The 72,089-nt window shown below is 41.7% G+C and overlaps 3 protein-coding genes across 3 annotated transcripts in view; 1 reads left to right on the plus strand and 2 right to left on the minus strand.

The window, feature by feature from the left end:
- Window positions 1–4,696: 4,696 nt before the first annotated feature.
- Window positions 4,697–56,339, minus strand: LOC307128604 (uncharacterized protein; the record flags this gene model as incomplete). Its single annotated transcript, XM_079820518.1, has 6 exons — window positions 56,295–56,339; window positions 50,036–51,401; window positions 38,939–38,997; window positions 19,116–20,359; window positions 17,014–17,029; window positions 4,697–5,907 (listed from the first exon to the last, which is right to left on the minus strand). Exons 1-6 carry the CDS (start codon window positions 56,305–56,307, stop codon window positions 4,697–4,699), a joined length of 3,909 nt encoding a protein of 1,302 aa, XP_079676644.1. The 5' UTR covers window positions 56,308–56,339.
- Window positions 56,340–67,951: 11,612 nt separating this feature from the next.
- kcnj10b (potassium inwardly rectifying channel subfamily J member 10b) overlaps window positions 67,952–72,089 on the plus strand; it is a 71,170-nt gene continuing 67,032 nt past the window's right edge. The window contains exon 1 of the mRNA XM_079819721.1: window positions 67,952–68,100. The gene's annotated coding sequence lies outside the window, so the exon portion shown is untranslated. The remainder of the gene's footprint in view (window positions 68,101–72,089) is intronic.
- The window catches only part of pnp5b (purine nucleoside phosphorylase 5b), an 18,856-nt gene continuing 17,979 nt past the window's right edge, over window positions 71,213–72,089 (minus strand). The window contains exon 7 of the mRNA XM_079819724.1: window positions 71,213–72,089. This exon is cut by the window's right edge and continues 920 nt beyond it. The gene's annotated coding sequence lies outside the window, so the exon portion shown is untranslated.

Consider the following 72,089-nt stretch of genomic DNA (forward strand, 5'->3'; position numbering starts at 1 on the left):
AGCATGTTTTGTCCACTATATATGCGAAGAACGAATGAGGAATAATTTTTACCGAGGTAACGTTAGGCTACCGTCTCAAATACGTTTACACAGTGCTAATAGGCGCGCTAATGTTGTTTTCCTCAGCGTCCCAGCATAATGACAGAGAAACGGGCTCTGATAATGCATTACTAATGTTAGCAATGACGACTCGCCGTTTTTATTTACCAAACAATTCCTTAACGTTACCTTTTCAATTCAATGACCCACCTCCTCCATCTGCGCTAACCTAACGTTACTTTGCACGAACATGCATAACTTTGTTCGACTGTCATGAATATTTGAAATGTCCATTTACATTAAGTACAAGTTAGCCAAACATAGATGAACCTTACCTGTCCAGGAGAAAATTAGCAACGTTGGCATCAGTCTTCAAATTATTCTCAGTTTTCAGCCGTCTCCATCTTTCAAAGGCATCTCTTATACAAATCCTTGTTTTATTTCGGACTCTGTCACGACGTTTTTCTGATTCATAACGAGGTTGTTCAGGTTTCGTAAAGTTAGACATTGTTTATCCAAAAAGTTTATAGCTGCAGCTGTAGTAACTAGAGCAGAGCTGGCAACCTGAATGCAGAAACACTACTGACTTCGTGATTGGTCGACAGGTGGAGGGTGGGGCTTCAGGCCAAAACACAACATGTCAACATCAACATCAGTTGAGGGCTGCAACTTCACTTTTAAAATGACAATATCTTGGCCGGACAACCGTTGTCAGTGATATAAGTATTTGAAATTAACATGATTTCTTAATTTCTAGTGACATATCAGGGCCATTTTATGATTAATTGAAATACATTTCTTACATACAGTTCCTTTAAATATATTTTTTTTGTGTCTCCATTTGCTCAGATAGCAAAAGAAAAACTCCACAATAGTGATTTCACAACTATCAAAAAGATGGAAAAATTAAAGTGAGAATGATAACTGCAGTGAAAAGAGAGAAAGATGTTAATTTTCACTATCACTCCCATCGACGCTGTATTAGAAACACTCTCACAGCAGCGGTAACTTGATTTTTGTAATTTGATGCAAAAGTAATATAATACAAAGTATTAGTGTTATAAATGTACATACATCAAGAAAAAAAAATACTAAAAACTTTGCAGGATTTACGATATTGATGATCATTAAAACACGTCATCACAGTCTGTGAGACGGGTCTCTGTGGGAAAAGCTGCTGCACATTAAACACTGAATGATATTTATTTAATGTGTCAAATGTTTGTAAAGTCATTAAACCTACACCCATGAACATTTTATGCTTAAAGCTTTTCCTGATTGAATTATGTTTTTTTTGTTAATTTTTTTAGCTGCTGCCACATTCTTTGTTTGCCTTTTGGATACCATGAAAATTAAACTTAATTAAAATAATTAAGAATTAACCTTGTGTATTGACCCGGAAGTATGCAAACGTCTTTTTGTTGGGTGCTGTTGCCATGGTGAATCATAATTTCGGAGCTCTATTGATTATGGCTTTTCATAGTTGGAGTGCATGAGCTTAACTCAGAGTCAGTCTACTCAGAGTTGATTGAACTACCTCAATTCAGCTGTTCTGAAACCCAAAACTCAGAGTTTCCCATCTCAGAGTAAGTCAACTCAGAGTTCAGGTTTAAACTCAGAGTTGGTTGAACCTCCTTTCTGAAACAGGCCCCAGTTGAACAGAACAAAAGAGAGAAAATAAAATAAAAGACTTGTTTACAGGATAAAACTGAAGATAAATCTGTTAATAATCAATTACAACAATATGCAGAAGAAAACTTGTTTTATTTGGAAAAAGTTTGGGTAGAGAAAGAAAAACATTCTTTATGGAATCTTAAATGAGTTCATTTTATACATTTAGTTTGAATTAATCTGGTTTTAATCAAATTTTAATCAAATGATATTAATTAAGCAACTCATAAACATCTGAAATAACCCATTTCACCCTCTGGTGCTGCTCGGACATTTTTGACCCCAATACTTTTATTTATTTGATTTTTTTAAAAGAATTTCACTTCATCGGAAAGGAATGAACTTGGTAAAGGTTTTGGCACCTGCTGTGTGAACACACACAAAACAATTATGGGCATGATTTGAAAAGGCTAATTGAACATTGTTACTAAAACAACACAGTAAATGTTGGCTCATAATTACTTCAATAAGCTCATTGTTTCTGCTATATGTACATTTCTGAAACATAACTGGACACAGTTAATAACAGATCACTCTAAATTGTAATGTAGACGCATTTTCTGTAAAGCTCCTTTGAAACGATATGTATTGTGAGGCGATAAACAAATAAATGTGATTTGAATTGAGTAGATGTTGTTTTTTTAGGTGCACTGTCCCTTTAAGAGCCTGAGAGGGAAAACAATATTTCAGTGCTTTTGCGTTCAAATGAAAAAGATTGCTCAACCTCATTGGTTCTTGCAGAATGAAAATTCATTCTTGCTATGAAAATAGAGCATATGTCAGCAAATATAAAAGCAGGGTCATATTCCCTATTCACTGTAAAGCCAAGCTTCTAAGCTTTAAAACAACACATATTTTGTGTTGGTTAAGCAAATTAAGTAACATGATAACTTTATAGCTCAACCAAGAGATTAAGCTTTACAATTAATCGGCCGTTAATTTAAACAACTATGGGAATTCATATGAATTGACATTCCTAATTCAAATCTTTAATGTACGTTTATACCGTTTATACCCAGGTCATTTGCCAGAATTGACAGTTAAAGCCGTTATTGTTATTGTTTGCAGCGCGAAAAAAAATGACGGTTATTTTCGTCAGTTACAACTCCTGAGATCTAGCGCCCGCTTTAAATCAGACAGAGATAAAGTAGTGCTGTAAGATTACATTCATTTGAATGAAATTAATTAATTATAGCATTTATGTGAATTAATTATCGAGAGAGAGAGAGAGAGAGAGAGAGAGAGAGAGAGAGAGAGAGAGATGAGTGTGTTTGAATTAGCCTACCTCTGTCTGAGTTTATCTATAAAAATGAAGCTGAGAGTTTGATGAGGTCCTCTTTAAAACAGTGATGTTACTTGTAGCTGAAGAAGTTAGTTTATTAATAAAAGTCGCGGGGTAGCGTCAAGATTGTGCTCCTCCTGTTTTTCTGCGTGTACAGCGCGATCTCCGATCTCTGTTTGTGAGACGTCACATGATGTATGTGTGCGTAGATGCGCATTAATATGGAACGTGATTAAACTGGCCGGAACTACCTGTGCGGTTTCAGTAGACACCTTCCAGCCAATCAGAATCGAGTATTCTGATGCATTTAAACAGTTCATTGTTATGTAAAATAAATACAATTTTCAATTAATTTGTCAAAATGCTCCACAAGCAAGCGAAACTAATGCATCTAGGGATTCGTAAAAACTTATTTCAAAAGACTAATTTACAGCCTACGTCACACTGACGTCACGCAGGTTCAACTGCGCATGTCGGTTGCAAAAGAGGATCCGGAATGTGTTATAATGTATGAAACACATGCTTTAGGCTATACATATAACAACAGTTGAATGATTTCACCAAATAAGCAGTTACATTTGATTACATGTTTGATTAAATTGCTGACACTGAATGAAAATAATGAAAATTTAAGTTTAAAATATTTTTTTTTTTCAAAATGTAGGCTATAGGCTATCTATATGCGAGAGAAAGCCAAACTAAAATATCCGGCATGTATTAAATGCACACAAACTTGACGCACCTTGAGTTTAATAAAAAAAACCCAAACTGTGTTAAATAGAGTTTGAAGTAAAATGTATCTGTCCTACGGCACCGTTTTTCAAAGATTTTAGAAAATAAATAAGAGATTCCATGTCCAGTAGAATAAAATGGAGTAAGCCTGTTGTTAAATTCGTGGAAAATCGGGTGACTAGTTCGCAAAACGTAGGCACAGCTCACAAGCTCTCTCTCCTTCGGCATGAATATAATAGCTGCGATGTAACATTCAATTGTGAATCTAATATTTATTTTTTAATATAATATTTATTTATTATTTTGGAAATAAATGTTTGTGCTTCGCTCGTGTCATAACATTAATGTAAAACAGCATTCACATACAAAAAAAAAAGTGTTTTGTCCGACCGGTGATACTCTACAATCAAACTATTGTAATATGCGGACAACATTTTGAAAATAACTTCTAATTATCTACAATTAGCCATCTATATTATATATCTATAAACATGGGCGTCGGAAGCAAAAAAAATGTGGGTGGGTTCTCAGAATTTCCGCTTTGCTTGTTAAATGTATAGCTCGGAAAGACCAAATTACCAAAATCGCCATATCATTGAGAGCGCATTAGTGTAGGGGTAAGACACACGGCATCTAGTTTTGACACAAATCGACCCGCGGTTCGAGTCTGGCTTTCGCCGAATTCAATCTCCTCCGTTTTCCCATCACATATCAAATCGGAAAGGCATTTATTTTCAATAAAAATGAAGAAAATATTAGAAAAGTGGAAATAAAGCATCTAATGTTTTTAATAATAAGTGTTTATCGATTAGGGGTAGGTAAACAGACATGTGCTGAATGTTAGAGACGATAAACGTGAGTGGGTCCAATATCATTGATCGTAAAAAGTGAGTGGGTCTTGTCCCACCCACATCAATATCTTTATTTGTGAACTTGGTTGAGGGATTTGATTGGTTGTCAATCATCACCGGATCACTGAATGCAGCACTGTGTCATCATCGCATAACCAAGCATAATGAAATATTTCATATATTCTTTAGAGGGAAAATCATAGTTCTGCTTTTCTTCACTCTCTCTCCTGTGCTCCTCTTCTTGGATCCAGATGTCCAGGTCCTTCTTCTCTTTCTCTTCTCTTTCCAGTCTCTCCATCTCCTCCTCCATCTCTCTTTCCTCCAGTCTCCTCAGCCTCTCCCGCTCTCTCTCCAGAGATGCTCTGAACTGCTCCAGCCTCGCAGGGATCGGTTGCACATTCTGCTCTTCTTGCTTTATATCCGTCTCTATCTGTTTAATCCAGGCTTGTATGAGTTTCCTTTTTCTCTCTGTGTCTTGCCTATCTTCATTCATGGACGCAAGGAACGCACGCCATCGATCATCAGCCAGCTTCCTCACCTCCGTTTTGATTTTCTTCATTCTTTCGGACATATTAGCTTGCATTTTCTCTTCTATTAACTTCTGGGCTTCCTGCATGACTTCCGTGATTGGACTGGTGAAGTGGCGGTTCTCGTTTTGAGCGAGCAGCTTGTCCACCCTCTGAAGGAGTCGACACACCTGATCTCGGTTTGTAGGGTTTGTGTTGTCAAAAGCAACGAAACGCCTCCCAAATCTCTCCACGAGCTCCCGGACTTTCTGGTTTTGTCTTAAAATGAATGTTTCAATGGATTGATCTTTGAGTCTGTCCGCGTGGGAGAATATGAGGATGGTGTGATGAGTGACGTCCTCACGAAACATCTTCAGAATCATCTCTACGGTGCGCTGCTGCTCTTCTGTGTATCGCTCTATCGGTACGACGAGTAGAAACGCATGAGGACCCGGAGAACTCAAAGCCAGGCAACGTATTACTTCTTGTTGTAGTTCTTCATCTGTTAATTCTGTGTCAAAAAAACCAGGCGTGTCCACAAGAACCAGCTCTCGTCCCTCCACCGTTGCACGTTCTCTCTTGCACTCTTTTGTGACCGAGCTCATGCTCAATCCATCATTGAAGCGATGGTTTCCCAGGATGGTGTTCCCCGTCGCGCTTTTCCCTGCACCGGTTTTCCCCAGCAGAACCAGACGCAGTTCACTCGGAGGGACTGTGAACTGATGATCCCGGCCTAATGGACTTTGAGAGGTTTGAGCGGGTCTCCGTCTCACATTTGAGTTTCCACTGGAACTCATCCTCTGATCACTGTGTGCCATCTTTGATCCTAAGGAAAAACCCAAAGTATAAAAGGGTTAGTTCACCCAAAAATTGTAATTGTTATTAATTCCTCACCCTAATGTCATTCCAAACCCGTAAGACCACAAATGAAGAACTTTTTGATGAAATCTGAGAGCTTTCTGTCTCTCCGTTGACAGCTACACAACTACCACTGACGCTTCAAAAAGATCATAAAGAGATCGTAAAACTAATCCATATGAATCGAGCCGTTTATATGGTTGAATTTGGGCTTTTATTCATATATAAACATTAATCAACTTACACATCAGTTGTGGCAAACGAAAGCTCAAGCATGTTTTCTTGATGTGCATTCTCGTGTTACGCGGCTCGTTTGCTAAACGGTTGCTAGGGTACTCTGTTTGGTTTCTAGGGAGTGGCTTGCCAGCTGCCAATGACGATACTCCAAAAGCTGCTTGCCAGTATGAATGATATAAACCAACCCTCATGACTCTATGACATTCAGAACAGAAGTTCAGACCCAGCCTTGGCACTGCTCTGTCCAGTACGCGCCCTCCGCGCTTATGTAAGACAGGACGCAGTGTTTCAGGACCTCAGACCAGCTCTTTGTCTGTTATGTTGGGAAGCTGATGGGAAGAGCTTTCTTCAAGCAAAGGCCGTCTCACTGGATAGTGGACGCCATTGTCTTGGTTTACCAGTTGCAGGGCCGCCCATGCCCCCTAGGGGTGAGGGTACACTCCACCTTTGTCTCTATGACACTGGGATCCAGAGTTATGGTCAATAAAAAATCCCTATGCAAGTTTCCATAGTAGGAAAAACACATGCGTTTAATGGGCCGTCCCTCACCATAGTAAGTCTATGGGGCAACTTTTGGGCAGCTCTTGCGCCCCAGGGGTAACACTTACACCCCATTGTGAGGTAAGTTCTGACAGGGCCTGCCAGCCTCTTCAAATGTGGTAACCCACATGTTTCTACAAAATCCTCACTCTGAGCTATGACTTATCAAAGTTCATCCCAATGTTAAGTCTATTGGATTTTTCGCCCGCTTGGTGAACATCGTACGCCAGATCGTATGACAAACGGTCTGGGACGAGATACACGCCGAAGTTTTGTCCAGAAGAAGAATAATAAGTATGCAAGAGAACAATAGTGATGCCTTGGCTTTGGCAAGCACCACTAATTATCAAAACAAACAAACCCTGAATTACTAAATAAAAGGATAATGTAATAATCCAACATTTCATTTCATTCTTCATTTCAGACCCTTAGGTCAATATCAGACAAATAAAAGAAAAGAGTAACAGAGCATAGCATACATTTACATACAACAAACATTATTTAAGACTTGTATCACTTGGATCGTTATGACTATGATTTCCTGAGTCACTTAATCGACTCATAACATTATTTATAATTCCTTAACACAGTGTGAAGTAGGAACATCCCTGAATACAAACACATGTCTTGCACTGTCCACACTGGGAGCTTAAGCAAAATCCTTAATGCGTCATTAAATGCTCCCTGAAGCTTACTATAAAACTCACTATATCTACACCACAGATGTGCCTTATAAATGTAAGTACAGTACATCATCTGAGCGCATATGATATTTATAAACCAACAATTTTGCCTGTCCATATTCACAGCATTGGCACTGCACATCATCATTTAAATCATTTCTGATAAAGTGACCCAAGTGTTTTATTCTATTCACCACAATTAAAACTTGGTCACCTACTGTACATAAAATGAGGAAACATTTTGCTTAAGATCCTCTTTAGTTTTAACAATCCCAACCACACTCTTTTTAGTATTAAATGTAATGCACACCACATATACAAAACAATCGTCTAATCAATAAAGTTATCTTCAATTACCTTCGTTGGACATGTTTTCTCCTGGTTTCTCAGTGTGTGTGTGTGTGTGTGTGTGTGTGTGTGTGTGTGTGAGTGAGTCAGTGTTCTTGGACTGGTTTATCATGATGGACTGGACTTTCTCAGAAACGAAACCTAACCTATCCATGTGTAGTCACAATGAAATGATTGTTTTGTTATTTAAGAGAGAAGTATTTGGAAATATACAAAGTATGTAATCGTGCCAACACTTTTTTTCGATGTTCAGTTTATTTAAAAAATAATTTTAATTTAACATCATTGTATTACATTTCTCATTCAAACAAAATTGCATTGTGTTAAACTGATTTGAAACAGTCGCGTTTTAGCTCAACTCAATATTTTCATTTTTAAAGAACATGTTTCATTTAAGTCGGCCGAAAATAACATTTGTTGCTTCTTCGATTTATTTAAGTAAATTAGGTTAATACAACACATTTCTTTTCGACCACTTTACTTAATCCATTTGAGTTAAATAAATTATTTTAGTTGTTTTAAAACAGCATTATAGAAACCAGGGACAGGATTACCTTCCCATCATACTTTGCACAGGACTGAATACGGAGAGTAAATGTAGAAATAATATGTTATTGTGTGCTTCATCATGATGAAAAGAAATGGGAGACTCTTTTTTATATTTAAGAGATTCTGGTATGTTAGTGTTTTTGGAGGTTACCATTGTGGTCAAGTGTAGAGCGTGTGCTTGGGGTGAGGACCTGCTAATAAAAATTAAAGTTGTTTTAATAATAAAAAAATACTACTTCTACGACTATCGTGGTTGCGAAGGCACAAGTTTTTGCAAGAAAAGCTGTCAGAAGGCACACGTCCTGCTAATCTCAGAGTTTTTGTGGCCGCCATTTTAGCTTGCCATGCTCTAATTGACGGGGTTTCGGTGGGAAAACACCCTTTGATTGGAGCTGGGAGCGAGGCGACTGAGGCCTCCTGTCAGAATTAAAGTTCCCTGATGGGATTTAGCCGTGGTCCTTGAGGGGTTAGTCGAAAAACCATTTGAACCGCTAGCATCAGCGCCAGTAAAGCTTCTGACTCTAAAGATGATTTTTCTTATGGCCATCTCGTCATTAAAGATAATTGGTGATTTGCAGGCTCTGTCGATCTTGCCATCCTGCTTAGACTTCACCCCTGAGATGGTTAAGGCTATTTTGCACCTTCACCCTGACTATCTTCCAAAAGTCAGCTGGAGAAACTCAACTTATTGTGTCCAGTTCGTGCTCTTCAAATTTACGTCAGAGCAACTGTTTATTAGTCAAGGGGGCCGTAACCTGGGGGGCGGCCACCACCAAAACAGATTATGTCTCATTGGGTGAGGGATGCTATTGCCTATGAGGCGCGCGGTTAAGCTTCGCCTCTAGGTTTGAGGGCTCATTCTACCAGGAGGGTTGCATCCTCCAGGGCTTTAGCAAGAGCCGCCCCCTTGCAGCCGGTTTGTGATGCGGCTGGCTGATGCTCTCCACACACATTTATTAGGTTTTATAGTTTGGATGTTCATGCTACTCCGGGCTCTCACGTCCTTGAGTCGACATCCCAAGCTCATGTTTGAGACCCTTCTCGTGTTGTGCTCACACACTTCACAACCTTGGGGAGTCCAGACACTTCCAGCGCGGCGGCGTTGGTGTTCTCGTTCCCCATATTCCCCAGTGTAGCTTTTGATAGGGAACATCTCTGGTTACTTGACTGACTGTAACCCTTTTCCCTGAAAAGGCGGGTACGAGTTGCAGCGCTTCATTGCCCCACTGAGGGCGTGCCAGGACATTCTTCAGACAAAAATACCTGATGAGCGCACCTGTCCCACGTCTATTTATAGCCTCTGACGTGCACATTCCAATGACATCATCATCAATTTATTTACGGCAAATTCTTTGGCGTATTTGCCACAAGTGTTCACAACCAGTCAAACAAAGACGTTTTCCCCATAGCGCTTAAAATCAAGTGCAGCATCTCGTTCCCGCTTTTTCAGGGAGACGATTTTATCAAAAGAAAAAAGACTGTATAATCTCACTTTTGCAGCTAGGAAAAACATTTTATGGATAACTGACAAGACTCCGACTATATGGGGTTGGCACAAGATTTTGATGGAACTGATTCTGCTGGAATATTGAACTTGTCTAAGATATTGGTCAGCCAGACCAATTTTATAGTGTCTGAAAGCCCTATATCAATAATCTAGGGACCGAATTGTCAACGATTCTTTGGAAAGGTTTCCCCAATCATGAGAGTACATGAAATGTTAATGTACTTTTAAGTGGCCTAGGTGTGCTCATTATTACTTGTGCCATTTCTTTTTTTTTGTTGCCATTTTCGGAGTGTCTATTTACACTAAGTTGCCTTGTTGGCAAGTGCTATTTGCACTAGCTCCGCCTAACAATGCCTGGTTGGGCCAAACAAGATTGAAAAAGATGCATGTTTGTTGATGTCTTCAGTGGCGTAGTCTGTAATGTGTAATGCTCAAGGATCTTAGTTTTGACACGATCGACCATGTTCGAATCCGCCGTTTGCTGAGTTCGCTCTTCTGACTTTTCCCATCACAAATCACATCAGAAAGACATTTACTTTCAATAAAAATTAAGAAAATGTTCTAAAAGTGGAAAAAAATGCCTAACGAAATGTTTAACAATAATAAATGTATTTATTGGGTAGGGGTCGATGTAGGGAGGGCTTTTATTGTCCCATTAAGGCAGCATCCATTTAATAATGTTAATAAATATAATCATTTACACTTTATGTTATTATTGCATCCTGTTAATGAACAACAATACTGAGGTGCAAATAGTGTGTATCTGTCTAGCATGTGCAGCATCTAATTACTATTTACACATTTCAAACCAGTGGCGGCTGGTGATAATTATTTTGGGGGGCGTTTGGGGGTCAAATTAATACAAAGCAGTACCAAGAAGCATGTTGACTAAATTAAAGCATTAAAGAGAAACTCTGCTAACTCTGCCCAAAAACGTTAGTTTCATGCTATTATCAAGATGACTCAGATAGATATCCATTTGTCCGGCGTCCCTCGCTCATGAAACATATTGAAAAACATATAAAATAGTTAACCCATCAAAGCCAGGTTTTATCAAATGCTGAGGCTCTTACTACCAGCCGGCACATCGTATGAGTAAACTATTTTATTTTTATATCATGTTTGTATGTATGTTTCTGGATTTTGATGGGGGCGGCGCACCAGCGCCCACTATTGACAAGCCGCCACTGTTGCAAACAAATTTTGCATTGTGTAAAGCAAATATATCACTATTGCACTGACTGACAGCTTCAGTGATTTATGAAGTGAGAGCGCGCTGCTGCTTCTGTGTAAAACATTCACAAGAAAAGTTGTTTTTCATGAGACTTTTGTGAGTACTTGATACTTCACCTTGACAAAATTTATTTTTGAACTATAGTGATTTTATAATGTTTCATATTTATTCATAAGTGAAACGTGTGGAAAAATATTGCAGGAAATGGCTAATATGAGCCAATAAATGCTAGATATGGTAATTAATGTATTTTTTATTTTTAAATAAAAGTGTTTTCTATCAAATCTTGGATTTCCTACATCATGAAACGTTCGATTTTGCAAATGGGAATAATCTGAGAAGGATGAACAAATTATGTTTTTGGTCATCAAGCTATTTTAATGTCTATTTTTAAATGAATTTTTACATGAATTACCGCTATATCCTGTGGGTGGCGGGAGAGGGGCATTTATTTGGCTCATATCAGCCATTTCCTGTAATATTTTATGACTCAGTTTCGCTTTAAATATACAGTGAGGAAAATAAGTATTTGAACACCCTTTTATTTTGCATGTTCTCCCACTTAGAAATCATGGAGGGGTCTGAAATTGTCATCGGAGGTGCATGTCCACTGTGAGAGACATAATCTAAAAAAAAAAAATCCAGAAATCACAATGTATGGTTTTTTTAACTATTTATTTGTATGATACAGCTGCAAATAATTATTTGAACACCTGAGAAAATCAATGTTAATATTTGGTAAAGTAGCCTTTGTTTGCAATTACAGAGGTCAAACGTTTCCTGTAGTTTTTCAGCAGGTTTGCACTGCAGGAGGGATTTTGGCCCACTCCTCCACACAGATCTTCTCTAGATCAGTCAGGTTTCTGGCCTGAGTTTGAGCTCCTCCAAAGATTCTCTATTGGGTTTAGGTCTGGAGACTGGCTAGGCCACGCCAGAACCTTGATATGCTTCTTACAGAGCCACTCCTTGGTTATCCTGGCTGTGTGCTTCGGGTCATTGTCATGTTGGAAGACCCAGCCTCGACCCATCTTCAATGCTCTAACTGAGGGAAGGAGGTTGTTCCCCAAAATCTCGCAATACATGGACCCGGTCATCCTCTCCTTAATACAGTGCAGTCGCCCTGTCCCATGTGCAGAAAACACCCCCACAGCATGATGCTGCCACCCCCATGCTTCACAGTAGGAAAGGTGTTCTTGGGATGGTACTCATCATTCTTCTTCCTCTAAACACATTTAGTGGAATTATGACCAAAAAGTTATATTTTAGTCTCATCTGACCACATGACTTTCTCCCATGACTCCTCTGGATAATCCAAATGGTCATTGGCAAACTTAAGATGTGCTGGTTTAAGCAGGGGAACCTTCCGTGCCACGCATGATTTCAAACCATGACGTCTTAGTGTATTACCAACAGTAACCTTGGAAACGGTGGTCCAGCTCTTTTCAGGTCATTGAGCAGCTCCTCCCGTGTAGTTCTGGGCTGATTTCTCACCTTTCTTAGGATCATTGAGACCCCACGAGGTGAGATCTTGCATGGAGCCCCAGTGCGAGGGAGATTGACCGTCATGTTTAGCTTCTTCCATTTTCTAATGATTGCTCCAACAGTGGATCTTTTTTCACCAAGCTGCTTGGCAATTTCCCCGTAGCCCTTTCCAGCCTTGTGGAGGTGTACAGTTTTGTCTCTAGTGTCTTGGACAGCTTTTTGGTCTTGGCCATGTTAGTAGTTGGATTCTTACTGATTGTATGGGGTGGACAGGTGTCTTTATGCAGCTAACGACCTCAAACAGGTGCATCTAATTTAGGATAATAAATGGAGTGGAGGTGGACATTTTAAAGGCAGACTAACAGGTCTCTGAGGGTCAGAATTCTAGCTGATAGCAGGGTGTTCAAATACTTATTTTCCTAACTGTATATTTAACATTATAAACTCACTATATTTAAAAATAAATGTTGTCAAGGTAAATAAATGCAAGGCCTGACTATTTAAGTGACATTATTCTGATTATTGAGGATTACACTATTGATGCTGTTAAAGCTACCTCAGGACCTTGAAGATACCGACACGCCAACCAGTGACATTTGACCGGAAGTTTTCAAGCTGGCTTGTATCATTGCGGACGTTCTTAAGAACGTTCTATGCATATGGTCAATTGAAACGAGTGACAAAGATCTCAAGTGAGGAAAGAGAGCGCCAACGAAGATTAGGCCAAGTCACACGGCGAAAACAGACTCAAGCTCATAGCCCACAGATTGACTCAGGGTCGGACGAAAGTGAACCAAACACCAAAAAAAGAGCAAGACGAAAACCATACAATAACTAAGCGCTCAGGTAGAAGCTTTTAAAAAGTACAGTTGACAATTTGAATTGTATATAGTTGTATATCCCTTACCTCAATGATATATTGTGTTACTCGAAGTCCAGAGCATGCTGGGGTTCCTGAGTTACTATCGATCTTATGTCCAGGATTTCTGGAGGATCTTATGTCCAATATTCCACGCTCAACTGTTAGTGGGATTATAACAAAGTGGTTGGGAACAACAGCAACTCAGCCACAAAGTGAAATCACAGTTTCACTTCGAAATAAACACCCATAATTCATCAGATCCATTGATGATGTCATTAAGGAAGTGCCTTTTTTTTGTTTTTGTATTTATAATAATTAATAAACATGATAATAATCACTCGCATATCAAAATATGTTTAACACTTTGATGAAATATTGAAGCTTGCTATAAAAAAAAATTGACTTTTTTTCTGAATCCTCTGAGATAATCTCACCGTCTGGACGTTATAACTCCAAATCACACGTTTATTCATCACGATTCAGAGGAAAAGTCGTAATTGTGAAATAAAGTCGGAAACAAGCTTCCTGTTGAACAGATATAAAAAGAGAGAAAATAAAATGAAAGACTTGTTTAAAGGGGTTTACTGGATGGAACTGAAGATAAATCTGTAAATCAATAATCAATTACAACAATATGCAGAAGAAAACATGTTTTATTTGGAAAAAATTTGGGTAGAGAAAGAAAAACACACACTTGGAAAAAAAGGTATTCATTTTATGCATTTAGTTTGAATTACTTTTTAATTTTAATCAAATTGTATTAATTAAGCAACTCATAAACATACATATGAAATAACTCATTCACCCTCTGGTGCTGCTCGGACATTTTTGACCAAAAAATGTTGCGTTTTATCGTAAAGGTATGAAACTTGGTAAAGAGTTTGGCACCTGCTGTGTGAACACACATATGGGCATGATTTGAAGAGGCTAAACGGTCCTAAATAAAACAGTCACGCTTGTGTTGTTCACACAATGGAGATGAATGTACTCTAGTGGAAGCGTTTGGTACTGCGCATAAACAAAATCACCGAAAGCTCATTTTGCCAGATATCAACTTCAAATTTGGAGCATAACGTGTTTAAATTTATGGCTTTGATTTTCTCAGTTTTAGAGTAAAACATGTTTTGGAAAATATATAACATTTAAAAATGTTATTTTGGTAAATAAATAAACAAATTTCTATACCTTTTTGTTTTACTTTTTTCACTTCAGCAATAATCTGGAAGTGTCTTCTTTAAAAAGAGACCAAAGAATCAAATTTTATGACAGTTTGAGTTGGACATAACATTTTCGGATCTATAATCAAGTACTCGAGTGGTTAAACAGGTAATAAATGGATCTTAACTATTCCATAAATATAATTTAGTATCATACAATCCCCTAAAAATACAAAATATTAAACAAAAAACATTATCTAACTCAAATATAGTAGGTACATTGATTTCATTGAAATAAAAAAACTGTAATTTTTGACCGCCACGCAAAGAACATTAACATGCAATTGAATCACTTAAGACATTTCTTTATAGAAATATCACAAAGAACCTTACTGTGCGTTCACACCAGATGCGAATGACGTGAATAAATCGCGCATAGTTGACGCTTGTACATTGTGAGTTTACTCGCTTCATTCGCGCGTGTCATTCACTTCACAACAGACGTGAATTCGTGTGGCTGACGTGGATTGTTTTAAAATACGGCGAATAAGCTCAATTTGCCGGCTTTAGCTAGCTTGTAGTCTCAATATATGTAGAGCTCAAATTGAGTAAAGAGCGTTTTTTACAACTCACCAGACTGTCCAACCTCCTCACTCACTTTCATCCAAGCAAGATCCTTTTTATTCCTGTTTCTATAAAGTACGAAGACGTGTCGTACAGCTCTCATTGTTGTCACTACTAGAGCAAGCTCCTGATTGGTTAACACCTCATTCGCGCGAATATCCGCCAAAGTTCAGATTTTTCAACTTGCGCGATTCGCGCGAATCACACACTTCGTGCGTCAAACGCCCCGAAGTGCTCAATTCGCACCGCCTCATTCGCACGAATTGCGCCGCAGAATGTCTATTCCCTTCTTTGCTTTGACTTAACATGTAAATCACTCGCGCTTGACGCTTCATTCGCGTCTGATGTGAACGCACCCTTACAGTTCTACAAAGAAACCCCATTGAACATTGTTGCTAAAACCACACATGAGGGCGAGTAAATGTTGGCAGATGGCTCACAGTTACTTTCATGAGCTCATTGTTTCTGCCTAAAAATGCATACATGATGTTAGCTAACTGCGTGATTGCTATATGTACATTTCTGAAATACATAACTGGACACAGTTAATAACAGATCACTCTAAATTGTAATGTAGACGCATGCGTTTTCTGTAAAGCTCCTTTGAAACGATATGTATTGTGAAAAGCGATAAACAGATAAATGTGAATTGAATTGAGTAGATGCTGGGTTTTTTAGGTGCACTGTCCCTTTAAGAGCACCAGTGTATGGAGCCCTATGGAGCTTTTGCGTTTAACGTTTTCTCCCAAAAGAACTCAAAAGGTTTGCGAGTGAACGTAAAGTTTCTTGTGAGAACGCAAACATTTTTCGAGTGAACGCAAAGACAATAAAATATTTTCAATTTTTTTTCCATCACCATGTCCCTTTAGTGGCTCCGTAGCTTTGAGACACCATTTCAGCAAGCAAACAATAAAAAAAAAGCTTTATATATTTTTTGTCTACACTTACTCATGATATGTATCATGCTCATGCATTCAATGATTTTAGTTACATATGTGTAAATGTCTGTAGGCTAGCTGTTGATTAGCCAATGGTCCAACAAGTGATTTTACTGAACATTTCTTGATAGTTTATTCAATGTACTATTATTGTGACGTTTACACAAGTAATATGATCCTGTGAAGTAATACGGTTTTGCAAAGTTACAAACCAAAACGTGGTGCAAAAGCATCATGTACTGTTTAAATGTGCGTCTGCTGGGCTTTTTCATACAAACACAGGGTCTAGTTTGGCCTCTAACTGAAACAAATATGATATGACACAAGTCTATCTATGTACGATGATTTTCACAGATCACATTTTCATGTAAAGCAGTTATTTTTTAACGCTATGAAAAAAGAGCACCTATAATATGTCAGATATAAAAGCAGTTGTTAAGTGATGGTCCTATTCCCTATACGCTTCTAAGCTTTAAAACAACACATATTTTGTGTTGGTTAAGCAAGTAACACGGTAACTTAACCCATGAGATTAACAATTAATCGATTGTAGACAACAATCTACTAAGGGAATTAATATGAATTGACATTCCTAATTCAAATCTTTAAAGTAAGCTACGTTTATACCATTTATACCCAGGTCATTTGCCAGAATTGACAGTTAAAGCCGTTTTTGTTATTGTTTGCAGCGTGAAAAAAAATGACGGTTATTTTCGTCAGTTACAACTCCTGAGATCTAGCGCCCGCTTTAAATCAGACAGAGATAAAGTAGTGCTGTAAGATTACATCCATTTGAATGAAATGAATTAATTATAGCATTTATGTGAATTAATTATCGTGAGAGAGAGAGAGAGAGAGAGAGAGAGAGAGAGAGAGAGAGAGAGAGAGAGAGAGAGAGTTTGAATTAGCCTACCTCTGTCTGCGTTTATCTATAACAATGAAGCTGAGAGTTTAATGAGATCCTCTTTAAAACAGTGATGTTACTTGTAGCTGAGAAATAGAAGTGATTCAGCAGCTTAAGAAGTTAGTTTATTAATTAAAGTCGCGGGGTAGCGTCAAGATTGTGCTCCTCCTGTTTTTCTGCGTGTACAGCGCGATCTCCGATGTTTGTGGGACGTCACGTGATGTATGTGTGCGTAGATGCGCATTAATATGGAACGTGATTAAACTGGCCGGAACTACCTGTGCGGTTTCAGTAGAGACCTGCCAGCCAATCAGAATCGAGTATTCTGATGCATTTAAACAGTTCATTGTTATGTAAAATAAATCACATTTTCAATTAATTTAATTTTCCAAGAGTCAAAATGCCCCACAAGCAAGCGTAACTCATGCATCTAGGGATTTGTAAAAACTTATTTCAATAGACCAATTTACAGCCTACATCACACTGACGTCACGCAGGTTCAACTGCGCATGTCGGTTGCAGAAGACGATCCTGCTAGCCTATACATATAACAACAGTTGAATGATTTCAGCAAATAAGCAGTTAAATTTGATTACATGTTTGATTAAATTGCTGACACTGAATGGAAATAATGAAAATTTAAGTTTAAGATATTTTTATTTTCAAAATGTAGGCTATAGGCTATATATATATATATATATATATAGCCTTTTCCGTCAGTGGAACAATACTACAGCCTGTAAAACATTTAAAATAAATATCAGTGAATAATGATAATATAAATGATATAAGTAAGTTAAATATTAGTAAATATATTGGTTTTATATTTCCCCACAGAGGCGCTCAAATGCCGCTTTGCGCGGAAAGGGATTTACACGAGCAGGAAAGAGCGCATCGTTTTTCTAATATCTTCATGTTTTCTCCTGATGTTCCAGAACTGATAATTGTAGTAAAAGTTGTGAACAGCAAATTTATTTTCTACAGGGTCAAGAACTTCAGGCTTTGTTTGATTATGCGCTGCGAGAGAAAGCCAAACTACAAATATCCGGCATGTATTAAATGCACATAAACTTGACGCACCTTAAGTTTAATAACAAACACAAACTGTGTTAAATAGAGTTTGAAGTAAAATGTATCTGTCCTACGGCACCGTTTTTCAAAGATTTTAGAAAATAAATAAGAGATTCCATGTCCAGTAGAATAAAATGGAGTAAGCCTGTTGTTAAATTTGTGAAAAATTTGGTGACCAGATCGCAAAACGTAGGCACAGCTCACAAGCTCTCTCTCGTTCGGCATGAATATAATATGTTTCCATAGCTGCGATGTAACATTTAATTGTGAATCTAATATTTATTTTTTAATATAATATTTATTTATTATTTTGGAAATAAATGTTTGTGCTTCGCTCGTGTCATAATATTAATGTAAAACAGCATTCACATACAAAAAAAAAAGTGTTTTGTCCGACCGGTGATACTCTACAATCAAACTATTGTAATATGCGGACAACATTTTGAAAATAACTTCTAATTATCTACAATTAGCCATCTATATTATATATCTATAAACATGGGCGTCGGAAGCAAAAAAAATGTAGGTGGGTCCTCAGAATTTCCGCTTTGCTTGTTAAACGTATAGCTCAGAAAGACAAAATTACGGAAATCGCCTTGTCATTGAGAGTGGCAGTAGTGTAGGGGTAAGACACACGGCATCTAGTTTTGACACAAATCGACCCGCGGTTCGAGTCCGGCTTTCGCAGAATTCAATCTCCTCCGTTTTCCCATCACATATCAAATCGGAAAGGCATTTATTTTCAATAAAAATGAAGAAAATATTAGACAAGTGGAAATAAAGCGTCTAACGTTTTTAATAATAAGTGTTTATCGATTAGGGGTAGGTAAACACACATGTGCTGAATGTTAGAGACGATAAACGTGAGTGGGTCCAATATCATTGATCGTAAAAAGTGAGTGGGTCTTGTCCCACCCACATCAATATCTTTATTTGTGAACTTGGTTGAGGGATTTGATTGGTTGTCAATCATCACAGGATCACTGAATGCAGCACTGTGTCATCATCGCCGCCAGCTTTAAATATCCGGCTCTCATTACCAATGCAGGCCCAAGCAAGTTGGACAAAAGCGTGACAGCAGATCCGGCTTCCACAACTGGAGCTGCAGGGAACAGAAAGGCCAGGAGCGCTTGGGCGAACGCAGCTCCGGCCCCCAGCAAATACATGACAAGCATAATCAAATATTTCATATATTCTTTAGAGGGAAAATCATAGTTCTGCTTTTCTTCACTCTCTCTCCTCTGCTCCTCTTCTTGGATCCAGATGTCCAGGTTCTTCTTCTCTTTCTCTTCTATTTTCAGTCTCTCCATCTCCTCCTCCATCTCTCTTTCCTCCAGTCTCCTCAGCCTCTCCCGCTCTCTCTCCAGAGATGCTCTGAACTGCTCCAGCCTCGCAGGGATCGGTTGCACATTCTGCTCTTCTTGCTTTATATCCGTCTCTATCTGTTTAATCCAGGCTTGTATGAGTTTCCTTTTTCTCTCTGTGTCTTGCCTATCTTCATTCATGGACGCAAGGAACGCACACCATCGATCATCAGCCAGCTTCCTCACCTCCGTTTTGATTTTCTTCATTCTTTCGGCCATATTGGCTTGCATTTTCTCTTCTATTAACTTCTGGGCTTCCTGCATGACTTCCGTGATTGGACTGCTGAAGTGGCGGTTCTCGTTTTGAGCGAGCAGCTTGTCCACCCTCTGAAGGAGTCGACACACCTGATCTGGGTTTGTAGGGTTTGTGTTGTCAAAAGCAACGAAACGCCTCCCAAATCTCTCCACAAGCTCCTGGACTTTCTGGTTTTGTCTTGGAATGAACTCTTCAATGGATTCTCCTCCTAGTGTGTCCGCGTGGGAGAATATGAGGATGGTGTGATGAGTGACGTCCTCATGAAACATCTTCAGAATCATCTCTACGGTGCGCTGCTGCTCTTCTGTGAATCGCTCTATCGGTACGACGAGTAGAAACGCATGAGGACTCGGAGAACTCAAAGCCAGGCAACGTATTACTTCTTGTTGTAGTTCTTCCTCTGTTAAGTCTGTGTCAAAAAAACCAGGCGTGTCCACAAGAACCAGCTCTCGTCCCTCCACCGTTGCACGTTCTCTCTTGCACTCTTTTGTGACTGAGCTCATGCTCAATTCATCATCGAAGCGATGGTTTCCCAGGATGGTGTTCCCCGTCGCGCTTTTCCCTGCACCGGTTTTCCCCAGCAGAACCAGACGCAGTTCACTCGGTCTCAAATTTGAGTTTCCACTGGAACTCATCCTCTGATCACTATGCGCCATCTTTGATCCTGAGGAAAAACCCAAAGTATAAAAGGGTTAGTTCACCCAAAAATTTTAATTGTTATTAATTCCTCACCCTAATGTCATTCCAAACCCGTAAGACCACAAATGAAGAACTTTTTGATGAAATCTGAGAGCTTTCTGTCCCTCCGTTGACAGCTACACAACTACCACTGACGCTTCAAAAAGATCATAAAGAGATCGTAAAACTAATCCATATGAATCGAGCCGTTTATATGGTTGAATTTGGGCTTTTATTCATATATAAACATTAATCAACTTACACATCAGTTGTGGCAAACGAAAGCTCAAGCATGTTTTCTTGATGTGCATTCTCGTGTTACGCGGCTCGTTTGCTAAACGGTTGCTAGGGTACTCTGTTTGGTTTCTAGGGAGTGGCTTGCCAGCTGCCAATGACGATACTCCAAAAGCTGCTCGCCAGTATGAATGATATAAACCAACCCTCATGACTCTATGACATTCAGAACAGAAGTTCAGACCCAGCCTTGGCACTGCTCTGTCCAGTACGCGCCCTCCGCGCTTATGCAAGACAGGACGCAGTGTTTCAGGACCTCAGACCAGCTCTTTGTCTGTTATGTTGGGAAGCTGATGGGAAGAGCTTTCTCCAAGCAAAGGCCGTCTCACTGCATAGTGGACGCCATTGTCTTGGTTTACCAGTTGCAGGGCCGCCCATGCCCCCTAGGGGTGAGGGTACACTCCACTAGGGGTGTGGCCTCCTCTTGGGCTCTAGCGCATGGCACCCCGCTAACAGACATCTGCAGATGTCTCAACACAACACCCAACACATTTGCCAGGTTTTATAACCTCCGAGTGGAGCCAGTGTCCTCTCATGTACTCGCCTCAAGTAGTGGCTGGTAGCTGGACTAGGCTCAGGGGTCTTCGCTTGCTCGCCATTCCACTGCACGGACTGGATACGAGCGATATTTACTATTTCCTCAGGTGTGCTTCTCCGGAAGCCCTGAGCTCCTCCAGCACTGCTGATGCCGACACCAGTGTGCTTGCCTGTTCGATCAGCCCTCATGTCTAGCTAGGCGCCCTACGGGGTGACCCCTACGTGTGTGCCACTGCAAGCCTCCTTGAGCATGTGTCTTTCCCTTGGCAAGCCATTGCCACTCCTGGGGTGTAAAAATCTTCCTCCTTCGGCGGGTTACCCCAGAGTTCTTCCATATGCAGCCCCCTCTGGGGTCAAGATTCAAGATTCAAGATTCAAGAGTTTTATTTGTCACATACACAGTTATATACACAATATACAACTGGCAGTGAAATGTAAACAGGTCCGCTCCATGGACAGTGCAAATAACAGTTACAAGAAATTAAAATAGAAATAGAATAAAATTAGAATAAAAAGTATTAACATAAGTAGAATTATAAATAAATCAAGTAAAAGATAAAAATAGGAAATAAGATAAAAATTAAAATATAAAAATTAAAATATAAAAATATAAAAAATATAAAAAATAAGTGGATATGATAAGTGAGATCAACTCATATGTGTATCCTCAAGTCACCTCCTTCGGGCAGGCACTTGTTGCGTATTTCCACGTGGAATATGCTCCCAGTGTACCTTGGTATTCCTGTGATATGTTGGAGTCCTTCGTCCATACTAGTCTTACGACAGGGAACTCTCAATTACGCAGGGCACTGGATGACAGCCGAGTGGCGTGATTAAATTGGGACCCCCATTCGTCAGTCATTGACGTTACTCTGAGTGACTGAACGAAAGGGAATGTCTCGGTTACATATGTAGCCCTCTTTCCCTGAGGAGGAAACGGAGACGTAACGTCCCTCTGCCACTACCGCTGTACCGCTGGAACGGCCGGGAATTCAGTCTCGGCTCCTCAGCAGGTAACATAGTGAGATATTGCCAGCGTACTTCCTTATATACCCGCAAGGTAGGGCGGAGTTACGCTATGCAAATTCTGCATGCCCATGGCACTTCATCGCTATTGGGCGCTTTTTTACTTCTCGAAGATGATAGGCTTCTAAGCGAAACCCCCATTCGTCATTGTCTGACATTACGTCTCCGTGGCTACATACGTAACCGATGTAGCAACAATGACCCGATTCAATCAGATTTTGGGCCGAATACATCACCGGATGAGGCTTCTACACACCAACTCGTGACTCTCCTAATCAAATCAGACATAGACAATGGGGTGTGTGTGTAAGAGATATCGAAGTTAATGAACAACCACGATGTCCGCCAGATTGTCTGAGTCTAAAGAATGGACCATCGAATTGTTCCGCCTAAAGGCATTCACATGACTTTACTCTGCAAACACACATACACGGAGAGCGCTGAAAGAAGACAATTCTTGCACAACACGTGTTACTTAAAACATGGGACTTAAAGAACTGTTTTAATAATGTTCAAATATATATAATCCGTTGATTTCATGTCTTTATACAATGTATTAGAATAACTAGGATGTCTACTGTTGCCAATCAAAACCTGTATGCCAGTAACTGTGATAATCTTGTATATCTGGACGCGCCAATCACAGAATGACCGTTCTTAGTATCTCTGTTATCGCGAAATTATGACTAGGCCAAATTTGGTTCAAAAATCAGATTTTGATGCATAATTTCAGAAATACCAGCTTTCTAAAGAAAAAGAGGCTTTAGAATTTCCCCCCTATTGATTAACTCAGAGGAGGGGGGTTCAGAGAACAATGGAACACTCGCGCCTTCTCGAGAAGATCTCTCCACGTACGTGATTGGATCTTTCCATAAGTCGGGCTCGGCCAGTCCATCTATAAATGCAGAAGTTATCATTAACTCCTTGCGCTCTGCCACTACGAGGAGAAGACCATCCTGGCCTTCGGCCCCTCCCCTTGAGAGAAGGACCCCTTTGGCCCCAAGCCAAAAGAGAGAGACGGACCTGCAACTTCTGGAGCGACTTTCCTGAACTTCACAGAAATTCTCCGGACTCACCTCCTTAGCGAACTTCCACGACGATTCGAACTCAGACACGTACACGAGAGAGCCTAATGCAAGTATTATATTTCACCTTTAACTGCTTGTACGAGGTTGTCTTAATTAATCCTGATTCACAAAATCATAAATGTCTGAAGGGTTTTGGTGAAGTGATTGAACTGTCTGTCTCTCTCTCTCTCTCTCTCTCTCTCTCTCTCTCTCTCTCTCTCTCTCTCTCTCTCTCTCTCTCTCTCTCTCTCTCTCTCTCTCCCTCTCTCTCTCTCTCTCTCTCTCATCTCTCTCTCCCTCGTGGATTCTCTCTTTCCATCATTCTTTTCCCTTTGATTTTATTCGTTAAGTTTGATTTTTCCTTGTTTGTACCATATCGTTTGTTTCTCCTATATATATGCATATTTACCCCCGTGTGATTCGTAGCTTTGTATTCTATAGTGTTTTATTAAAACTCAATAATTGCATTAAACTGAATCCTTATTGTTTTGCTCACAAATCTCGAAGTCACTGAAGCGTAAGATCTAAGCTACCCATTTAAGCTTGATTTTCATGTATTACTACTTCAGTAATACAAATTGTGCAAACATAAGAGATATTATTTGTCCTGATCAAACAGATCAATGTTTCTTAAGGTTTGTAAGATTGATAATTGATGAAGAAATCAATTTGGATAAAGGTTACTTTTAAATGATTAAAGGTTCCGTTATACGTTAATTTTTCTGTACAACAAGCTAATAATATTCATAAACTCATGAATATTCATACCATTTGAATTAATTATTCCCCAAAACGTATTGTTGTTACAGGTGGTGGAGAATATTCGAGCAGTTTCAAACTTTGTTTTTGTGAGCAATATTAATATTCATATTCATGTGTAATTTTTGGGTATTAATATTATGCACGCGCGTTTTCGTTCGTTTCTTTGAACTGTGAGACAAATCGCGCAAAGCGAAACTCACTCACTAAGGCACGACGCCGAGCTCAGTTTAAAGCATATTAACAGATGCTAAATTGGCAATATTAAATGTCCTGCAGAGATAAAGAAATCTCTGTTCAGTCCGTACATGAGTAATATTGTTTTGTCCCGCTTGACTTGAACGACGAAATCTTCTTTCAAGCGGAAGATTGAAATAGGGCGAGCCTCCCCTATTCAATAATAGGCCTAATATAATATTAAATCGTTAAAGATAAACGATAAAACTCCTGGTTTCGCATTGGGGTAGCTATCCAAAGCCAGACCTAACACATGACTCATAAATGCTGACGGACCGTCAGCCAGTTTGATAAATGTCTATTGGAGTTCTTTTAAATGTGAAGCAAAGCAGATGTTAATTCCTGTAGCCACATGTTTCTTGTGCCATTATAGCACAAAAAGGCCCGCCGTGGTCTAAAAGTCATTATGTGTTAATTCTGGGTACGGCCATTATATGATTTTTGGTCTTCAACCCCCACGAGCGTGTGTTGCAACTCCGCGTGCTAGACGCCCGAGGGCGCGAGCTCACAGCTCTCGAATTACACTTCCTCATAACTTTATCCCGAGCGAGCGCAACAACGCCATCTCGTGGGTATTTTCGGATAGTTCTACTCTCCGCTAGTAATTTTGTCTTGACAGACTTAATTTTCCTTCCTAAGTTGAGCATGTGAATTGTTAATGATTACTGTTAGGAACGTTTTCATTTATGCAATTTTACTAAGCATTAGGCAGCAACCAGGTCTCATTCTCGCTGATTAAAAACACTTATTTGAATTTGGGTTTAAAAGGAAAAATGAATTTCCTCTAACTTAAATTGAAAATAGGTTCTTAAAGTTACTGACAGTCCGCTTGGAAGGACGCCACCGTGTGGCCGTACCCTGCTAAGTCAGCTTACAGCTCTCTCTCTCTTTTCCACTTTCTTCCAATTCTGTCTGAAGTGCTTATTCCTGTTTCCCTTGCTGATTATTAATTTTTTTTTTGGTTATTAATGATACTCCAACTTAGCATTAAATTGTTATAGGATATTATTTGGACTTGCTTTCTTTTATTTACATTCTCCCTACAGGCTTATTTAAATTTAAATTTTAAACTTGTTTTGAATTTAATTTGAATTAAGTTTGTCTTGTTTAATTTTAATTTTAATTTTCTATTTAATTTTATTTTATTAATTTTTTTATTAGTTAAAATTTTTATTTTTTTATTTTCTTCCTCTCATTTGGGTTAGGTTCATTTTGATAGTTACCAACATTATCAAAATTGCCTTTTGTTTTATCATTAGTTGATAGAAACCTTTGCCTTTTTCTAAATCACTCTCGATATAGGATTTTGCATTTCCTTTTCGCCTGCAACCATAAATCACTTGATCCGGTAAACAATAGAGTCTTAATTAATTTTGATTTCGTCTGTTTACCCTCTGTTGTGTATTTATCGTAAGGCTCACAAGCATCTGTGGTGAACTGAGAATCGTCTCAACGTGGTCTCCACGAGCAAGGTTGTCCAACCGACGTGACCTGCACCGGCTGTGTGTGAATCTCGGTTTCTTTTACCTCTGTCCGCCGTTGCGGCACGCAGTGGCGACATCAGCAATCTGACACTCCAAAGCCAGTCAACCAGTTCAGCTGACACACACAAGGCAATTTCTGGCACCAGTACCTAAACCGGGGCTTTATTGGGAGCCACTCTTGAAAAAGAGGGTTCTGGGGAGCGGGCCAACTTTGCTGTGCTGGCTGGCGGTTGACAGGTGGGTGCTGTCAGGTCGTGTTTAAAGTCTAAACTGTTTGAGTGGGCGTAACGCGACAGAGTAACAAGGACCGAGGACACGGCAGTTGGGTGTTTGGGAACGCCCGGAAGGCCGACTGCGCCACTGGTTTCCACCTGAGCGACCTCAAATCGCCCCGGATAAACTAAAGGTAATAAAATCCACATTATAAGCCAAATATTAGATACTCCCCGAGTATAGCCTAAACGTTTGGCCCACCTTTCCTCTCTAAGCCGCACCCTTTTCCTAGGTCTCCTACCCCGATAGTCACACATGCTGTAGGCCCTATCGGAAACTCTTACGAAAGGTAGCAGGCTTAACCCCTTTAGTGCTTCTCTAACACTCCCAGCGTTCGCGCTTATTCTCCTTGTTATTGCAGACCAATTCATTTTGTGTTTGTTTTCACTGTGCTCTTTCCTACTTTCACTGTCTGGACTGTCGTAATCTTGTTTCTTTCAGTTCACCAAGAGACCCCAAGGAAAGCAAATTAATAGAGTGACAACCAAGCAGCCGGCGTCACCAGGTGACCCACAGGGCTATCGCCTGTCAAAGCCTCTATTTCAGGCCGATCCAAAAATTGGCCCGCCTAATTGCCTAACTGTCTAACTGTCAACATCAGTTAGCCAAAATTCTTGTCAACGGCATAGTCCGTACAAGAGCTCGTAAACCTTAGAACAAACTTGCATTGGCCTCTTTGTGTGTGTGTGCTGTGTTTCTCTCGCCCACAGTGAACCAGTATGTCCCGTTCATCCAGTCCCGCTGTCCCTTGGGATCGCCTAGCGGTATGGTTGGAAGCGATGACGAGCACTGTTCCGTCGGAGGACACCAGTGATCTGCAACTGCTGAGCCAGGAGGAACTGGACACAGAGCTAGACAAGCTGACGGCACACGACCCGACGCAGAGTTACTCTCACAAAGAACTGGCCAAGATCCTCGGGAGCCTCGCCCACAACCTTGTCGCCCAGGCACGGCTAAGAGAAAAGAGCCACACCGACCTGGAACAGGAAGCGGCAACACTAAAGCTCCAAGCCGAGGAGGCCCGGAGAAACCAGGCCCTCACCCAGCGTCATCTAGACCAGCTACTTCTAGAGACCGAGGAAAAGGGTGAAACGGACACAGAACGAGAGAAAGAAGTAAAAAGACTTCAAAAGGCCCTGGAAGATCTGCGTCTGGACAAAGACCACAGAGAGCAGTCGGAGAAAGACACCAGGGAAGAACTCAACGAACAGCTCCGGCGAGGCGAAGCTCTCCTAGAGAGAGCCAACACTGCGCTCAAAGACAGAGATGCTAAAGCCAAAGCCTCCGAAGACCACTTGCAGGCTGCCCGAGCCGAGATCAATGAGCTGGTCCAGCAAAGACATGAGCTCAAAGATGAACTTGACCTTGTTCACAGAGAACTGAAACATTCCTATAAACTGAAAAGTGACCGGGAAGGGGGAACGCACCACACAAAGTTTCCCCCGACCAGCTGGTCCGCACCTTCTAGCCAAGAACCAAGAGCTGAAGAGGGGGGTGACAGCCCACTGCTCAGACTGTCACCTGCTAGCCTCCACGAACCCCCGCCAGCAGCGGAGGAAGGGACGCCCTTCCAGGAAGTCAGGGCCAGCAGCCACGTAGCTCATAAGGACCTTTACAAGCTGGCCAGAAATATCCCTACTTTCAGCCCAGACCCTGCAGGAGGACACGATGTTTATGCCTATTTGCAAGACATAGACTTTCACCTGCAGACTGTCGCTAACGCGAGCACTTGGGACAGATTGTGCCTACTCAAACTCACATCTAACCGGGACGTGCGTAGCTTTCTAGACCGCCAACCAGAGACTGTCAAAGCGGACTACGGCCAGCTACGACGAGCTTTAATTCGTGAATACTCTGATCCAGAATCAGTCCAGGGGCTCATCGCTGCTGTGGACCTCAGGCAAGGTCGACTTGAAACCCCACAGAACTTTTATAATCGACTGCGACATACCTACTTCGGCGCACGAAACGAACCAGGCATGGAGGAGGACCTCAGCTTCAGAACCCTGTTCCTCCGAAACCTCCACCCCACGATTAATCACCATCTGGGAGTTCTGGTTTGTCCACGCAGCATGTCCACCCAACAGTTAAGAGACTTAGCTCACAAGGCTTACACCAAGCAAAAGGCTATTTCTGAAAAGACTGTAAAACACCCAACCATTTGCCCTGTCTCTGAGCATCGCCCAGAGCTGACCCTAGAGGGCGCCCAACAGAACCACAGTTACGGACCCGTCAACAGAGGGTCTACACCGTTCCAAGCCAGCAGAGGGCAGCATGATCGTGGTAATGCCCATCCAAGGTACCAGAACGATCGCTCTGGAGGATCCTGGGACCGGCCTCGCCCCCTCCACAACCAAAAGGGGAGGGGCACATGGGAAGCCGGCCGGCAACCCAGAAGGAGCCGAACCCTCTCTCCCAGAACGCCAAGCCCAGAAAACCGACGGAGGGACCACTCTCGACGTGGTACTGGTAAGAGCGGATCTGAGCCCACGGCTAACAAGAAAAGCATGGTCGAGTCCGAAACTGCAGAACTGCTGAAGGTACTGAAGGAGTTTCTACAAAAGAAACCCCGCAAGACAGACAAGAAGGATAAACCAGACACCGCATGACTGAACCGGACGCCTGAAATCAACCTTCCTGACCTTTCTGCAACTGAACCTAACACCCAGAACACTGTTTCCCAACCACAGACTCTCGAACTAACTGTTGCACCCCCACACGTCAGCAACACCCACTCACTCCAGCTGACGGCAACACTTCCTGACCGAGACAGTGTCACTCCGCACACCAAGGTACATGAAAGTGCTGTCCTGGTTATCTGCACTCACAGTGAGACACAAGAGACATATCCCGACTGCCTACCGATCAACACACAGGCCCCAACACCCAGACTCTTGGGGAACCTGATCGAGAAGGGAATGGCTCGAAAACTCTACCTAACCATCACCTTGGAAAAGGAACTGAGGCTCGAAGCCCTGGTTGACACCGGCTCCGACCTAACGTTGATATCCGTTCAACTGTTTGACAAACTCAAATTTGAAGCACAGAGACAGAATCGCACTCTTAACCTTCACACGTGTAAGCTGAATGTGCAGTCGTACAGCCAAGACGACATCCAGCTCAAAACCATAGCTCCCATTCACCTGACGGTTGGGCCTATGAGTCTTGTACATCCTGTCTATGTGTCACCTATGAACACTTATCCGTTTCTCATCGGCAAAGACCTGCTGGACCGTTTCGAACCTTTACTGGACTTTAAACAGCTGAAATTCTGGGCACAAGTGCGAGAACCTCTTCCCCTCCAGACACACAGGTCTTCTGAGCAAGACTGTCAGGTCACAGAGGTCACGGCAACCCCAACAGAACCAGACTGTCAAGTCACAAAGGTCACGGGAACTCCTGCAGCCAGCCGTGAGAACACAGTCTCAGACCCAGAGCAAACTTCAAGTTCGCTACTCTGCACCTTTCAGCTCACCATAGACTCTGATACTTACAGCCCCAAGGTCATGACTGACCTGCAGCTGAATGATATCACCACAACGAACACTATTCTAGCATTATGGGCAGACAACTCAGCCATTAGTCTCTCACTGTTCAATGCACTCAGGGAACACGCACCAGACCCGCCTTATGCCAGCAAGCGCACCCGTTTCCCTTTGAACTCACACCCCTCCTCTATGGTGTCCGCCAGAGGAATCTGTGCGCTGCGCTTGACATGGAATCATCGGTGCCTGACCCATTACTTCCTGGTCCTTCCGGACCCGCCCCACGATGTTTACATCGGAGCAGACATTTTGGTTCGCCTCCGGGCTCATGTGGACACGTTCAACGAAGTGGTATGGGCCCCATTGACTTTACAGCCACATGTTTCCATCAGCCATGACAACCTCATGTCAGGACAGACCATCCCTGAGGTCTGCACCCTAGTCAACGAACAGGGAACGGTGGTACCAGCATACACCAAAGGGGTCGCTGTTCGGCTCAACATGCGATGTGGTCAAACCTTAAACCACACGCTGGGCTTCTTCCAACCCTCACCTGAATGTGTGGAACTCGGACTCACACTTGAAGCCACACCCCTCACTGAAGTGTCATCTCGTGTAGTCTACATCCTCTTCAACAACTGCACAGCAACTGACATCAACATTCCCAAGGCCTACCGGCTGTGATGGCTAGTGAGCCATGACTTTCATGACTTTGAACTTATACTACCCATCATTGGGCCCATTCCACCTGCACTGATACCCGAAGGGAGCACAGATAACACACTGTTCACCGCACCCTTCAAATTCATTGCCATCACGTCTGTCATGCCAATGACCAAAGACCAGGTGTGCCGAACGGAGCTGACTGAGGACAGTCACCTCGCGGTATACACAGTCTCCCACCAGCCTGTCGGTGAGACTGATGACCCTGCCACACCTCCCAAGACCAACCTGACTGATGACACACATACGGAGGAACCTTACCCAGGTTTTGAGTCTCAAGTGCAGCAAATTCTACGAGACGCTGACGCGCTCCAGAGCGAGACAGACCGTCAAAGACTCAAACAAGTCCTTTATAAGTTCAAAGAATCCTTTGCCAAAGACTCTTTAGACTGCGGTCTCACCAACCTCCACACGGTGCGCATCCCAACGCACCCTGATGCGCCTCCCACTTTTGTCAAGCAATACAAGATTCCCATCGCCTCACACGAACCAGTGCAGGAGATCATCGAATCCATGCTTGAAAAAGGTGTCATCCGTCCTTGCAACAGTACCTTTTCAAGCCCCTTGTGGCCTGTGCTGAAACCCAGCGGAGCCTGGAGACCCACGGTCGACTATCGGAAATTGAATCAACAGGTACCGTTGTCAAGATGGCCTATGACCCAACTAGAACAAGAAATACCCCGAATCAGGGGAGCCACAATCTTCTCTACACTTGATGTGGCCTCTGGATTCTGGACCATTCCGGTGCACCCAGAAGACCAACACAAGCTAGCATTCACATTCGGCAACCGACAATACACCTTCAACAGGTGTCCGTTCGGCTATGCCAACTCACCAGCTGAGTTCAACATCTTTCTGAACAAAGCCTGCCCAGACGCCAGAGTAAGAGGCAACCTGATCTATGTAGACGATGTTCTCATGAAGAGCACAACGGTGGCCGACCACCTGAATGAAATAGACTATGTTTTGAACCAACTGTCCGCAGCCGGTGCCAAGATCGCCCTCCACAAAGGACAGTGGTGCCGGACCAAGGTCAACTACGTGGGCCTGCTCATCGGATCCCAAGGCATTGAACCTCAATCAAACCGTATTCATGCCATTCAAAACATCAAGCCTCCTACAAACGTCTCTGAGCTGCGCAGTTTTCTAGGGGTATGCAATTACTCCCGACAGTTCATCGAAAACTACTCAGACATTGCTAGACCTCTAACAGCCCTGCTGAAGAAAGACTGTCCTTTCGTCTGGTCAGACGCTCAAGAATACGCCATGACGGCACTTAAAAGACATTTATGCACAGCTCCATGCCTTGCTTACCCCGATCCACAGAAGGAATTCTACCTGGAAGCCGGGTTTTCCGACCAATGTCTCAGTGCTGGCCTATATCAACGACATGACCAAGACAAAAAGGTGGTCGCATATGCCAGCAAAACGCTTCTCCCACCAGAGTGCAAGTTCTCTGACTGTGAAAAAGCTCTGTTCTGCACGGTGTGGGCCATTCAGCGATTCTCCAACTACATTGGGGCACAGAAAGTTATCATTGAGACTTGCCACCAGCCCGTAATGTTCCTCAACAGCCAACGCATCCGAGATGGCGTTGTCACTAATTCACGTATAGCCACGTGGTTAATGGCCCTCCAGGGACGCAATGTTGAGGCACGATACGCACAAAATCACAAGTCTGCACTGGGTAATGGCCTGGCTGCATGCCAAAACTGCTCTGATAACACGCCTGCTGCTGCAGCGGATGCACAAGAACCCCAACAACAACAACTGACCTGTCACAGATACTTTGAACCGAATGCGTGCCAGGGCATGCCCACGGCCTACGTCGATGGGTGCTCCTACAACCACGACGGCGTCCTAAAGGCAGGTGCAGGAGTGCTGTGGGTGAACGATCAGCCGTGCCCACCACAACACTTCAAGTTGGGCCCCCAGTCATCACAATATGCAGAGATAGCAGCTATTCTCATAGCCCTACAGATCGCATCAGCCAATGACATCAGAGAACTGCTCATCTGCTCAGACTCTAACTATGCCAGACTCAGTTTCGTGTGCCACCTTCCAAGCTGGAAACAGAATGGTTTCAAGACCGCTAACAACAAGCCAGTCAAACACCAACACCTGTTCCAGGAATGTGACAACATCACAAGAACACATGACCTGACAGTGTACTGGAAGAAGGTAAAAGCACACTCGAAGCTACCAGGTCTCGACAAAGACTTGAATGACCAAACAGACGCCCTCGCCAAGACGGGCGCACTACACGGCGACATGTGGGTACCCCCAAACCCTACATCCAGCCCCAACGTTGCAGTGCTAACCCGCAGCAAGCGACCGGCACCGGCTACAATGCCCGCCTCGCAGCCGCTATCGCTAACTCCGCAGATTTCCAACAACGACATCGCGGATATGCAAGCCTCTGACACTGCAATAAAGACAATTCTTGACCACCTCTCTGACCCCTCCTGCCACCCTATCACTGACTCTGAGCTCACTGATGACTCAAGCCTCAAACATCTACATAACTCCAGACACATGTTGCGTATACAGGACAACATTCTGTGGTTTGCGCCCGATGACAACACAACGCCACGGCTTGTGGTGCCACGGTCGCAAAGGGGGGTCATGCTAATGTATGCCCACGACACACCATGTGCTGGACACCACGGCACCAGAGCCACGTATGACACACTGAAACAGGTGGCATATTGGCCCGGGATGCAACAAGATGTGGCAGAGTATGTCAGAGAATGCCTGGTTTGCTGCCAGTTCCAACCAGCAAACCCGAACCACAGAGCCCCACTGCAACGCAGAGGGATCACGTTCCCGTGGTCAGACCTACAAATCGACTGGGTGGGACCCCTGCCCAGGTCCGCAAGAGGCAACAAGTACTTCCTCACGGTGGTGTGCCAGTTTACCAAATGGGTAGAGTGCCTGCCAGCACCCAATGACACCGCCCAAACCACAGCATACCTCCTGATGAACCACATCTTCTCCCGGTTTGGATTGCCACTGAAAGTCAACTCAGACAGAGGCACCCATTTCACGGCCGAGATCATGCAACAGATCTGGAAATGCCTAGGGGTACGGGCTAGACTTCACATCAGCCACCATCCAATCTCGTCCGGCCAGGTCGAGAGATCGAACCGAACGGTGGTCGCCATGTTGAAAAAGTATGTGTCTGCTAACCAGAAAGACTGGGATATGAAACTCCCCCTCGTTCTGATGGCTCTCAGAGCTACCCCGCAGGAATCGACAAGGGTGTCCCCCTTCGAGCTCATGACTGGGCGGCAGATGACTCTGCCACTTCACTTGCTGTACCAACCCGGAGACTCCAATCTTGTCACCGCGTACACCACATTCCAGTACCTCGAGGAGCTCCATAGACACTTAAAAGCAACCTTCGCGTTTGCCCAGCAACACCTGCAGAAAAGCGCTGAAGGTCAGAAAGCATATTACGACCGGAAAGCATCACACCAGGAACTGGATGTGGGCGACAAGGTCTTGTATTACAGCTTCAACCCGCCACCTTTGACAGGCCCCCGGCGGCTGTCGAAGAAATTTCTGCCTCACTGGACGGGACCCCATGAGATTATGAACAAACTCTCCCCAGTAGCGTACCAAATCCAGTTAAACCGGGGATCCAGAGAACCAGTTCTCAAATGGGTCCACCGGAACCAGATTAAGAGACATGGGGCCACTAGCATAGAAAGACAGGGAGGGGCCAATGCAAGCTAAAACTCAACCGCCGTCACCGAAGCGAAAAGACTGTCCCATCCAACCCGGGACAAACCTTGCTGACCTGTTCCTTTTCTCTCTCCCCTGCTCCTCCCTACCTCTCTCACTCTCCTGCCTGTAATAGGATGCGGCTGTGGATCATCCTCCTATGCCTCCTGTCAACCAGAGGCCAGCCGCCACCCGACCTCATCACACCAGGCCCCGCCTCGGGCATTGTATTGAGAGAACAACCGGGGCTCCTGATCACCAATTGCCGGACGCACACCCAGAAAGTGTACGTTCGACTCGACCCTCGCAACGTCTACAGAGCACACTACCCCAAAGCAGTAGCCCAGTACAGCTGGGCCGGTGCCCGGTGGACAGAAGACTCTCTCCTCCATGCCGAGGCCGATGTCAAGCACATGCTCAACCAACTGGAGAAGATGACAGTCACCCAAGCGGAGTTAGGCGGACACAACCGCCGCTCCAAACGGTTCCTGGGAGCGTTGCTCGGAGCCGCCGCCGCCGTTGGAACTCTGTTTAACATTGGCATGTCCAGTGTCAACGCAGTAAACATAGCCACGATAAGACGGCATGTGGCTGAAATTCAGACGGAACTCCCACAGCTAAAAGAGCAACTCACCACACAGAGTGCAGCTTTACAAACCGTCGGCCAGACATTAAGAGGAACGGTGGTAATTCTGAACACCCACAGTGTCCTGTTGAACCAGACCGTGAACTCCATGAAACAGCTGTTTACAGTCTTCCAGAATGACTTTGCTCAAACGCAGCTGGTCACAGCCTTAATGACTGACATGCTACGGGAAATAAGCTCCTCCATCGATAGCTTAGCCATGGGTAGAATACCACCATACCGACTCAAAGACATTGTCAATGTGGGCTTTTGGAAGGGTAACACACACCTTAAGGTGCGCACTCCTGAGGTGGTCGCCTACCACGACAGCGATACACAGCTGTACTTAGCCCCAAACCTGCACATGTGTACCCTGACTAAAGACATTCACTACCTCTGCCCTAGCAAGCCCTTCCTCAGAGACAACACCGAAGGAATCTGCGGACTACAACCGATGATCAGCAACACCCGCTGCCCTACCGATGCCACGCCTCGTACCCAAGTCACCGAGACACAGGCAGAGATCGTAGGTGACAGGTGGCTCGTCAACACTCCGGTGCGTACCGCTATGCTGATCTACGACCAGCATGACACCGCCACCCGCATCAACTTGTTGGACCAGAGCATGTGGATCCAAGTACCACGAGGGGCCATCCTCCACCTGGACGATTTGGCTTTGTACCATCTCCCAAGTGAAGAGTATCGGTCAGAGCTAGAAATCCCAGCCTTTTTCAAGGACCACAACTTCACCCTAGCTCCAGAACTAGAACGGTGGATTGAAAAAGGGGGGCCTCAGCTCATTGACATTGTTCCCCTCGACACAGCCCTCCAAGCATTGTCTCGATTGCCTATCCTGAATACCTCACCTGTTGTCCAAACCTGGACCGCCGCCGACACTGCGCTGTGTATCTCCATGATCATCGGCAATACCCTAACCCTGGGCATAGCCTTTCTCCTGTACAGGAAGTTCAACGAGATGAAAACCTCTACAGCCAAACTCACGACAGCTGTGTCTGGAGGTCTCCGATGGAAACCCCGGAGGGAGGGTACCATGCCAGAAGCAGATGCGAACCTCATCGAGCTGGCTCCTCAGCCATAACGAACACCTGCTACCCAACCGTCCCAAATCACCTGCCATCCGACCATTGCGATGGGGGTTGTCCGATAATGACCACAGGACATCATCCGACAAAAAGGGGGACTGTAGCAACAATGACCCGATTCAATCAGATTTTGGGCCGAATACATCACCGGATGAGGCTTCTACACACCAACTCGTGACTCTCCTAATCAAATCAGACATAGACAATGGGGTGTGTGTGTAAGAGATATCGAAGTTAATGAACAACCACGATGTCCGCCAGATTGTCTGAGTCTAAAGAATGGACCATCGAATTGTTCCGCCTAAAGGCATTCACATGACTTTACTCTGCAAACACACATACACGGAGAGCGCTGAAAGAAGACAATTCTTGCACAACACGTGTTACTTAAAACATGGGACTTAAAGAACTGTTTTAATAATGTTCAAATATATATAATCCGTTGATTTCATGTCTTTATACAATGTATTAGAATAACTAGGATGTCTACTGTTGCCAATCAAAACCTGTATGCCAGTAACTGTGATAATCTTGTATATCTGGACGCGCCAATCACAGAATGACCGTTCTTAGTATCTCTGTTATCGCGAAATTATGACTAGGCCAAATTTGGTTCAAAAATCAGATTTTGATGCATAATTTCAGAAATACCAGCTTTCTAAAGAAAAAGAGGCTTTAGAATTTCCCCCCTATTGATTAACTCAGAGGAGGGGGGTTCAGAGAACAATGGAACACTCGCGCCTTCTCGAGAAGATCTCTCCACGTACGTGATTGGATCTTTCCATAAGTCGGGCTCGGCCAGTCCATCTATAAATGCAGAAGTTATCATTAACTCCTTGCGCTCTGCCACTACGAGGAGAAGACCATCCTGGCCTTCGGCCCCTCCCCTTGAGAGAAGGACCCCTTTGGCCCCAAGCCAAAAGAGAGAGACGGACCTGCAACTTCTGGAGCGACTTTCCTGAACTTCACAGAAATTCTCCGGACTCACCTCCTTAGCGAACTTCCACGACGATTCGAACTCAGACACGTACACGAGAGAGCCTAATGCAAGTATTATATTTCACCTTTAACTGCTTGTACGAGGTTGTCTTAATTAATCCTGATTCACAAAATCATAAATGTCTGAAGGGTTTTGGTGAAGTGATTGAACTGTCTGTCTCTCTCTCTCTCTCTCTCTCTCTCTCTCTCTCTCTCTCTCTCTCTCTCTCTCTCTCTCTCTCTCTCTCTCTCTCTCTCTCTCTCTCTCTCCCTCTCTCTCTCTCTCTCTCTCTCATCTCTCTCTCCCTCGTGGATTCTCTCTTTCCATCATTCTTTTCCCTTTGATTTTATTCGTTAAGTTTGATTTTTCCTTGTTTGTACCATATCGTTTGTTTCTCCTATATATATGCATATTTACCCCCGTGTGATTCGTAGCTTTGTATTCTATAGTGTTTTATTAAAACTCAATAATTGCATTAAACTGAATCCTTATTGTTTTGCTCACAAATCTCGAAGTCACTGAAGCGTAAGATCTAAGCTACCCATTTAAGCTTGATTTTCATGTATTACTACTTCAGTAATACAAATTGTGCAAACATAAGAGATATTATTTGTCCTGATCAAACAGATCAATGTTTCTTAAGGTTTGTAAGATTGATAATTGATGAAGAAATCAATTTGGATAAAGGTTACTTTTAAATGATTAAAGGTTCCGTTATACGTTAATTTTTCTGTACAACAAGCTAATAATATTCATAAACTCATGAATATTCATACCATTTGAATTAATTATTCCCCAAAACGTATTGTTGTTACACCGAGACGATATCCCTCTTTGGGTTTGGTTGCTAGGGTGCTTGATACTGGTTCCTAGGGCATGGCTAGGAAGTGTTGAAGGTGATTTGTGATTGGCTGTTGATGCCCTGAGTCAAACGAACCCACCCTCATGTTTCTATAACACTTTGATCCAAAGATATCCCTTTGATGTCTTTCAATGCAAATCTATGGGATCAGTTGCTAGGGAGCTCTAAATGGTTGCTAGGGCGTGGCTTGATAGCTTCACGATGATCCTGAGATAGTGATTGGTTGCCTGAGTAAATTGAGCCCACCCCCTTTGTCTCTATGACACTGGGATCCAGAGTTATGGTCAATAAAAAAATCCCTATGCAAGTTTCCATAGTAGGAAAAACACATGCGTTTAATGGGCCGTCCCTCACCATAGTAAGTCTATGGGGCAACTTTTGGGCAGCTCTTGCGCCCCAGGGGTAACACTTACACCCCATTGTGAGGTAAGTTCTGACAGGGCCTGCCAGCCTCTTCAAATGTGGTAACCCACATGTTTCTACAAAATCCTCACTCTGAGCTATGACTTATCAAAGTTCATCCCAATGTTAAGTCTATTGGATTTTTCGCCCGCTTGGTGAACATCGTACGCCAGATCGTATGACAAACGGTCTGGGACGAGATACGCGCCGAAGTTTTGTCCAGAAGAAGAATAATAAGTATGCAAGAGAACAATAGTGATGCCTTGGCTTTGGCAAGCACCACTAATTATCAAAACAAACAAACCCTGAATTACTAAATAAAAGGATAATGTAATAATCCAACATTTCATTTCATTCTTCATTTCAGACCCGTAGGTCAATATCAGACAAATAAAAGAAAAGAGTAACAGAGCATAGCATACATTTACATACAACAAACATTATTTAAGACTTGTATCACTTGGATCGTAATGACTATGATTTCCTGAGTCACTTAATCGACTCATAACATTATTTATAATTCCTTAACACAGTGTGAAGTAGGAACATCCCTGAATACAAACACATGGCTTGCACTGTCCACACTGGGAGCTTAAGCAAAATCCTTAATGCGTCATTAAATGCTCCCTGAAGCTTACTATAAAACTCACTATATCTACACCACAGATGTGCCTTATAAATGTAAGTACAGTACATCATCTGAGCGCATATGACATTTACAAACCAACAATTTTGCCTGTCCATATTCACAGCATTGGCACTGCACATCATCATTTAAATCATTTCTGATAAAGTGACCCAAGTCTTTTATTCTATTCACCACAATTAAAACTTGGTCACCTACTGTACATAAAATGAGGAAACATTTTGCTTAAGATCCTCTTTAGTTTTAACAATCCCAACCACACTCTTTTTAGTATTAAATGTAATGCACACCACATATACAAAACAATCGTCTAATCAATAAAGTTATCTTCAATTACCTTCGTTGGACATGTTTTCTCCTGGTTTCTCAGTGTGTGTGTGTGTGTGTGTGTGTGTGTGTGTGTGAGTGAGTCAGTGTTCTTGGACTGGTTTATCATGATGGACTGGACTTTCTCAGAAACGAAACCTAACCTATCCATGTGTAGTCACAATGAAATGATTGTTTTGTTATTTAAGAGAGAAGTATTTGGAAATATACAAAGTATGTAATCGTGCCAACACTTTTTTTTCGATGTTCAGTTTATTTAAAAAATAATTTTAATTTAACATCATTGTATTACATTTCTCATTCAAACAAAATTGCATTGTGTTAAACTGACTTGAAACAGTCGCGTTTTAGCTCAACTCAATATTTTCATTTTTAAAGAACATGTTTCATTTAAGTCGGCCGAAAATAACATTTGTTGCTTCTTCGATTTATTTAAGTAAATTAGGTTAATACAACACAATTCTTTTCGACCACTTTACTTAATCCATTTGAGTTAAATAAATTATTTTAGTTGTTTTAAAACAGCATTATAGAAACCAGGGACAGGATTACCTTCCCATCATACTTTGCACAGGACTGAATACAGAGAGTAAATGTAGAAATAAAATGTTATTGTGTGCTTCATCATGATGAAAAGAAATGGGAGACTCTTTTTTATATTTAAGAGATTCTGGTATGTTAGTGTTTTTGGAGGTTACCATTGTGGTCAAGTGTAGAGCGTGTGCTTGGGGTGAGGACCTGCTAATAAAAATTAAAGTTGTTTTAATAATAAAAAAAATACTACTTCTACGACTATCGTGGTTGCGAAGGCACAAGTTTTTGCAAGAAAAGCTGTCAGAAGGCACACGTCCTGCTACTCTCAGAGTTTTTGTGGCCGCCATTTTAGCTTGCCATGCTCTAATTGACGGGGTTTCAGTGGGAAAACACCCTTTGATTGGAGCTGGGAGCGAGGCGACTGAGGCCTCCTGTCAGAATTAAAGTTCCCTGATGGGATTTAGCCGGGGTCCTTGAGGGGTTAGTCGAAAAACCATTTGAACCGCTAGCATCAGCGCCAGTAAAGCTTCTGACTCTAAAGATGATTTTTCTTATGGCCATCTCGTCATTAAAGATAATTGGTGATTTGCAGGCTCTGTCGATCTTGCCATCCTGCTTAGACTTCGCCCCTGAGATGGTTAAGGCTATTTTGCACCTTCACCCTGACTATCTTCCAAAAGTCAGCTGGAGAAACTCCACTTATTGTGTCCAGTTCGTGCTCTTCAAATTTACGTCAGAGCAACTGTTTATTAGTCAAGGGGGCCGTAACCTGGGGGGCGGCCACCACCAAAACAGATTATGTCTCATTGGGTGAGGGATGCTATTGCCTATGAGGCGCGCGGTTAAGCTTCGCCTCTAGGTTTGAGGGCTCATTCTACCAGGAGGGTTGCATCCTCCAGGGCTTTAGCAAGAGCCGGCCCCTTGCAGCCGGTTTGTGATGCGGCTGGATGATGCTCTCCACACACATTTATTAGGTTTTATAGTTTGGATGTTCATGCTACTCCGGGCTCTCACGTCCTTGAGTCGACATCCCAAGCTCATGTTTGAGACCCTTCTCGTGTTGTGCTCACACACTTCACAACCTTGGGGAGTCCAGACACTTCCAGCGCGGCGGCGTTGGTGTTCTCGTTCCCCATATTCCCCAGTGTAGCTTTTGATAGGGAACATCTCTGGTTACTTGACTGACTGTAACCCTTTTCCCTGAAAAGGCGGGTACGAGTTGCTGCGCTTCATTGCCACACTGAGGGCGTGCCAGGACATTCTTCAGACAAAAATACCTGATGAGCGCACCTGTCCCACGTCTATTTATAGCCTCTGACGTGCACATTCCAATGACATCATCATCAATTTATTTACGGCAAATTCTTTGGCGTGTTTGCCACGAGTGTTCACAACCAGTCAAACAAAGACGTTTTCCCCATAGCGCTTAAAATCAAGTGCAGCATCTCGTTCCCGCTTTTTCAGGGAGACGATTTTATCAAAAGAAAAAAGACTGTATAATCTCACTTTTGCAGCTAGGAAAAACATTTTATGGATAACTGACAAGACTCCGACTATATGGGGTTGGCACAAGATTTTGATGGAACTAATTCTGCTGGAATATTGAACTTGTCTAAGATATTGGTCAGCCAGACCAATTTTATAGTGTCTGAAAGCCCTATATCAATAATCTAGGGACCGAATTGTCAACGATTCTTTGGAAAGGTTTCCCCAATCATGAGAGTACATGAAATGTTAATGTACTTTTAAGTGGCCTAGGTGTGCTCATTATTACTTGTGCCATTTCTTTTTTTTTTGTTGCCATTTTCGGAGTGTCTATTTACACTAAGTTGCCTTGTTGGCAAGTGCTATTTGCACTAGCTCCGCCTAACAATGCCTGGTTGGGCCAAACAAGATTGAAAAAGATGCATGTTTGTTGATGTCTTCAGTGGCGTAGTCTGTAATGTGTAATGCTCAAGGATCTTAGTTTTGACACGATCGACCATGTTCGCTTTTATTGTCCCATTAAGGCAGCATCCATTTAATAATGTTAATAAATATAATCATTTACACTTTATGTTATTATTGCATCCTGTTAATGAACAACAATACTGAGGTGCAAATAGTGTGTATCTGTCTAGCATGTGCAGCATCTAATTACTATTTACACATTTCAAACCAGTGGCGGCTGGTGATAATTATTTTGGGGGGCGTTTGGGGGTCAAATTAATACAAAGCAGTACCAAGAAGCATGTTTGCTAAATTAAAGCATTAAAGAGAAACTCTGCTAACTCTGCCCAAAAACGTTAGTTTCATGCTATTATCAAGATGACTCAGATAGATATCCATTTGTCCGGCGTCCCTCACTCATGAAACATATTGAAAAACATATAAAATAGTTAACCCATCAAAGTCAGGTTTTATCAAATGCTGAGGCTCTTACTACCAGCCGGCACATCGTATGAGTAAACTATTTTATTTTTATATCATGTTTGTATGTATATTTCTGGATTTTGATGGGGGCAGCGCACCAGCGCCCTCTATTGACAAGCCGCCACTGTTGCAAACAAATTTTGCATTGTGTAAAGCAAATATATCACTATTGCACTGACTGACAGCTTCAGTGATTTATGAAGTGAGAGCGCGCTGCTGCTTCTGTGTAATACATTTACAAGAAAAGTTGTTTTTCATGAGGCTTTTGTGAGTACTTGATACTTCACCTTGACTAAATTTATTTTTGAACTATAGTGATTTTATAATGTTTCATATTTATTCATAAGTGAAACGTGTGGAAAAATATTGCAGGAAATGGCTAATATGAGCCAATAAATGCTAGATATGGTAATTAATGTATTTTTTATTTTTAAATAAAAGTGTTTTCTATCAAATCTTGGATTTCCTACATCTTGAAACGTTCGATTTTGCAAATGGGAATAATCTCAGAAGGATGAACAAATTATGTTTTTGGTCATCAAGCTATTTTAATGTCTATTTTTAAATGAATTTTTACATGAATTACCGCTATATCCTGTGGATGGCGGGAGAGGGGCATTTATTTGGCTCATATCAGCCATTTCCTGTAATATTTTATGACTCAGTTTCGCTTTAAATATACAGTGAGGAAAATAAGTATTTGAACACCCTTTTATTTTGCATGTTCTCCCACTTAGAAATCATGGAGGGGTCTGAAATTGTCATCGGAGGTGCATGTCCACTGTGAGAGACATAATCTAAAAAAAAAAATCCAGAAATCACAATGTATGGTTTTTTTAACAATTTATTTGTATGATACAGCTGCAAATAATTATTTGAACACCTGAGAAAATCAATGTTAATATTTGGTAAAGTAGCCTTTGTTTGCAATTACAGAGGTCTAACGTTTCCTGTAGTTTTTCAGCAGGTTTGCACTGCAGGAGGGATTTTGGCCCACTCCTCCACACAGATCTTCTCTAGATCAGTCAGGTTTCTGGCCTGAGTTTGAGCTCCTCCAAAGATTCTCTATTGGGTTTAGGTCTGGAGACTGGCTAGGCCACGCCAGAACCTTGATATGCTTCTTACAGAGCCACTCCTTGGTTCTACTGGCTGTGTGCTTCGGGTCATTGTCATGTTGGAAGACCCAGCCTCGACCCATCTTCAATGCTCTAACTGAGGGAAGGAGGTTGTTCCCCAAAATCTCGCAATACATGGACCCGGTCATCCTCTCCTTAATACAGTGCAGTCGCCCTGTCCCATGTGCAGAAAACACCCCCACAGCATGATGCTGCCACCCCCATGCTTCACAGTAGGAAAGGTGTTCTTGGGATGGTACTCATCATTCTTCTTCCTCTAAACACATTTAGTGGAATTATGACCAAAAAGTTATATTTTGGTCTCATCTGACCACATGACTTTCTCCCATGACTCCTCTGGATAATCCAAATGGTCATTGGCAAACTTAAGATGTGCTGGTTTAAGCAGGGGAACCTTCCGTGCCACGCATGATTTCAAACCATGACGTCTTAGTGTATTACCAACAGTAACCTTGGAAACGGTGGTCCAGCTCTTTTCAGGTCATTGAGCAGCTCCTCCCGTATAGTTCTTGGCTGATTTCTCACCTTTCTTAGGATCATTGAGACCCCACGAGGTGAGATCTTGCATGGAGCCCCAGTGCGAGGGAGATTGACCGTCATGTTTAGCTTCTTCCATTTTCTAATGATTGCTCCAACAGTGGATCATTTTTCACCAAGCTGCTAGGCAATTTCCCCGTAGCCCTTTCCAGCCTTGTGGAGGTGTACAGTTTTGTCTCTAGTGTCTTGGACAGCTTTTTGGTCTTGGCCATGTTAGTAGTTGGATTCTTACTGATTGTATGGGGTGGACAGGTGTCGTTATGCAGCTAACGACCTCAAAGAGGTGCATCTAATTTAGGATAATAAATGGAGTGGAGGTGGACATTTTAAAGGCAGACTAACAGGTCTCTGAGGGTCAGAATTCTAGCTGATAGCAGGGTGTTCAAATACTTATTTTCCTAACTGTATATTTAACATTATAAACTCACTATATTTAAAAATAAATGTTGTCAAGGTAAATAAATGCAAGGCCTGACTATTTAAGTGACATTATTCTGATTATTGAGGATTACACTATTGATGCTGTTAAAGCTACCTCAGGACCTTGAAGATACCGACACGCCAACCAGTGACATTTGACCGGAAGTTTTCAAGCTGGCTTGTATCATTGCGGACGTTCTTAAGAACGTTCTATGCATATGGTCAATTGAAACGAGTGCCAAAGATCTCAAGTGAGGAAAGAGAGCGCCAACGAAGATTAGGCCAAGTCACACGGCGAAAACAGACTCAAGCTCATAGCCCACAGATTGACTCAGGGTCGGACGAAAGTGAAACAAACACCAAAAAAAGAGCAAGACGAAAACCATACAATAACTAAGCGCTCAGGTAGAAGCTTTTAAAAAGTACAGTTGACAATTTGAATTGTATATAGTTGTATATCCCTTACCTCAATGATATATTGTGTTACTCGAAGTCCAGAGGATGCTGGGGTTCCTGAGTTACTATCGATCTTATGTCCAGGATTTCTGGAGGATCTTATGTCCAATATTCCACGCTCAACTGTTAGTGGGATTATAACAAAGTGGTTGGGAACAACAGCAACTCAGCCACAAAGTGAAATCACAGTTTCACTTCGAAATAAACACCCATAATTCATCAGATCCATTGATGATGTCATTAAGGAAGTGCCTTTTTTTTGTTTTTGTATTTATAATAATTAATAAACATGATAATAATCACTCGCATATCAAAATATGTTTAACACTTTGATGAAATATTGAAGCTTGCTATAAAAAAAAATTGACTTTTTTTCTGAATCCTCTGAGATAATCTCACCGTCTGGACGTTATAACTCCAAATCACACGTTTATTCATCACGATTCAGAGGAAAAGTCGTAATTGTGAAATAAAGTCGGAAACAAGCTTCCTGTTGAACAGATATAAAAAGAGAGAAAATAAAATAAAAGACTTGTTTAAAGGGGTTTACTGGATGGAACTGAAGATAAATATGTAAATCAATAATCAATTACAACAATATGCAGAAGAAAACATGTTTTATTTGGAAAAAATGTGGGCAGAAAAAGAAAAACACACACTTGGAAAAAAGGTATGGGTTCCTTTTATGCATTTAGTTTGAATTACTTCTAAATTTTAATCAAATTGTATTAATTTAGCAACTCATAAACATACATATAAAATAACCCATTCACCCTCTGGTGCTGCTCGGACATTTTTGTCCAAAAAATGTTGCGTTTTATTTTGCGTTTAATCATAAAGGTATGAAACTTGGTAAAGAGTTTGGCACCTGCTGTGTGAACACACATATGGGCATGATTTGAAGAGGCTAAACAGTCCTAAATAAAACAGTCACGCTTGTGTTGTTCACACAATGGAGATGAATGTCCTCTAGTGGAAGCGTTTGGTACTGCGCATAAGCAAAATCACTGAAAGCTAATTTTTTGAGATATCAACCTCAAATTTGGAGCATAACGTGTTTAAATTTATGGCTTTGATTTTCTCAGTTTTAGAGTAAAACATGTTTTGGAAAATATATAACATTTCAAAATATTATTTTGGTAAATAAATAAACAAATTTCTATACCTTTTTGTTTTACTTTTTTCACTTCAGCAATAATCTGGAAGTGTCTTCTTTAAAAAGAGACCAAAGAATCAAATTTTATGAGTTGGACATAACATTTTCGGATCTATAATCAAGTACTCGAGTGGTTAAACAGGTAATAAATGGATCTTAACTATTCCATAAATATAATTTAGTATCATACAATCTCTAAAAATACAAAATATTAAACAAAAAACATTATCTAACTAAAATATAGTAGGTAATTTGATTTCATTGAAATAAAAAAAACTGTCATTTTTGACCGCCACGCAAAGAACATTAACATGCAATTGAATCATTTAAGACATTTCTTTATAGAAATATCACAAAGAACCTTACTGTGCGTTCACACCAGATGCGAATGACGTGAATAAATCGCGCATAGTTGACGCTTGTACATTGTGAGTTTACTCGCTTCATTCGCGCGTCATTCACTTCACAACAGACGTGAATTCGTGTGGCTGACGTGGATTGTTTTAAAATACGGCGAATAAGCTCAATTTGCCGGCTTTAGCTAGCTTGTAGTCTCAATATATGTAGAGCTCAAATTGAGTAAAGAGCGTTTTTTACAACTCACCAGACTGTCCGACCTCCTCACTCACTTTCTTTCAAGCAAGATCCTTTTTATTCCTGTTTCTATAAAGTACGAAGACGTGTCGTACAGCTCTCATTGTTGTCACTACTAGAGCAAGCTCCTGATTGGTTAACACCTCATTCGCGCGAATATCCGACCAAAGTTCAGATTTTTCAACTTGCGCGAATCACACACTTCGTGCGTCAAACGCCCCGAAGTGCTCAATTCGCACCGCCTCATTCGCACGAATTGCGCCGCAGAATGTCTATTCCCTTCTTTGCATTGACTTAACATGTAAATCACTCGCGCTTGACGCTTCATTCGCGTCTGATGTGAACGCACCCTTACAGTTCTACAAAGAAACCCCATTGAACATTGTTGCTAAAACCACACATGAGGGCGAGTAAATGTTGGCAGATGGCTCACAGTTACTTTCATGAGCTCATTGTTTCTGCCTAAAAATGCATACATGATGTTAGCTAACTGCGTGATTGCTATATGTACATTTCTGAAATACATAACTGGACACAGTTAATAACAGATCACTCTAAATTGTAATGTAGACGCATGCGTTTTCTGTAAAGCTCCTTTGAAACGATATGTATTGTGAAAAGCGATAAACAGATAAATGTGAATTGAATTGAGTAGATGCTGGGTTTTTTAGGTGCACTGTCCCTGTAAGAGCACCAGTGTATGGAGCCCTATGGAGCTTATGCGTTTAACGTTTGCTCGCAAAAGAACTCAAAAGGTTTGCGAGTGAACGCAAAGTTTCTTGTGAGAACGCAAACATTTTTCGAGTGAACGCAAAGACAATAAAATATTTTCTTTTTTTTTTCCATCACCATGTCCCTTTAGTGGCTCCGTAGCTTTGAGACACCATTTCAGCAAGCAAACAATAAAAAAAAGCTTTATATATTTTTTGTCTACACTTACTCATGATATGTATCATGCTCATGCATTCAATGATTTTAGTTACATATGTGTAAATGTCTGTAGGCTAGCTGTTGATTAGCCAATGGTCCAACAAGTGATTTTACTGAACATTTCTTGATAGTTTATTCAATGTACTTTTATTGTGACGTTTACACAAGTAATATGATCCTGTGAAGTAATACGGTTTTGCAAAGTTACAAACCAAAATGTGGTGCAAAAGCATCATGTACTGTTTAAATGTGCGTCTGCTGGGCTTTTTCATACAAACACAGGGTCTAGTTTGGCCTCTAACTGAAACAAATATGATATGACACAAGTCTATCTATGTGCGATGATTTTCACAGATCACATTTTCATGTAAAGCAGTTATTTTTTAACACTATGAAAAAAGAGCACCTATAATATGTCAGATATAAAAGCAGTTGTTAAGTGATGCTTCTATTCCCTATACGCTTCTAAGCTTTAAAACAACACATATTTTGTGTTGGTTAAGCAAGTAACACGGTAACTTAACCCATGAGATTAACAATTAATCGATTGTAGACAACAATCTACTAAGGGAATTAATATGAATTGACATTCCTAATTCAAATCTTTAAAGTAAGCTACGTTTATACCGTTTATACCCAGGTCATTTGCCAGAATTGACAGTTAAAGCCGTTATTGTTATTGTTTGCAGCGCGAAAAAAAATGACGGTTATTTTCGTCAGTTACAACTCCTGAGATCTAGCGCCCGCTTTAAATTAGACAGAGATAAAGTAGTGCTGTAAGATTACATTCATTTGAATGAAATGAATTAATTATAGCATTTATGTGAATTAATTATCGTGAGAGAGAGAGAGAGAGAGAGAGAGAGAGAGAGAGAGAGAGAGAGAGAGAGAGAGAGAGAGAGTTTGAATTAGCCTACCTCTGTCTGAGTTTATCTATAACAATGAAGCTGAGAGTTTGATGAGGTCCTCTTTAAAACAGTGATGTTACTTGTAGCTGAAGAAGTTAGTTTATTAATAAAAGTCGCGGGGTAGCGTCAAGATTGTGCTCCTCCTGTTTTTCTGCGTGTACAGCGCGATCTCCGATCTCTGTTTGTGGGACGTCACGTGATGTGTGCGAAGATGCGCATTAATATGGAACGTGATTAAACTGGCCGGAACTACCTGTGCGGTTTCAGTAGACACCTTCCAGCCAATCAGAATCGAGTATTCTGATGCATTTAAACAGTTCATTGTTATGTAAAATAAATCACATTTTCAATTAATTTAATTTTCCAAGAGTCAAAATGCCCCACAAGCAAGCGTAACTCTAGGGATTTGTAAAAACTTATTTCAATAGACCATTTTACAGCCTACGTCACACTGACGTCACGCAGGTTCAACTGCGCATGTCGGTTGCAGAAGACGATCCGGAATGTGTTATAATGTATGAAACACATGCTTAGGCTATACATATAACAACAGTTGAATGATTTCAGCAAATAAGCAGTTAAATTTGATTACATGTTTGATTAAATTGCTGACACTGAATGGAAATAATGAAAATTTAAGTTTAAGATATTTTTATTTTCAAAATGTAGGCTATATATATATCCTTTTCCGTCAGTGGAACAATACTACAGCCTGTAAAACAAATATTAAAATAAAGATCAGTAAATAATGATAATATAAATCATATAAGTAAGGTAAATATTAGTTAATATATTGGTTTTATATTTCCCCATAGAGGCGCTCAAATGCCGCTTTGCGCAGAAAGGGATTTACACGAGCAGGAAAGAGCGCATCGTTTTTCTAATATCTTCATGTTTTCTCCTGATGTTCCAGAACTGATAATTGTAGTAAAAGTTGTGAACAGCGAATTTATTTTCTACAGGGTCAAGAACTTCAGGCTTTGTTTGATTATGCGCTGCGAGAGAAAGCCAAACTACAAATATCCGGCATGTATTAAATGCACATAAACTTGACGCACCTTAAGTTTAATAACAAATACAAACTGTGTTAAATAGAGTTTGAAGTAAAATGTATCTGTCCTACGGCACCGTTTTTCAAAGATTTTAGAAAATAAAAATAAGAGATTCCATGTCCAGTAGAATAAAATGGAGTAAGCCTGTTGTTAAATTCGTGGAAAATTTGGTGACTAGTTCGCAAAACGTAGGCACAGCTCACAAGCTCTCTCTCGTTCGGCATGAATATAATAGCTGCGATGTAACATTTAATTGTGAATCTAATATTTATTTTTTAATATAATATTTATTTATTATTTTGGAAATAAATGTTTGTGCTTCGCTCGTGTCATAACATTAATGTAAAACAGCATTCACATACAAAAAAAAAGTGTTTTGTCCGACCGGTGATACTCTACAATCAAACTATTGTAATATGCAGACAACATTTTGAAAATAACTTCTAATTATCTACAATTAGCCATCTATATTATATATCTATAAACATGGGCATCGGAAGCAAAAAAAATGTGGGTGGGTCCTCAGAATTTCCGCTTTTCTTGTTAAACGTATAGCTCGGAAAGACAAAATTACGGATATCGCCATATCATTGAGAGCGGCAGTAGTGTAGGGGTAAGACACACGGCATCTAGTTTTGACACAAACCGACCCGCGGTTCGAGTCCGGCTTTCGCCGAATTCAATCTCCTCCGTTTTCCCATCACATATCAAATCGGAAAGGCATTTATTTTCAATAAAAATTAAGAAAATATTAGAAAAGTGGAAATAAAGCGTCTAACGTTTTTAATAATAAGTGTTTATCGATTAGGGGTAGGTAAACAGACATGTGCTGAATGTTAGAGACGATAAACGTGAGTGGGTCCAATATCATTGATCGTAAAAAGTGAGTGGGTCTTGTCCCACCCACATCAATATCTTTATTTGTGAACTTGGTTGAGGGATTTGATTGGTTGTCAATCATCACCGGATCACTGAATGCAGCACTGTGTCAACATCCCCAGCTTTAAAAATCCGGCTCTCATTGCCAATGCAGTTAATGGCCCAAGCAAGTCGGACAAAAACGTGGCAGCAAATCCGGCTTCCACAACTGAAGCTGCAGGGAACAGAAAGACCAGGAGCGCTGGGGCGAACGCAGCTCCGGCCCCCAGCAAAAACATGACAAGCATAATCAAATATTTCATATTGTCTTTAGAGAAACGTTCATAGTTCTGCTTTTCTTCACTCTCTCTCCTGTGCTCCTCTTCTTGGATCCAGATGTCCAGGTCCTTCTTCTCTTTCTCTTCTATTTTCAGTCTCTCCATCTCCTCCTCCATCTCTCTTTCCTCCAGTCTCCTCAGCCTCTCCCGCTCTCTCTCCAGAGATGCTCTGAACTGCTCCAGCCTCGCAGGGATCGGTTGCACATTCTGCTCTTCTTGCTTTATATCCGTCTTTATCTGTTTAATCCAGGCTTGTATGAGTTTCCTTTTTCTCTCTGTGTCTTGCCTCTCTTCATTCATGGACGCAAGGAACGCACGCCATCGATCATCAGCCAGCTTCCTCACCTCCGTTTTGATTTTCTTCATTCTTTCGGCCATATTAGCTTGCATTTTCTCTTCTATTAACTTCTGGGCTTCCTGCATGATTTCCGTGATTGGACTGGTGAAGTGGCGGTTCTCGTTTTGAGCGAGCAGCTTGTCCACCCTCTGAAGGAGTCGACACACCTGATCTGGGTTTGTAGGGTTTGTGTTGTCAAAAGCAACGAAACGCCTCCCAAATCTCCTCACGAGCTCCTGGATTTTCTGGTTTTGTCTTGAAATGAACGCTTCAATGGATTCTCCTCCTAGTGTGTCCGCGTGGGAGAATATGAGGATGGTGTGATGAGTGACGTCCTCACGAAACATCTTCAGAATCATCTCTACGGTGCGCTGCTGCTCTTCTGTGTATCGCTCGGTAATCGGTATGACGAGTAGAAACGCATGAGGACCCGGAGAACACAAAGCCATGCAACGTATTACTTCTTGTTTTAGTTCTTCCTCTGGTAATTCTGTGTCAAAAAAACCAGGCGTGTCCACAAGAACCAGCTCTCGTCCCTCCACCGTTGCACGTTCTCTCTTGCACTCTTTTGTGACTGAGCTCATGCTCAATTCCTCATCGAAGCGATGGTTTCCCAGGATGGTGTTCCCCGTCGCGCTTTTCCCTGCACCGGTTTTCCCCAGCAGAACCAGACGCAGTTCACTCGGAGGGACTGTGAACTGATGATCCCTGCCTAATGGACTTTGAGAGGTTTGAGCGGGTCTCCGTCTCACATTTGAGTTTCCGCTGGAACTCATCCTCTGATCACTGTGTGCCATCTTTGATCCTGAGGAAAAAACAAAGTATTAAAGGGTTAGTTCACCCAAAAATGAAAATTGTCATTGATGGCGAGGTGGACGAGCGAGAGACATGGGAGGAGCGAGCGAGACCGGTGAGTGATTGAGAATGAGCGTCACCTCTCGAGTCCTCTCACGAGGGAGCCCGGAGGCATATAAGGACGAGCGACTCCAGTGAAGGACGAGAGAGGAACAGTGCCCGGTTGCATAAAGCACCTTAAGTGTAATTTTCCCTTAAGTTCGCCCTTATGTTTCCCTTAAACCTAAGGGTGTTGCAGAAAAAATACCTTAAGTGTTACTTAAGGGTTTCTTTAAGTGAAACGTCATAAACACTTAGAATTCCCCTTAAATGCTGTTTTTTCACTTAAGTAATCCCTTAAAAAGCGTTAAGTGTTGCATAAAACCCCTTAACGGTCATTTCCCTAAGTATATAAGGTTTGGAAATCGTAACCTTAAGAGTAACGCAGACAAAAATAAGACGACGTGGCTGAACCAGCTGAAGATCATTATGTGCCAAGAAGAATTTTTGGGGATAGTGAAAACCCTTTGGACCATCTTAGCGATGAAAAATTGTTGCAAGAATACCGATTTGACCATCACACATCGCAACCACTGTGACACTGAACACTTGCAGTCATACGAACATTTCTGAATGAGATGAAAAAAACTCACATAATTAAAGAAGTCGTTTGACGTTATAACAAGTCATTAATGTCTTTTAACTTATATGTTTCATATAGTAGAACCGAAGCAATAGATTGTGAATTTAAACATTTCTCGTTTGCCAGCGGCAGAAGTCAGGAGCGATCAACGGGATCTCACAACATTTTTAAATAGGCGCTATCTTTACAAATAAACCACAGATTTGAGCTTTAAACTACTATATTTTCAACTGAACAACTCTTAAAACTACATTTCGTGACACAATAACAGTAGTATTTTTTCAATTTCGTGGCCGCACATAACCACTGTGAAAAGCGCAAAAGGACGCGCGTCAATTTAGCTTCAAACGCTTGCTTTTACGTGTGTCCATCTCGATTTAGACGCGCCAATGCATTCAAAGTTCAAGCATAAAACTAGACGCAAATTTGACGCTCTATTCACGTTTGGTGTGAACGCAGCATTAGTGTTAGTGTTTTGCGTATCTATGGCAACAAGACTTTTCTAACGTGAATCCAGGATCGCTGTCGTGAAACACTTACCTAAGAGAACCGTTTAAGAGATTATATGCAACACCCTTAAGTTATTCTCTTAGGTAAGGGGAAATCGCCCCTTAAGTATCATACTTGAGGGAAAAACTTAAGGTGCTTTATGCAACCGGGCACAGGCCTGAAATGTATGTTGTGTTTTGCTTGTTTGTTCTGTACGTAGTCATGTTATTTTGTTGATTTATTTTATTAAAGTCTTTTAAATGTTCGCCAGTTCCCGCCTCCTCCTTCCTCCAATAACATTTCACCCGTATTCGTGGACGTGCGGACGCTCTGACGTAGATCGACGACACTTGGTCTTTTTTTAAACTTTATGTAAAGAAACCAAGCAAACAATCATGTTGATAATCATTTGTGCAGACTGACCACAAGTAGGGTATCTGCGTTGTGCAGAAGTAATAACTTCTGCGTTGTTGTTTGCGTCAATGTGCAATTACACATGCAGACGCTAGGAGGCAGTGTCCACGCGCATGTTGATGGTTATCCACAATATCAAGACAAAAGCCGTAGAAAAAGCGGCTTGTTTACATTGTCATTGCATGCGTCTCAATCAGCTCCTGGTTCAGTAGTCAGGGCACTGATCAGGACAAGAGTCAATGGGCTGATCCCTGATCAGTGCCCTGATGATGGCGGCAGATAGCGGCTTTTCTTGCTGCTTGAGTTGTTGTATCGAATACAAATTTAGCATCTCTAGTTGATTAGTAGAGAGGCAATCTGGCGCTGGAATGAGCTGAACTTAATTCCTATCGACCAGCTCACTTAGCACAGCGTTCGTGGCTCGATTCGTGTTTTCCAAGATGGCTCCTGTCTGTATACGCGTAGGCCAAAACGCGGAAGTGAGTTAGCATTTTAGCACTTCCGGTTCCCTCGCCCTAAAGTCTATGGGTTTTTTGAATGGGTTTTTGCTAAATCGCCTGAAATAAGGTCTGTGGTTAACAAAGCCTCTAAATATTTTCACGTTTTGATCTATGACATAAAACACATTAGTTAAAACCTGCTTGTGATTTTTTAAAACTTTATTGTGTCTTAAAAACGGTGGTTGCTAACAAGTTGCTAAAAGGGACTACATCCTTTGGCGGGGACTTTAGACGTCATCGTGACAAACAGGAAATCTCTCACTAGCCCGCGTTTCCGTCTTATGAAGAACTTATGTGGCGTGAATAAATCGCGCTATTCGCGTGAATTTGGGTGCTTGAACATTTGAGTTTACTCGCTTCATTCTCGTCTCGTTGAGGAATGGCTGACATGGGCTGTGTTTACACGTCTTTTTTTGTTAAAATCTACTGTTAATGTGTGACAAAACGTAGTTTTAAGACGATAATGTAGTTGTTTCAAGCTCAAATCTGTGGTTTATTTATAAAGAGAGCGCCTATTTGAACATTTTATCTGGCGTTTTCGGAGTTGTGAGCTCCAGTGGGTCAGCGGCGCTCAGCGCTTGTTTACCCGGCGAGAGTAAACTTTCCGCGGCCGGTCCTTCTGCCGTTGGCTCTGATGTCTCTGTGGCGTCTCCAGCTATAATTCGTCTTTTAATATAATATAATATAATTTGTTCCCTGGCAAATCGTTTAGGCTGAGGGCAAAGTGAAGTTGCATTACTTTTTTTATTTTATTATTTAACTTTACGTTATCGTTGTAGCTGACTAGAACTGACTTTGAATGTTTGACTGAATTGTTTGCTTTTTTTTCATGGATAGCTTATTATACCTTTTACTTATACTTTTGTATTATTGATCATACATAAACTTGCATTTAACAAAAAGAGACTGGGTTGTGTTTCATGTAATTTAATGTTATCACAGTGATAATCATATTGTCTGAAAAAAACATTAACAAAAGATAAAAATCTCAGAGAGGCAGGCATAAACAAAATTAGTTTCTAACATTTTGGGGAAAAACGAATGGGCAATATTTCTCATGAAAAAGTGGATAAGTGTTCATACACAGCGCAGATCATAATGAGCGAGCGTGCTTTTTAAATAAAGTTTGATGATGACGTTGATCCGCGACCATGGTGTGCTGTAGTAGTCCGTTTATAGCCTACCGTTAGCATTTTATATCTGACGGATTTATTTAGGCTTCAAAATGTATACATTTTGGATTAATTTGTAAAGATTATCTTGATAGACAAAACGTGTAAGGGTCATAACTCTTTGTTGAACACAGATCTTATTTTAGGAAAATGCATTTTAGTAGTATTTTTTATACTATTTTTCATATTTTTATTCTTAGAATTTGTATTACTATGTTCTTGTTGTGTTTGTATTGTATATGTGCACTGGAAGCTTCAGCACCAAGAAAAATTCCTTGTGTGTGCAATCACACTTGGCAATAAAGCTCTTTCTGATTCTGATTCAGAGAACGATCTACACCATGTGTCAATTACCCCTAGGTTCATTTTTCACCGGAGTTGTCCTTTAAACAGTCAATTTTGAAGTGATATAGTCTTGATAACTCAGAGATGTGGATTCGGACAGCAGTTAAATGTTAAATGACAGCAGTTAAATGACCACAGGACCTTGTGTTTGTCTAAAAGTGTAGGCAATACTTGCTTAACGCTGTCGTTGACGGTCTGGCGCCATCTCGTGACAGAAAACACTAAACCACCAGGGGTTACAAAGGAAGACTTAAAGGGTTTCACAGTGGGAACTTTACTTTATAAAGTTTTAAATATGGATATTTTTCTTACACAAACGCATCGATTCGCTTCAGAAGGCCTATATTAACCCTCCAGAGCCGCGTGGAGCCCGTTATTTGACGGACAGATGCACTTTTATGGACTTCAAAAACAGCTACAACTATTATAAAGCTTGGATTAGCCAGGACTTTTTAAATATAACTCCTATTTTATTCGTCTGAAAGAAGAATGTCATACACACCTAGGATGAGGGAGAGAATCATGGGTTAATTTTCATTTTTGGGTGAACGATCCCTGACAGCAATTCATTTCAACATGGTAAAAACAAATCTTTTCAGCTTAAAGTAGTTTGGAACTATTTTTCTTCGCGGAAGCTTTGCGTAAGAGCTAATCAAATATTTAAACTATGTTTATGCTCCGCTTCGCGTCGGGGTCCTGATTAGTCGGGGTTTATTCTGGGATAACAATTATCCCTTACATAACACACATTTACATACAACACACATTATTTAAGACATACACACTCCCAGAACAGGAGGAACGCCTTTATCACTTGAATCGTTATGACTATGATTTCTTGAGTCACATAATCAACACATAAAATTATACATAATTCCTTAACACAGTGTGAAGTAGGAACATCCCTGAATACAGACGCTTGCACTGTCCACATTGGGAGCTTTAAAAAAAATCCTTAATGCGTCATTAAATGCTCCCTGAAGCTTACTATAAAACTCACTATATCTACACCACCACAGATGTGCCTTATAAATGAAGTACAGTACATCATCTGAGCACATATGACATTTACGAACAATTTTGCCTGTCCATATTCACAGCATTGGCGCTGCACATCATTTCTGATAAAGTGACCCAAGCGTTTTATTTTATTCACCACAATTAAAACTTGGTCACCTAAATAAAATGAGGGAACATTAGATCGTCTTTAGTTTTAACAATCCCAACCACACTCTTTTTAGTATTTAATGTAATGCACACCACAAAACAATCGTCTAATCAATAAAGTTATCTTCAATTACCTTCGTTGGACATGTTTTCTCCTGGTTTCTCAGTGTGTGTGTGTGTGTGTGTGTGTGTGTGTGTGTGAGTCAGTGTTCTTGGACTGGGTTATCATGGTGGGCTGGACTTTCACAGAAACGAAACTTTTAGCCTTTTTTTGTTTTTGTTTTTTTGGATGCATCGATTGGCACAGGCTGAAGCCCAGGGGCTTACACTGGGGAGGGACATTTCGCGGCACGAACATTTTATATTTTCACATTTGTGGGAGTTTGCAGCAGTGACAACATCATTAAACCAACTCACACAAAGAGAACCCGAACAAGACCACAGGATGAGTCAGGATCATAAGAGTAATGAGGAACAGGACGGCGAGAAGTTACCGTTAACCAAACCGACCCGCGACAACAATCCAATGTCTCTATGGGACGGGGACCAAACGGCCCCACAGTCCCGGTTTTTGGTGTTCTGTACCCGGAAGTGTCCCCGTTTTACAGCTCGTTCAAAACAACCCGCAGATGCACAAAAGCAGCTGCTGATTATCGGAGCAATCGCGCATTTTAGCAGCGCGTCTCGACACATTTCATATTTGATCTCCTTATTCAAGTCAGAAATGTTGAACAAATTACAAAAATATTCAGGCAAATTAATACCCTTTTGTCTAATTTCACCATTTTTATTTGAAAATAGGCCTATGTAATGTGATTCATAATGAAATTAACAAACAAAGAAATATTAACAAACTTAAAAATACTAAAGCCAGATCCCCTTACTAAAATAAACCATGGTTTTACTACAAATAAAACCACAAAAAAAAGCATGGTTATTGTAGTAAAACCATGGTAACCACAAATTAACCATGGTTTTGCTTCTCTAACCACAGTTTAACCATGGTATTTGTAGTAAAACTGTAGTTATATAAATGGTATTCAATTAGCCAAAAAAAACATGTTTGCTACATTTTTACTACTATAAAACCATGGTTAATTTTCGTAAGGGTCAGGCAAGATTAATGAATGTGCATTGTAAATTAATATAATTCCATTTGTATCATTCAGTCAATAGAAAAGCTCCGTTTTTTTCTACCTGTATTGGGCTTAAGATTAGTAATGAATGTGTGCATATTGTGAATTAATTTAATAAACTTAGTTCCTAGCTTTCCTGGTAGCCTTCAGTAAATTAACATGTCTACGAAAATGATTAATAAAACATATAAATATCCGTTAACCATATGTTTACTACTTTCTTCACTGATGAAAATCTCTGCCCACTGGTTTTCTAGCTATTGTTATCTATCTTTTTGGCCATCAGAACATCTTAAAATGCACATATGTAGATCAAAGAAATAAAAATGTTCTCGGGGGAGAATGCCCCCAAACCCCCCTAACCTCACATTTGGGATCTCAGTGATTATAAACCTCCCTACTTTCCTGGATATGATAAGGGATTTACAATGTGGTCATGCAGAATAAGGCGTTAATATTTGCAACAATAAACAGGAGGTCTTGCCCAGGGTGCATTTCAATGTAGAACCGCCACTGACCCTAACATGCAACTTACCGCTTTATTAACTTCCTAAACTAAAGTGTCACGTTAAGTGGGAAAAACAGTCCAAAACCGCTTATAATAACTGGATCTGGCAACACGGAGAGGGCTTCCGCGCCCTCACTCATGCTGCGTTCACACCAAACGCGAATAGAGCGTCAAAATCGCGTCTACTGCTCTAGTTTCACGCGCAAACATTTTGAATGCATTCGCGCGTCAGCAGCGAGTTGGACGCGCGTAGAAATCGAGCGCTGGAAGCGAAATTGACGCTTGTTCAAGGCACTCCAGCAGAAATATGTCATAAAACACCACTCTGCCTCTTTTCATTTTCACTTTTATGTTCTTTTGTCATATTTTTAAAAATACATATAGTTTTGGATAAATTCCCCTTTGTCAAGCTAACAATAAAACCACCTTAAAAATGTTTTACTACCTTTATATTATGATTTTTTCATACTTTTCGAACTCCTTATAGGTGTCAAAATCACTGTTTTCTCCTTGTCGCACACCAAGACTTTTTAACTTCAACAATGAAAATACAGTTTAATAATATAACTTATCTGGTAACTATTAATGCACCTGAATTAAGCACTAGTAAAATAATTAAGATACATTATAATATTTAATGTGAAACCACTACTTTTTATACAAAATATATACAAAATGTATAATTAGCCTATTGTTGATGAAAATTTCATCAACAACAAATGAAGAAAAATCAAGCTAAATATCGCTTGAACCGTTAATATATTCATATGTCATTTCCAAACATGCTGTACCTTCAAAGGTGTTTTTAAAAAGCTAAACATTTTAAGTTACATAAGAGTATTTTGCATACACGAAATGCTAAGTATTAATTCAAAGCTAATCAATGAAGCTATCTTCCATTTTTTCACAAAAAAGTACAGAAATGTCTTATAAGAAATGTTCTAATAAGCTCTTACCCAAACCAATATTAAATGTCAGTGTGACCGGTCGGTGTACGGGTCAGCATTTGGTCCTTAGGACAGAATTTATCTCATTGACAAATTATAATTATTCTACATTGTGGACATACTGGTAAATAGTTACAAAAATGATCTTAGACAATTGTTGAGGGGCATGAGTTATTCAATTTTTAAATAACAGCTGTATATTGAGATGTGGTGGAAAGTCCCCGGTTTCCATTTCAGAAATCTTCTTATCATGGACAACCTGAAAAAGAAAGACTGGGAGCACAACTGAGAGAGAACAAGAAACATACCCGTGATTCTCTGGGACGACCACCCCGACCTGAAAGAGTCAAAGAAAACGAAAGAGATTCGGAAAAAACAACCTGCAGAAAATGAGAAACAAGTCAAGTCTGAAGATCCAAACCCACACCAATGTTTACTCATGAAACGTCAGCCAATAATTCAGTCACACCCGACACAAGATAAACCGGAGATCAATAATTTCACCTCAGTAATATTATTCAATCTACTTGATTAATCAATCTACTCATATTTCAGCCCATAAATATTATTCAATCTACTTAATTAATCAATCTACTCATATTTCAGCCCATAAATATTATTCAATCTACTTAATTAATCAATCTACTCATATTTCAGCCCATAAATATTATTCAATCTACTTAATTAATCAATCTACTCATATTTCAGCCCATAAATATTATTCAATCTACTTAATTAATCAATCTACTCATATTTCAGCCCATAAATATTATTCAATCTACTTAATTAATCAATCTACTCATATTTCAGCCCATAAATATTTATAAATCTACTCGATTAATCAATCTACTCATATTTCATCCCTAAAATATTAATCCATCTTCTCATATTTCAACCCTAAAATATTAATCAATGTACTCGATTAATCAATCTACTCATATTTCAGCCCTAAAATATGAATCAACCTACTCAATTAATCAATCTACAATCTAAAGCTGTTTCATATACTATCATATATATTTATATACACGTATATATGGCTCTATAGGCTCTATATCTCAGATGGGCTGCAGCATTAATTTTGCCTGAAAATATTGTTTTATCAGTTAAATTAAACACTAATTTCACATATGTCTTTCTTAATTTAAGCACTTTTAAATTACCCTTTCATAAAAATGACTGTTTTCTAGGGTTTCACCGCAGCTTATCTTAATGCCCCTTGCGTTAGTACCCTTATCTTTACCACTCATTGGGTACCTCCCATGACTACTGGGTACTAAAAGAGTGTTATTATGAAAGAATATCTTTTCTTTGCTAAATCGGCCACCGTAGGAGTTGAAACGAAATCGGAATTGAGAGGAACAGAAACTAAAATTCACTGGATGGTCATGTACCTTTTCACCACTAGATGGGGGAAAATATCACTCAGTGTAGCTTTAACATTGAAATCACTCGCGCCAGACGCTCTATTCGCGTTTGGTGTGAACGCAGCATTACAAAAAGCTCTTATTTAAGCTCTTAGAATATTCACTCTTCCCGCAGCGACATGAATCGCAAAAAGTCCTATGAGCCTATAGGATGTGGTTCACACGGCTTAGTCATTTAGAGACTGGATGTAAAATTCAGTCGCACACTCTCAAATTTTAGTCGCAAAATGCGACCATTTGATCGTAGTCTGGAGCCCTGCTGCATTGATTTGGACCTTCATCCGTTGGTTGCCATTGAAGTCCATTATGTGGAGAAAAATCCTGGAATGTTTTCTTCAAAAAACTCGACTGAAGAAAGAAAAACTAAAGTGTCACGTTAAGTGGGAAAAACGAGTCCAAACCCGCTTATAATAACTGGATCTGGCAACACGGAGAGGGCATCTGCGCCCTCACTTACTAAAAGCTCTCGAGTCGCGTTCACTCTTCTCGCAGTGACATGAATCGCAAACACTCATATGAGCCTATAGGATGTGGTTCACACGGCTTAGTCATTTAGAGAGCTTGGAATTTTTGAATATGAAAAGAAATTGTTGACCTCATAGCTGGCTACGGCCGTGCTGCTGATTATAGGAGCAATCGTGTAGTGATTAGTGATTATTTTCACCAGCAGATGGCGCTGTGAGAGACGCTGACTCTACTTGGTCGCGCATGAAGAAGAGCAGAGCTTCATTATCGTCAAATATATAAAAAAACATCGTTATCGCTTTCAAGGTAGTAACATACTAACTATTCGTGTTAAATTAAAGTAATGTTTGTATTGTCCCCAAAATTTCCCAAGTCACAAGCAGAGTTTACCACACATCTAAACTATAAAATAACCTTAACAGTCACACTTGCAACAAATATATGTGCAGAATACACACTTTCTGCTTAAAATGAGCCTAAAATGCAAAATAACAAGACAAATTAAGGATAGTAAGAGTTATTTGCAAGCATAAACGTAAAAAAACATGTGAAATAAAAAAAAATGTAATTTATGGGTGATTCTTAGACTATGGGCACTTTTATGTTCTTTTGTCATATTTTTAAAAATACATATAATTTTGGACAAATTCCCCTTTGTCAAGCTAACAATAAAACCACCTTAAAAATGTTTTACTACCTTTATATTATGATTTTTTCATACTTTTCGAACTCCTTATAGGTGTCAAAATCACTGTTTTCTCCTTGTCGCACACCAAGACTTTTTAACTTCAACAATGAAAATACAGTTTAATAATATAAATTATCTGGTAACTATTAATGCACCTGAATTAAGCACTAGTAAAATAATTAAGATACATTATAATATTTAATGTGAAACCACTACTTTTTATACAAAATATATACAAAATGTATAATTAGCCTATTGTTGATGAAAATTTCATCAACAACAAATGAAGAAAAATCAAGCTAAATATCGCTTGAACAGTTAATATATTCATATGTCATTTCCAAACATGCTGTACCTTCAAAGGTGTTTTTAAAAAGCTAAACATTTTAAGTTACATAAGAGTATTTTGCATACATGAAATGCTAAGTATTAATTCAAAGCTAATCAATGAAGCTATCTTCCATTTTTTCACAAAAAAGTACAGAAATGTCTTATAAGAAATGTTCTAATAAGCTCTTACCCAAACCAATATTAAATGTCAGTGTGACCGGTGTACGGGTCAGCATTTGGTCCTTAGGACAGAATTTATCTCATTGACAAATTATAATTATTCTACATTGTGGACATACTGGTAAATAGTTACAAAAATGATCTTAGACAATTGTTGAGGGGCATGAGTTATTCAATTTTTAAATAACAGCTGTATATTGAGATGTGGTGGAAATTACATTTAATCTACTCGATTAATCAATCTACCCATATTTCAGCCCTAAAATATGAATCAATCTACACATATTTCAGCCCTAAAATATGAATCAATCTACTCGATTAATCAATCTACCCATATTTCAGCCCTAAAATATTAATCAATCTTCTCGATTAATCAATCTACTCATATTTCTGCCCATAAATATTAATCAATGTACTCGATTAATCAATCTACTCATATTTCAGCCCTAAAATATGAATCAATCTACTCGATTAATCAATCTACCCATATGTGGCGGGGTGGGCGTGGTCCCGCGAGGTCTGTAGCGGGAGAGAGAGGGCGGAGCCGAGCGGTCGGTAAGTAGGTCAAGTGCAAATGACGAACACCTGTCTCTGATTGCAGTAATTGGCGTGGAGAGACCGCATATAAGCGGCTGCTGGGAGAGAGTGGGGAGAGAGAGACCGACTGGGACTTGCCACGTGAGCTGCCAAACAAGACCTGAGTGACTGTGCTGTACAAGAGAGATCAACTAAAAGAGAGAAGAGTGAACCATTGATGATTGAGGCGCCCTCGTGCGTGATTTATGTTTGTTTATGAGAAAGACTGTTTAATAAAGTTGCAAGTCCCAGTCACGCCGACCCCGCCTTCTTCCTTCCTGACCAAGAGTATTCCGAACCGCTTCACACTGGTGCCGAAACCCGGGAAGGAAGAAGAGAGCCGCCGCCATGCAGACCCCGCCAAAGACGCCGCTTGCGGACCTGGTGTCATCGCTCGCTGGTCTTCACCAACAGACCCACGAAGATCTGCTGGCCGTGAGGGCCGAGCAGGACAAACGTTTTGAGGCCCTCATTCTTGCCCAGCATGAAGACCGCGAGCTGTTCCGGAGCTGGATGGTCCGGGAGATTCCGGCCACCCCCCCGTCTACAACCGACTCGGCCGCCACCATCCACCTCTCGAAGATGGGCCCCGAGGATGATCCGGAGGCGTTCATCGACCTCTTCGAGAGGTCCGCCGAGTCCCGGGGGTGGCCCCGGACGGACTGGCCAATGCGGCTCCTGCCGCTGTTGTCAGGAGAAGCGCAGGTAGCCGCACACCAACTGCCAGTCCAGAATCTCCTGGACTACGAAGACCTGAAGCGCGCCATCCTGCAGCGGGTCGGCCGGAGCCCAGAGCAACAGCGGCAGCGCTTCCGAAGCCTGACCCTCGGCGAGTCCGGCCGACCCTTCACCTTCGCGCACCAGCTCCGGGACTCGTGCCGCAAGTGGCTGATGGCCGGCGGAGGCGACGTCGAGGGAATCATCGACCGTGTGGTGCTGGAGCAGTTCGTCGCGCGGCTTCCCCAGAAGACCGCGCAGTGGGTCCAGTGCCACCGCCCGACGTCGCTGTCCCAGGCCATCCAGTTGGCGGAGGACCACATGGTGGCGTGCCACGGGGTCGGCGAGCCCCTTCCTTCGGCTTCTCTCTCTCTCTCTCTCTCTTCTCCTTCCCCCCCTCTTCTCTCCAAGCCTGTCCCTCTTCCCAGGTCGCGCAGCGGGTTTCCGCCCAGGCCAGCACCGAGGTGGAGGACAGGGCTGCCCGCGGAGGTTCCGGCAGTACCACGACCATCAGTTAGAGGAGGGGGAGCCACCAGCGACCCGTTCCTCACCACGTCCGCGTCGGCGCTCTCTCCGCGCCAATTTGGGGAACCGCTGCCAGCCACTAGAGTGGCGGGGAAGTCTGGGCCGGCTTGTTGGCGTTGTGGGGATCCCGGACATTTTATCGATCGGTGTCCGGTGATGGAGGTGGGGACATTGATCCGGGTCCCCGACGCGCCGCAAGCTGCCCCCGATCAAGCTGGCCTGTACCAGATACCGGTGAGTATCAAGGGGGGTACTTATCAAGCTCTGGTGGATTCAGGGTGTAACCAGACCTCCATCCATCAAAGCTTGATTCAACCTAAGGCGTTGGTTAACGGCCGCGTGGTTAAGGTACGGTGTGTGCACGGGGAAGTGGTGGACTATCCGTTGTTGCCCGTGGATATTCAATTTCGGGGTAAAACGCATAGTGTTGAGGTTGCAGTTAACCCGCACCTCCGGCATCCACTAATTTTGGGTACTAATTGGCCAGGATTTAATAAACTATTGGGGCACTTGTGTGTGGATGCCTCTTGGGGAAAGTGTAAAAAAAGGAAAGAGACGGTTGCTCAGGTGGGAGAGGTGGATTCGGGACCTCTGGGTGCTCTTCCAGGGGAACAGAGCGGTCTCGAGCTACCCAGCCTCACAGACCGCGATGATTTTCCCCTGGAGCAGTCCCAGGATGAGACGCTTAAACATGCGTTTACTCAGGTCCGTTCCATCGACGGCCATCTCCTCCATCCTGACCAGCCGCTCTCTTATCCTTATTTTTCTGTTTTAAAAGATAGGTTGTATCGAGTGACCCAAGACGCTCAGACAAAACAAGATACAACCCAATTGTTAGTGCCTAAAAGCCGTCGGGAAATGCTTTTCCAGGCGGCTCACGCGAATCCTATGGCCGGGCATTTAGGAACAGCGGCGACACTTAACCGTCTAATGGCCCGATTTTTCTGGCCGGGCATCCACGAGAATGTACGCAGGTGGTGTGCGTCTTGTCGTGAATGTCAGTTGGTGAATCCACCGGCCACCCCAAAAGCACCATTGTGCCCGCTCCCGTTGATGCAGGTCCCCTTCGAACGAATTGGCATGGACCTCATCGGGCCATTGGAACGGTCAGCACGTGGGCATCGCTTTGCATTGGTTCTGGTGGACTATGCAACACGATACCCGGAGGCAGTTCCGCTCCGCACTATTTCGGCGAAAAGTGTCGCGAGCGCACTGTTTTCCCTAATCTCCCGGGTGGGAATCCCGAAAGAGATTCTCACCGATCAGGGCACGGCGTTCATGTCACGAACGATTCGCGAACTGTATGAATTATTGGGCATTAAATCGGTTCGCACCAGCGTCTATCACCCACAAACAGATGGTCTGGTGGAACGATTTAATCGCACATTGAAATCCATGATTCGTAAGTTCGTTCACGAGGACGCCAAAAATTGGGATAGGTGGCTAGAACCTCTGTTGTTCGCTGTTCGCGAGGTCCCGCAAGCCTCCACGGGGTTTTCCCCCTTCGAGCTTCTCTATGGACGCCAGCCTCGGGGGGTGCTGGATGTCCTTAGGGAGGCTTGGGAGGACGGACCTTCGGCGAGTAAAAATGAAATTCAGTATGTCCTGGACCTGAGAACAAAACTCCACACTTTGGGGCGGCTGTCAATGGAGAATTTGTTGCAGGCTCAGGACAGACAACGACAGCTCTACAACAGAGGCACTAGACTGCGTCAATTTTCACCGGGAGATAAAGTCCTTGTATTACTCCCTACGTCGAGTTCTAAATTACTCGCGAAGTGGCAAGGGCCCTTTGAGGTCACACGGCGAGTTGGCGAGCTCAACTATGAGGTCGTGCGGTCAGATAGGGACGGGGCACGTCAAATCTATCACCTCAACCTCCTCAAAAAATGGTCTGAGGCGGAGTCAGTGATGCTTGCGACGGTAGTGAGCGGAGAGGAGGATCTCGGGCCGGAGGCGGTCCAAAAGCCTCAATCTATCGCTCTGGCCTCGGGAGGAGACCACCTCTCACCCTCGCAGCTCACTGACGTAAGTCGTTTACAAGCAGAATTTGCTGACGTCTTCTCGCCCCTACCCGGCCGGACCGACCTCATTCAGCACCACGTTGAGACGGAGCCGGGCGTGGTTGTTCGCAGCCGGCCTTATCGCTTACCTGAACACAAGAAAAAAGTCGTTCAGGCAGAATTAGAAGCTATGCTAGACATGGGGGTAATAGAAGAGTCCAACAGTGACTGGGCGAGCCCGATTGTTTTAGTCCCTAAACCTGACGGCTCGGTCCGGTTCTGCGTGGACTACCGTAAGGTAAACGCGGTGTCAAAATTCGATGCTTATCCAATGCCAAGGGTTGACGAATTGCTTGATCGGCTAGGAACTGCTCGTTTTTATTCGACACTGGACTTAACAAAGGGATATTGGCAAATCCCCTTGTCTCCTCTATCCAAAGAAAAAACAGCTTTCACCACGCCGTTTGGATTACACCAATTTATCACCCTTCCTTTCGGCTTGTTCGGGGCTCCTGCGACCTTCCAGCGTCTGATGGACAGAATTCTCCGGCCGCATGCTGCATATGCCGCTGCCTATCTAGATGATATCATCATCTATAGTGCGGACTGGCAGCGTCATATGCAGCACTTGCGAGCTGTCCTGAAGACGCTGAGAAGGGCGGGGCTCACCGCCAACCCAAAGAAGTGTGCGATTGGGCGGGTGGAGGTAAGATATCTGGGCTTCCACTTGGGTCATGGGCAGGTGCGTCCCCAAATTGATAAGACCGCAGCCGTTGCGACCTGTCCGAGACCCAAGACCAAAAAGGAGGTTAGACAGTTCCTGGGGCTGGCGGGGTATTACAGGAGGTTTGTGCCTAATTATTCGGAGCTCGCCAGCCCGCTGACTGATCTAACTAAAAAGGAGGTGCCAGATACAGTTCAGTGGACGGAGCGGTGCCAGCAGGCTTTTACCCAGATAAAGGCTGCTCTGTGTGGTGGACCGCTCCTACAAGCTCCTAACTTTTCTCTCCCTTTTTCCCTACAGACTGACGCCTCGGACAGGGGGTTGGGCGCAGTCCTGTCCCAGGAGGTGGAGGGTGAAGAGCGGCCGGTGCTGTACATCAGTCGCAAGCTCTCTAAGAGAGAGACGATGTACAGCACCATAGAGAAGGAGTGTTTGGCCATCAGGTGGGCCGTTCTCACCCTTCGCTATTACCTCCTCGGGCGGGAGTTCACCCTCTGTTCGGATCACGCCCCCTTGCAGTGGCTCCACCGCATGAAAGATACCAACGCGCGGATCACCCGTTGGTATCTGGCGTTACAACCCTTTAAGTTCAAGGTGGTCCACAGGCCGGGTGCTCAGATGGCTGTGGCTGACTTCCTCTCCAGGAGGGGGGGGGGGGGGGAGGCTGCAGGCCGGATGGCTCCCCGGCCTGAGACGGGCGGTGGGGGTATGTGGCGGGGTGGGCGTGGTCCCGCGAGGTCTGTAGCGGGAGAGAGAGGGCGGAGCCGAGCGGTCGGTAAGTAGGTCAAGTGCAAATGACGAACACCTGTCTCTGATTGCAGTAATTGGCGTGGAGAGACCGCATATAAGCGGCTGCTGGGAGAGAGTGGGGAGAGAGAGACCGACTGGGACTTGCCACGTGAGCTGCCAAACAAGACCTGAGTGACTGTGCTGTACAAGAGAGATCAACTAAAAGAGAGAAGCATTTGTGAACCATTGATGATTGAGGCGCCCTCGTGCGTGATTTATGTTTGTTTATGAGAAAGACTGTTTAATAAAGTTGCAAGTCCCAGTCACGCCGACCCCGCCTTCTTCCTTCCTGACCAAGAGTATTCCGAACCGCTTCACACCATATTTCAGCCCTAAAATATGAATCAATCTACACATATTTCAGCCCTAAAATATGAATCAATCTACTCGATTAATCAATCTACTCATATTTCAGCCCTAAAATATGAATCAACCTACTCGATTAATCAATCTACAATCTAAAGCTGTTTCATATATATCATATATATTTATATACACGTATATATGGCTCTATAGGCTCTATATATCAGATGGGCTGCAGCATTAATTTTGCCTAAAAATATTGTTTTATCAGTTAAATTAAACACTAATTTCACATATGTCTTTCTTAATTTAAGCACTTTTAAATTACCCTTTCATAAAAATGACTGTTTTCTAGGGTTTCACCTCAGCTTATCTTAATGCCCCTTGCGTTAGTACCCTTATCTTTACCACTCATTGGGTACCTCCCATGACTACTGGGTACTAAAAGAGTGTTATTATGAAAGAATATCTTTTCTTTGCTGGGGAGTGTGTGATACCATAGATATACATAATAAAGGCTAGATGTCTTACGGCGGAGTCTCTAACGGCATCACCGGCGGCCATCTTGTCACCGGCGGCCATCTTGTCACAGGCCATCTTTCTGGCGGGCTCCTGATGTAAGGTGAGTGATCTGAACACAAATACTCTTATCTCGCTGAAATCTTGACGGATTTTCAAATGGTTTGGTTTCTTACAAACGTTATTAACGTGGCTATAATTATGGATGCTTGAACAAATTATTTATTATTATTTTATTGACGTTTATAACATACCAAACAGTTTGAAAATCGGTAGAAAATGTATGGTTATTTAAAAAGTACACGCACAATTAAAACACAATGTTACGAGTGAGCGAGCTGACTGTGACAAGATGGCCGCCAGGTGCGGACGTCGACCTCCATTGGCCAGCAGCGCGGACGAGACATCTAGCCTTTATTATGTATATCTATGTGTGATACACCCAATGGCATGAGCGTCGGAACTATTGTATGTGTGCGGGACAAGACCCACCCACTTTTTACGACCAATGATATTTATCGTCTCTAATTCAGCTACCGCTAACCGATAAACACTTATTATTAAACACATGTTAGACGCTTTATTTATACTTTATAAATGCCTTTCCGATCTGATATGTGATGGGAAAAGGGTGTGGAGCGAGTTCGACAAAAAGCGGATTCGAACCTCGGGTCGATTTGCATCAAAACGTAATGATACACTCTAAAAAATGCTGGGTTTGTTTTAAGCAAACATTTAACCCAACCGCTGGGTTAAAAAGACCCATTCACTGGGTTAAAACAACCCAATTGCTGGGTTAGTCCATTTTCAACCCAACTTGGGATGTTTTTAACCCAGCATTTTTAAGAGTGTATGCGTCTGACCCCAACACTATCGCCACTTTAAGTGTTTCAGTGAATTCTGTAATTTTGTCTGGCCCAACCAGACGTTTAGTAAACAACGCAGTATAATTGTACTTAAAGGTGCACTATGTAACATTTTTCAGTAAAATATCCAAACACCACTAAGATAAAGGAGGCCTACGATCAATCAGATCCAGAAATAAATACAAAACCTATGATAATAGAAAGAAAACAAGTTATATATATATGTATATATATGACCCTGGACCATAAAACCACACTCTTAAAAAAGCAATTTAAGCAATTGGGTTGTTTTAACCCAGTGAATGGGTCGTTTTAACCCAGCGGTTGGGTTAAATATTAGCTTGAAACAACCCAATTGCTGGGTTAGTCCATTTTCAACCCAACGTGGGTTGTTTTTAACCCAGCATTTTTTAGAGTGCAGTCATAAGGGTAAATTTTTTGAAATGGAGATTTATACAGCATGAATAAATAATTTTTACATTGATGTATTGTTTGTTAGGATAGGACTAAAACTGAAAATCTGGAATCTGGGGATGCAAAAAAATCTAAATATTGAGAAAATCTTCTTTAAAGCTGCACTATGTAACATTTTTGCAGTAAAATATCCAAACACCACTAGATCAGTGTTATATATTTTGTTCACTTGAGTATCCCAAATGTTTCCAACTATTTGTAAACCGTGCGATTTTACCCGAGGAACCGGGACGTGTGAGGGCGTGGCCTGTCGATGACATCATATCCGTGTTCCCCTCGGTTTGCGGTTTTATTCTGCAGAAACGCTTTACTCTCACTGCAGTGTGAACAAGTGTCATATTTAAAGGCCCACTGAAGTGCATTGAAACAGGCAGCATTATTCAACGTATTGAAGTAATTTCCCCTGAAACGACTCCAGCTGTTAGCAGCTCCTCCCCTTTTTTGAAACGACCAATAGCGTTTCGTTATTACCACAGTTTGACTAGAGCCTTTCTGTTTGGTAAAGCCAGTTTTCTCCGAATTTAACCGTTTATCATCATAATCTCCTCCATATCTCTTTGAATTACAGCATTCTGTGCAGAATTTAAATGGGTCCGATATGTTTTTTTGTCTGCGCCGACTCGCGCATATGATCCGCGCTGCACTATGTGTGTGTGCTGCGCGTGAAACTATCGTGAACCCAGACTTCATTCACCTCGATTGAAAACATATTCACACCGTCTGAATCGTTTCCTTTCGCATGTATAGTGTGCAATGTGCCGTTCACCATGTAGAAAACAACTAACAACTGACCGATTTCAGACGCAGTTCAGGGTCTATTTATAATGCAGGGGGCGGGACTTCAGATTCTAGAGCGCATTTGATTGGACAGAAGATTTGAGTCTGCGATGATGTCATCAAAATCTGTGATTCGTTTTAACGGAAGTGAGAGACTGTAAGTTTTGAATGCTTATATCTCCTAAATGCAAATTTTGTCATTGTTTTGGAACACACCAGCTTATTCATAACCTTAAAGCTAAGATCATCATACTAAAAGCTAAAAAACTTTATTTTGACTTCAGTGGGCCTTTAAATATCACTCCTGCATGAACACAGACACTCAAAGGTATTCACCACATTCACGGCAACCCGTCAAAATAAAAGTTGGGTTTAACGTGAAGAAATTGACTACAGATTGTAACCTACAGTACATTTAGCTACGTCTCTATGTAATAATAATACATCTCTACTAATAATAATAGGCTAATTATGAAATAAATAATACTAATTATATAATTATTAATGGTTGCTTATTTTTCACTTGATCTTTCATTTATAAACAATGTTTACTTTTAAACAGCATACAGCCTTTACATGTTTATGTATTATTTACTTATGATTATCATCATAAATATCATCAAGAACTGACAAAATGTTTAAAAAAAAATGTGTACCTTGAATGCAATGTAAGTCGCTTTGGATAAAAGCGTCTGCCAAATGCATAAATGTAAATCATAAATAATAAATATTGATTTAAAAAAAAATTTGTTAAATAAAATAATTAAAAAAAACATTTTGCTGTGGTACCAAAATTGATACAGAGTACCATACAATTGTTATGGTATTGGTACCGACTACTGGAACAACTACTGCACTCTTTCAGGTGTAAAACAGTTTGGATAGTTGTTAATATGAGAATTATGATGCATTATTTAAGAGTTTTAAGTATTATATAACATGAGTAGCTCTCTGTGACTTTCATTTTTAAAAAGTAGCTCTCAAATGAGAAAAGGTTGGAGACCCTTGTACTACAGGAACGTTAATAAAAAAAGTTATTATCGTTTGCATCCACTAGAGGGACACAGTGATCCGGTTTCAGAAATAAAGTGACATCACTGATGTTTACAGAGTTTATTTATGCAAAATGTAGTCAACATTTGGCAAAACTGTATTTTTATGGCTGCAATTCATGAAAACAGACACATACGAATTGCTACTAAATGGTACAACAAAGCAATAAAAACATTTTATTTAGTCATTTATGGACCGAGAAAATTGCATTTAAGCAGGAGATGATTGTGCCAAAACGCTTCAAGTGCAATTTTTGGAAATGAAGTGCAAAGTTTTGGGGGGGGAACAAAGTTTTCTGGGCAAAGTGCTGGAGAATGTCAATAAAACAGCAATTCAGATATTAAAAAGTACACACACACACTCCATCATTCAGTGCAATTAAAAATCACATTCCCCTAATTTCAAAAACACACGTTTACATAAATGTCACATAAATACAGTATTCTTTAAGTTTAGCATTTAATAACGTTTCTTATAAGACATATATATTTTTAACCTCTTAACTGTCACCGCTGGTGGGACGCCTGGTGCTCTTTTTTTGATCGCCTTTTTTTCGTGTCATATATTTTAGTAATTATCATAAATTAGGTATCATTTGAAAGCTTACGAACTCAAAATTCATCCTGTGAAAACCGTTTTGAAATCGGACATTGTGTTACCATGGAAACGTTACTCTAAATGATTCTAGCGGGCTCCTCCCCCTAGTGGGGGGTGTCATGTTTCATATTACAACAATTATTTTAACTACTTTATATTCAAAATCTTTTCCAATCTTGACAAAACACATATTGTCGGAAAGCTCCGAGTCTCAAGGGTCCATATTTGGTGACCGTTTTGTGATGGAAGTGATATTTGGACAGAAATGTACAGGAAAATGCATCAAATAAACAATCAATGGAATTTGAATGACACCCGGTGGCTA

This window comes from Gobio gobio, assembly GCF_949357685.1.
Source record: "Gobio gobio genome assembly, chromosome: 6".
NCBI lineage: Eukaryota > Metazoa > Chordata > Actinopteri > Cypriniformes > Gobionidae > Gobio > Gobio gobio.